Raw genomic sequence first — 72,089 nt, 5'->3', positions numbered from 1 at the left:
TTACAGGAGACAGGAATCTTACAGGAGACAGGAATCTTACAGGAGACAGGAATCTTACAGGAGACAGGAATCTTACAGGAGACAGGAATCTTACAGGAGACAGGAATCTTACAGGAGACAGGAATCTTACAGGAGACAGGAATCTTACAGGAGACAGGAATCTTACAGGAGACAGGAATCTTACAGGAGACAGGAATCTTACAGGAGACAGGAATCTTACAGGAGACAGGAATCTTACAGGAGACAGGAATCTTACAGGAGACAGGAATCTTACAGGAGACAGGAATCTTACAGGAGACAGGAATCTTACAGGAGACAGGAATCTTACAGGAGACAGGTATCTTACAGGAGACAGGAATCTTACAGGAGACAGAAATCTTACAGGAGACAGGAATCTTACAGGAGACAGGAATCTTACAGGAGACAGAAATCTTACAGGAGACAGAAATCTTACAGGAGACAGGAATCTTACAGGAGACAGAAATCTTACAGGAGACAGAAATCTTACAGGAGACAGAAATCTTACAGGAGACAGAAATCTTACAGGAGACAGGAATCTTACAGGAGACAGAAATCTTACAGGAGACAGAAATCTTACAGGAGACAGGAATCTTACAGGAGACAGAAATCTTACAGGAGACAGAAATCTTACAGGAGACAGAAATCTTACAGGAGACAGAAATCTTACAGGAGACAGGAATCTTACAGGAGACAGAAATCTTACAGGAGACAGGAATCTTACAGGAGACAGAAATCTTACAGGAGACAGAAATCTTACAGGAGACAGGAATCTTACAGGAGACAGAAATCTTACAGGAGACAGAAATCTTACAGGAGACAGGAATCTTACAGGAGACAGGAATCTTACAGGAGACAGGAATCTTACAGGAGACAGGAATCTTACAGGAGACAGAAATCTTACAGGAGACAGGAATCTTACAGGAGACAGAAATCTTACAGGAGACAGGAATCTTACAGGAGACAGGAATCTTACAGGAGACAGAAATCTTACAGGAGACAGGAATCTTACAGGAGACAGGAATCTTACAGGAGACAGGTATCTTACAGGAGACAGGAATCTTACAGGAGACAGAAATCTTACAGGAGACAGGAATCTTACAGGAGACAGGAATCTTACAGGAGACAGGAATCTTACAGGAGACAGGAATCTTACAGGAGACAGGAATCTTACAGGAGACAGGAATCTTACAGGAGACAGGAATCTTACAGGAGACAGGAATCTTACAGGAGACAGGAATCTTACAGGAGACAGGAATCTTACAGGAGACAGGAATCTTACAGGAGACAGGAATCTTACAGGAGACAGGAATCTTACAGGAGACAGGAATCTTACAGGAGACAGGAATCTTACAGGAGACAGGAATCTTACAGGAGACAGGAATCTTACAGGAGACAGGAATCTTACAGGAGACAGAAATCTTACAGGAGACAGAAATCTTACAGGAGACAGGAATCTTATAGGAGACAGGAATCTTACAGGAGGCAGGAATCTTACAGGAGACAGGAATCTTACAGGAGACAGAAATCTTACAGGAGACAGGAATCTTACAGGAGACAGAAATCTTACAGGAGACAGGAATCTTACAGGAGACAGAAATCTTACAGGAGACAGAAATCCCAGGAAGGACTAAAAGCCATAAAAGAAATTTAAAAAAAAAAAAAAATACTTCTTTTATGCCTGGAGTTTACCTGGAGGGTTTCGGGGGTCAACGCCCCCGCGGCCCGGTCTGAGACCAGGCCTCATGGTGGATCATGGTCTGATCAACCAGGCTGTTACTGCTGGCCGCAATCAAGCTGACGTACGAACCACAGCCCGGCTGGTCAGGTACTGACTTTAGGTGCCTGTCCAGTCAGGGGTCTATTGGTAATCCCCTGTATGTATGCCAAATCAAAGGGAAAAACAACATCCAGTATTGGGTCCCTGCTTAGGCGGGATGGGACACAGATGACAGCCAAGACATGAGTGAGATATTCAAGTTCCAGTATGACTCAGTGTTCAGCGAGCCGCTGCCCAGACTAAGGGTCCACAATTAAAATGAATTCTTTATGAACGAGACCCAAAATTTGATCATTTTAAAAATCTCGGATATTATCCTAACGCCACAAGACTTTGAAAAGGCAATAAATGAGTGTGCCCATGCACTGTGCCCGAGGCCTAGACTAGTGGAACTCCGTGTTCATCAAGAACTGCAAGAAACTGCTGTCGCGTGCCTTCAGACATAGCCCGTCTTTACAAAGGTGGCAGTAAAGCAATTACAAAGAACTACAGACTGATAGCACTAACATCCCATATCATAAAAATCTTTGAGAGGGTTTTAAGAAGCAAGATCGCCAACCACTTAGATACCCATCAATTACACAACCCAGAGCAACACGGGTTTAGAGCAGGTCGCTCCTGCCTGTCCCACTGGATCACTATAACAAGGTTCTGGATGCTGTAGAGGATAAACAAAATACAAATGTAGTATACACAGACTTTGTTAAAGCTTTCGACAAGTGTGACCATGGCGTAATAGCACACAAAATGCGTAATAAAGGAATAACAGGAAAAGTTGGTAGATGGATCTATAACTTCCTGACAAATAGAACACAGAGTAATAGTAAACAGAGTAAAGTCTGAGACAGCTACGGTGAAAAGCTCTGTTCCACAAGGCACAGTATTTGTTCCCATTCTGTTCCTCACCCTCATATCTGACACAGACAGATGTAAGCCATAGCTCAGTGTCCTACTTTGTAGATACCACAATTCGCCTCATAGTGACATCCATTAAGGACACTAGAAATCTCAAAGAAGACATTAACTAAATCTTTAAATGGACAGGCACCTAAAGTCAGTACCTGACCAACCGGGCTGTGGTTCGTACGTCAGCTTGCGTGCGGCCAGCAGTAACAGCCTGGTTGATCAGGCCCTGATCCACCATGAGGCCTGGTCTCAGACCGGGTCGCGGGGGCGTTGACCCCCGAAACCCTCTCCAGGTAAATTCAAGGCCTCAAAAAACAGTATGAAGTTCAATGAAGACAGTTCTGCACACTTTAACCTTTTATGAACCCATAGAGGGAAGGGGGAAGTTGGTGTCTGATTCTGTAGTACAGTCTGTTAAGTGTCAGTCTTTCAAAAGTTTTACAAAGACAACTAGTTAAGGAGATCGTTGTGGATGTATCAGGCTTTTGGGGTTTAGGGATAGGCACAATGAGACTATTGGTCCAGGAAGTAGGAAGAACTGCCTCTATGTAACTGGTATTATACAGTGCCAACAAAGGGTTATCAGGCACTTGCCTTAGAGTTCTGAGAATATCATAGGTTACACTGTCCTCTCCAGGAGCAGCTGATTGACCTTTAGTTAATGCATTATCTAATTCATACTCGGTAAAGAGGCAATCACTCTTATCAATATTTTGGCTCATAAAATGATCAGTGTCAACATTTCTTCAGAAGTGCTCTCAAAGTTTTTTCTAATATGAGATGGAAGGTTTTCATGCCTGGATATTTTGGACCAGTCATTTATGAGGTCATTTGCTTTTTCAAGAGGAAAGGGATGAGCAACACTGCCAGTCTTTTTCCTGGTTATTTTATTTATACATTTCCAAGCCAAACATAAAGGGGTGGACCTATTTAACCCAGTAACAAATTGTTCCCGTTCCTGTTGCCTAAGTTCTTGCTTTCTATTCCTTGCATTTGTTAGTGCAGCTTGGAACATTCTGAGCAGGTCTGGGGTTCTACATTCACGGTATGCTTTACCAGTCCTCCCAGGTCTGGGGTTCTACATTCACGGTACACTTTACCAGTCCTCCCAGGTCTGGGGTTCTACATTCACGGTACACTTTACCAGTCCTCCCAGCTGCTGCATGTGTTAGATTGCCTGGCTGTGGATCATTATAGTATTTACATTGCTTTTTATTGTCATTTATAGTCAAATACGGCGGGTTGGCGGCACTGATGCGCCGCCTGTAAGTGAAGTGGAGAAACTCCAGAATAAACATGGAGGACATGTGGTTGACTTCTGCGTCAGCCTTCGTCTGCTGTGGACGTCTCTATCTCGCCTGTGTATCAGTCACAAATTTTCCCCGTTCTCGCTGGGACGCTTGTCCTCATCTATTTTGCCCGCCGGGCACTCTACAGGAGGGGCACCTGGCACTCTACAGGAGGGGCACCTGGCACTACAGGAGGGGCGCCTGGCACTCTACAGGAGGGGCGCCTGGCACTACAGGAGGGGCGCCTGGCACTCTGCAGGAGGGGCGCCTGGCACTCTACAGGAGGGGCGCCTGGCACTACAGGAGGGGCGCCTGGCACTCTACAGGAGGGGCGCCTGGCACTCTACAGAAGGGGTGCCTGGCACTCTGCAGGAGGGGCGCCTGGCACTCTACAGGAGGGGCACCTGGCACTCTACAGAAGGGGTGCCTGGCACTCTGCAGGAGGGGCGCCTGGCACTCTACAGGAGGAGCACCTGGCACTCTACAGAAGGGGCGCCTGGCACTCTGCAGGAGGGGCACCTGGCACTCTACAGGAGGGGCACCTGGCACTATATGGGATGGGCGCCTGGCACTCTGCAGGAGGGGCACCTGGCACTCTACAGGAGGGGCACCTGGCACTATATGGGATGGGCGCCTGGCACTCTGCAGGAGGGGCACCTGGCACTCTACAGGAGGGGCACCTGGCACTATATGGGATGGGCGCCTGGCACTCTACAGGAGGGGCACCTGGCACTACAGGAGGGGCACCTGGCACTACAGGAGGGGCACCTGGCACTACAGGAGGGGCACCTGGCACTACAGGAGGGGCACCTGGCACTACAGGAGGGGCACCTGGCACTACAGGAGGGGCACCTGGCACTACAGGAGGGGCACCTGGCACTACAGGAGGGGCACCAGGCCCAACAGGAGGGGCACCTGGCACTACAGGAGAGGCACCTGGCACTCCCGGAGGGGCACCTGGCACTACCGGAGGGGCACCTGGCACTACAGGAGGGGCACCTGGCACTACAGGAGGGGCACCTGGCACTACAGGAGGGGCACCTGGCACTACAGGAGGGGCACCTGGCACTACAGGAGAGGCACCTGGCACTACAGGAGGGGCACCTGGCACTACAGGAGAGGCACCTGGCACTACAGGAGAGGCACCTGGCACTACAGGAGAGGCACCTGGCACTACAGGAGGGGCACCTGGCACTACAGGAGGGGCACCTGGCACTACAGGAGAGGCACCTGGGACTACAGGAGGGGCACCTGGCACTACAGGAGGGGCACCTGGCACTACAGGAGGGGCACCTGGCACTACAGGAGGGGCACCTGGCACTACAGGAGGGGCACCTGGCACTACAGGAGGGGCACCTGGCACTACAGGAGGGGCACCTGGCACTACAGGAGACGCACCTGGCACTACAGGAGAGGCACCTGGCACTACAGGAGGGGCACCTGGCACTACAGGAGGGGCACCTGGCACTACAGGAGGGGCACCTGGCACTACAGGAGGGGCACCTGGCACTACAGGAGGGGCACCTGGCACTACAGGAGGGGCACCTGGCACTACAGGAGAGGCACCTGGCACTACAGGAGAGGCACCTGGCACTACAGGAGGGGCACCTGGCACTACAGGAGGGGCACCTGGCACTACAGGAGAGGCACCTGGCACTACAGGAGGGGCACCTGGCACTACAGGAGGGGCACCTGGCACTACAGGAGGGGCACCTGGCACTACAGGAGAGGCACCTGGCACTACAGGAGAGGCACCTGGCACTACAGGAGGGGCACCTGGCACTACAGGAGGGGCACCTGGCACTACAGGAGAGGCACCTGGCACTACAGGAGGGGCACCTGGCACTACAGGAGGGGCACCTGGCACTACAGGAGGGGCACCTGGCACTACAGGAGAGGCACCTGGCACTACAGGAGAGGCACCTGGCACTACAGGAGGGGCACCTGGCACTACAGGAGGGGCACCTGGCACTACAGGAGGGGCACCTGGCACTACAGGAGGGGCACCTGGCACTACAGGAGGGGCACCTGGCACTACAGGAGGGGCACCTGGCACTACAGGAGGGGCACCTGGCACTACAGGAGGGGCACCTGGCACTACAGGAGAGGCACCTGGCACTACAGGAGGGGCACCTGGCACTACAGGAGAGGCACCTGGCACTACAGGAGGGGCACCTGGCACTACAGGAGGGGCACCTGGCACTACAGGAGGGGCACCTGGCACTACAGGAGGGGCACCTGGCACTACAGGAGGGGCACCTGGCACTACAGGAGGGGCACCTGGCACTACAGGAGAGGCACCTGGCACTACAGGAGGGGCACCTGGCACTACAGGAGGGGCACCTGGCACTACAGGAGGGGCACCTGGCACTACAGGAGGGGCACCTGGCCCTACAGGAGGGGCACCTGGCACTACAGGAGGGGCACCTGGCCCCACAGGAGCGCCACCTGGCACTACAGGAGAGGCACCTGGCACTACAGGAGGGGCACCTGGCACTACAGGAGGGGCACCTGGCACTACAGGAGGGGCACCTGGCACTACAGGAGGGGCACCTGGCACTACAGGAGGGGCACCTGGCACTACAGGAGAGGCACCTGGCACTACAGGAGAGGCACCTGGCACTACAGGAGGGGCACCTGGCACTACAGGAGGGGCACCTGGCACTACAGGAGGGGCACCTGGCACTACAGGAGGGGCACCTGGCACAACAGGAGGGGCACTTGGCACTACAGGAGGGGCACCTGGCACTACAGGAGGGGCACCTGGCACTACAGGAGGGGCACCTGGCACTACAGGAGAGGCACCTGGCACTACAGGAGGGGCACCTGGCACTACAGGAGAGGCACCTGGCACTACAGGAAAGGCACCTGGCACTACAGGAGAGGCACCTGGCACTACAGGAGGGGCACCTGGCACTACAGGAGGGGCACCTGGCACTACAGGAGAGGCACCTGGGACTACAGGAGGGGCACCTGGCACTACAGGAGGGGCACCTGGCACTACAGGAGGGGCACCTGGCACTACAGGAGGGGCACCTGGCACTACAGGAGGGGCACCTGGCACTACAGGAGGGGCACCTGGCACTACAGGAGGGGCACCTAGCACTACAGGAGACGCACCTGGCACTACAGGAGAGGCACCTGGCACTACAGGAGGGGCACCTGGCACTACAGGAGGGGCCCCTGGCACTACAGGCGGGGCACCTGGCCCTACAGGAGGGGCACCTGGCACTACAGGAGGGGCACCTGGCACTACAGGAGAGGCACCTGGCACTACAGGAGAGGCACCTGGCACTACAGGAGGGGCACCTGGCACTACAGGAGGGGCACCTGGCACTACAGGAGAGGCACCTGGCACTACAGGAGGGGCACCTGGCACTACAGGAGGGGCACCTGGCACTACAGGAGGGGCACCTGGCACTACAGGAGAGGCACCTGGCACTACAGGAGAGGCACCTGGCACTACAGGAGGGGCACCTGGCACTACAGGAGGGGCACCTGGCACTACAGGAGAGGCACCTGGCACTACAGGAGGGGCACCTGGCACTACAGGAGGGGCACCTGGCACTACAGGAGGGGCACCTGGCACTACAGGAGAGGCACCTGGCACTACAGGAGAGGCACCTGGCACTACAGGAGGGGCACCTGGCACTACAGGAGGGGCACCTGGCACTACAGGAGGGGCACCTGGCACTACAGGAGGGGCACCTGGCACTACAGGAGGGGCACCTGGCACTACAGGAGGGGCACCTGGCACTACAGGAGGGGCACCTGGCACTACAGGAGGGGCACCTGGCACTACAGGAGAGGCACCTGGCACTACAGGAGGGGCACCTGGCACTACAGGAGGGGCACCTGGCACTACAGGAGGGGCACCTGGCACTACAGGAGGGGCACCTGGCACTACAGGAGGGGCACCTGGCACTACAGGAGGGGCACCTGGCACTACAGGAGAGGCACCTGGCACTACAGGAGGGGCACCTGGCACTAAAGGAGGGGCACCTGGCACTACAGGAGGGGCACCTGGCACTACAGGAGGGGCACCTGGCACTACAGGAGGGGCACCTGGCACTACAGGAGGGGCACCTGGCACTACAGGAGGGGCACCTGGCACTACAGGAGGGGCACCTGGCACTACAGGAGGGGCACCTGGCACTACAGGAGGGGCACCTGGCACTATAGGAGGGGCACCTGGCACTACAGGACGGGCACCTGGCACTACAGGAGGGGCACCTGGCACTACAGGAGGGGCACCTGGCACTACAGGAGGGGCACCTGGCACTACAGGAGGGGCACCTGGCACTACAGGAGGGGCACCTGGCACTACAGGAGGGGCACCTGGCACTACAGGAGGGGCACCTGGCACTACAGGAGGGGCACCTGGCACTACAGGAGGGGCACCTGGCACTACAGGAGGGGCACCTGGCACTACAGGAGGGGCACCTGGCACTACAGGAGGGGCACCTGGCACTACAGGAGAGGCACCTGGCACTACAGGAGGGGCACCTGGCACTACAGGAGGGGCACCTGGCACTACAGGAGGGGCACCTGGCACTACAGGAGGGGCACCTGGCACTACAGGAGAGGCACCTGGCACTACAGGAGGGGCACCTGGCACTACAGGAGGGGCACCTGGCACTACAGGAGGGGCACCTGGCACTACAGGAGGGGCACCTGCACATCGGCTTACTTTAGCCAGCTCCATTTTTTTCCGCTCTGCGGGAAGTTCTTTAACGGTCTTTGGTGGGAAGCCGGTTACTGAACTTAGGTGGGAGTGTGGGCGTCCCTCTCTGCTGGGGCTTGGCAAGGGCGTCCCTCTGCTGGGGCTTGGCAAGGGCGTCCCTCTCTGCTGGGGCTTGGCAAGGGCGTCCGTCTCTGCTGGGGCTTGGCAAGGGCGTCCGTCTGTGCTGGGGCTTGGCATGAGCATCCCTCTGCTGGGGCTTGGCAAGAGCGTCCCTCTCTGCTGAGGCTTGGCAAGGGCGTCCGTCTTTGCTGGGGCTTGGCAAGAGCATCCCTCTCTGCTGGGGCTTGGCAAGAGCGTCCCTCTCTGCTGGGGCTTGGCAAGAGCATCCCTCTCTGCTGAGGCTTGGCAAGAGCATCCCTCTCTGCTGGGGCTTGGCAAGAGCGTCCCTCTCTGCTGAGGCTTGGCAAGAGCATCCCTCTCTGCTGAGGCTTGGCAATAGCGTCCCTCTCTGCTGGGGCTCGGCAAGGGCATCCCCCTCTACTGGTGCTTGGCAAGAGCGTCCCTCTCTGCTGAGGCTTGGCAAGAGCATCCCTCTCTGCTGAGGCTTGGCAAGAGCGTCCCTCTCTGCTGGGGCTTGGCAAGGGTGTCCGTCTCTGCTGGGGCTTGGCAAGAGCGTCCGTCTCTGCTGAGGCTTGGCAAGAGCGTCCGTCTCTGCTGGGGCTTGGCAAGGGCGTCCGTCTCTGCTGGGGCTTGGCAAGGGCGTCCGTCTCTGCTGGGGCTTGGCAAGAGCGTCCGTCTCTGCTGAGGCTTGGCAAGAGCGTCCGTCTCTGCTGGGGCTTGGCAAGGGCGTCTGTCTCTGCTGGGGCTTGGCAAGAGCGTCCGTCTCTGCTGAGGCTTGGCAAGAGCGTCCGTCTCTGCTGGGGCTTGGCAAGGGCGTCCGTCTCTGCTGGGGCGTGGCACGAGCGTCCGTCTCTGCTGGGGCTTGGCAAGGGCGTCCGTCTCTGCTGGGGCTTGGCAAGGGCATCCATCTTTGCTGGGGCTTGGCATGAGCATCCCTCTGCTGGGTCTTGGCAAGAGCGTCCCTCTCTGCTGAGGCTTGGCAAGAGCGTCCCTCTCTGCTGAGGCTTGGCAAGAGCATCCCTCTCTGCTGAGGCTTGGCAAGAGCGTCCCTCTCTGCTGAGGCTTGGCAAGAGCGTCCCTCTCTGCTGGGGCTTGGCAAGGGCGTCCATCTCTGCTGGGGCTTGGCAAGGGCGTCCGTCTCTGCTAGGGCTTGGCAAGGGCATCCATCTTTGCTGGGGCTTGGCATGAGCATCCCTCTGCTGGGGCTTGGCAAGAGCGTCCCTCTCTGCTGAGGCTTGGCAAGAGCGTCCCTCTCTGCTGAGGCTTGGCAAGAGCATCCCTCTCTGCTGAGGCTTGGCAAGAGCATCCCTCTCTGCTGGGGCTTGGCAAGAGCGTCCCTCTCTGCTGAGGCTTGGCAAGAGCATCCCTCTCTGCTGAGGCTTGGCAAGAGCGTCCCTCTCTGCTGGGGCTTGGCAAGGGTGTCCGTCTCTGCTGGGGCTTGGCAAGAGCGTCCCTCTCTGCTGGGGCTTGGCAAGAGCGTCCTTCTCTGCTGAGGCTTGGCAAGAGCATCCCTCTCTGCTGGGGCTTGGCAAGAGCGTCCCTCTCTGCTGGGGCCTGGCAAGAGCGTCCCTCTCTGCTGGGGCTTGGCAAGGGCGTCCGTCTCTGCTGGGGCTTGGCAAGGGCGTCCCCCTCTGCTGGGCTTGGCAAGAGCGTCCCTCTCTGCTGGGGCTTGGCAAGAGCGTCCCTCTGCTGAGGCTTGGCAAGAGCGTCCCTCTGCTGAGGCTTGGCAAGAGCGTCCCTCTCTGCTGAGGCTTGGCAAGAGCGTCCCTCTCTGCTGGGGCTTGGCAAGAGCGTCCCTCTGCTGAGGCTTGGCAAGAGCGTCCCTCTCTGCTGGGGCTTGGCAAGGGCGTCCCTCTGCTGAGGCTTGGCAAGAGCGTCCCTCTCTGCTGGGGCTTGGCAAGAGCGTCCCTCTCTGCTGAGGCTTGGCAAGGGCGTCCCTCTCTGCTGGGGCTTGGCAAGAGTGTCCCTCTCTGCTGAGGCTTGGCAAGGGCGTCCCTCTGCTGGGGCTTGGCAAGAGTGTCCCTCTCTGCTGAGGCTTGGCAAGGGCGTCCCTCTGCTGGGCTTGGCAAGAGTGTCCCTCTCTGCTGAGGCTTGGCAAGGGCGTCCCTCTGCTGGGCTTGGCAAGAGTGTCCCTCTCTGCTGAGGCTTGGCAAGGGCGTCTCTCTGCTGGGCTTGGCAAGAGTGTCCCTCTCTGCTGAGGCTTGGCAAGAGTGTCCCTCTCTGCTGAGGCTTGGCAAGGGCGTCCCTCTGCTGAGGCTTGGCAAGAGTGTCCCTCTCTGCTGAGGCTTGGCAAGGGCGTCCCTCTGCTGAGGCTTGGCAAGAGTGTCCCTCTCTGCTGAGGCTTGGCAAGGGCGTCCCTCTCTGCTGAGGCTTGGCAAGGGCGTCCCTTTGCTGAGGCTTGGCAAGAGTGTCCCTCTCTGCTGAGGCTTGGCAAGGGCGTCCCTCTGCTGGGGCTTGGCAAGAGTGTCCCTCTCTGCTGAGGCTTGGCAAGAGTGTCCCTCTCTGCTGAGGCTTGGCAAGGGCGTCCCTCTGCTGAGGCTTGGCAAGGGCGTCCCTCTGCTGAGGCTTGGCAAGGGCGTCCCTCTGCTGAGGCTTGGCAAGGGCGTCCCTCTGCTGAGGCTTGGCAAGGGCGTCCCTCTGCTGAGGCTTGGCAAGGGCGTCCCTCTCTGCTGAGGCTTGGCAAGGGCGTCCCTCTGCTGAGGCTTGGCAAGGGTGTCCCTCTCTGCTGGAGTTTGGCAAGGGCGTCCCTCTGTGCTGAGGCTTGGCAAGAGCGTCCCTCTCTGCTGGGGCTTGGCAAGGGCGTCCCTCTCTGCTGGGGCTTGGCAAGGGCGTCCCTCTCTGCTGGGGCTTGGCAAGGGCGTCCCTCTGCTGAGGCTTGGCAAGGGCGTCCCTCTCTGCTGGGGCTTGGCAAGGGCGTCCCTCTCTGCTGGGGCTTGGCAAGGGCGACCCTCTGCTGAGGCTTGGCAAGGGCGTCCCTCTCTGCTGAGGCTTGGCAAGGGCGTCCCTCTCTGCTGGGGCTTGGCAAGGGCGTCCCTCTCTGCTGGGGCTTGGCAAGGGCGTCCCTCTCTGCTGGGGCTTGGCAAGGGCGTCCCTCTGCTGAGGCTTGGCAAGGGCGTCCCTCTCTGCTGGGGCTTGGCAAGGGCGTCCCTCTCTGCTGGGGCTTGGCAAGGGCGTCCCTCTCTGCTGGGGCTTGGCAAGGGCGTCCCTCTGCTGAGGCTTGGCAAGGGCGTCCCTCTCTGCTGGGGCTTGGCAAGGGCGTCCCTCTGCTGAGGCTTGGCAAGGGCGTCCCTCTCTGCTGGGGCTTGGCAAGGGCGTCCGTCTCTGCTGGGGCTTGGCAAGGGCGTCCCTCTGCTGAGGCTTGGCAAGGGCGTCCCTCTCTGCTGAGGCTTGGCAAGGGCGTCCCTCTCTGCTGGGGCTTGGCAAGGGCGTCCCTCTGCTGAGGCTTGGCAAGGGCGTCCCTCTCTGCTGGGGCTTGGCGAGGGCGTCCCTCTCTTCTGGGGGTTGGCAAGGGCGTCTCTCTCTTCTGGGGCTTGGCAAGGGCGTCCCTCTCTGCTGGGGCTTGACAAAGGCGTCCCTCTGCTGAGGCTTGGCGAGGGCGTCCCTCTCTTCTGGGGCTTGGCAAGGGCGTCCCTCTGCTGAGGCTTGGCAAGGGCGTCCCTCTGCTGGGGCTTGGCAAGGGCGTCCCTCTGCTGGGGCTTGGCAAGGGCGTCCCTCTGCTGAGGCTTGGCAAGGGCGTCCCTCTCTTCTGGGGCTTGGCAAGGGCGTCCCTCTCTGCTGGGGCTTGACAAAGGCGTCCCTCTGCTGAGGCTTGGCGAGGGCGTCCCTCTCTTCTGGGGCTTGGCAAGGGCGTCCCTCTCTTCTGGGGCTTGGCAAGGGCGTCCCTCTCTGCTGGGGCTTAGCAAAGGCGTCCCTCTCTGCTGGGGCTTGGCAAGGGCGTCCCTCTCTGCTGGGGCTTGGCAAGGGCGTCCCTCTCTGCTGGGGCTTGGCAAGGGCGTCCCTCTCTGCTGGGGCTTGGCAAGGGCGTCCCTCTCTGCTGGGGCTTGGCAAGGGCGTCCCTCTCTGCTGGGGCTTGGCAAGGGCGTCCCTCTCTGCTGGGGCTTGGCAAGGGCGTCCCTCTCTGCTGGGGCTTGGCAAGGGCGTCCCTCTCTGCTGGGGCTTGGCAAGGGCGTCCCTCTGCTGAGGCTTGGCAAGGGCGTCCCTCTCTGCTGAGGCTTTGCAAGGGCGTCCCTCTCTGCTGGGGCTTGGCAAGGGTGTCCCTCTGCTGAGGCTTGGCAAGGGCGTCCCTCTCTGCTGGGGCTTGGCAAGGGCGTCCCTCTTTGCTGGGGCTTGGCAAGGGCGTCCCTCTCTGCTGGGGCTTGGCAAGGGCGTCCCTCTCTGCTGAGGCTTGGCAAGGGCGTCCCTCTCTGCTGGGGCTTGGCAAGGGCGTCCCTCTCTGCTGGGGCTTGGCAAGGGCGTCCCTCTCTGCTGGGGCTTGGCAAGGGCGTCTCTCTCTGCTGGGGCTTGGCAAGGGCGTCCCTCTGCTGAGGCTTGGCAAGGGCGTCCCTCTGCTGAAGCTTGGCAAGGGCGTCCCTCTGCTGAGGCTTGGCAAGGGCGTCCCTCTGCTGAGGCTTGGCAAGGGCGTCCCTCTCTGCTGAGGCTTGGCAAGGGCGTCCCTCTCTGCTGAGGCTTGGCAAGGGCGTCCCTCTGCTGAGGCTTGGCAAGGGCGTCCCTCTGCTGAGGCTTGGCAAGAGTGTCCCTCTCTGCTGAGGCTTGGCAAGGGCGTCCCTCTCTGCTGAGGCTTGGCAAGGGCGTCCCTCTCTGCTGAGGCTTGGCAAGGGCGTCCCTCTCTGCTGAGGCTTGGCAAGGGCGTCCCTCTCTGCTGAGGCTTGGCAAGGGCGTCCCTCTCTGCTGAGGCTTGGCAAGGGCGTCCCTCTCTGCTGAGGCTTGGCAAGGGCGTCCCTCTCTGCTGAGGCTTGGCAAGGGCGTCCCTCTCTGCTGAGGCTTGGCAAGGGCGTCCCTCTCTGCTGAGGCTTGGCAAGGGCGTCCCTCTCTGCTGAGGCTTGGCAAGGGCGTCCCTCTCTGCTGAGGCTTGGCAAGGGCGTCCCTCTCTGCTGAGGCTTGGCAAGGGCGTCCCTCTCTGCTGAGGCTTGGCAAGGGCGTCCCTCTCTGCTGAGGCTTGGCAAGGGCGTCCCTCTCTGCTGAGGCTTGGCAAGGGCGTCCCTCTCTGCTGAGGCTTGGCAAGGGCGTCCCTCTCTGCTGAGGCTTGGCAAGGGCGTCCCTCTCTGCTGAGGCTTGGCAAGGGCGTCCCTCTCTGCTGAGGCTTGGCAAGGGCGTCCCTCTCTGCTGAGGCTTGGCAAGGGCGTCCCTCTCTGCTGAGGCTTGGCAAGGGCGTCCCTCTCTGCTGAGGCTTGGCAAGGGCGTCCCTCTCTGCTGAGGCTTGGCAAGGGCGTCCCTCTCTGCTGAGGCTTGGCAAGGGCGTCCCTCTCTGCTGAGGCTTGGCAAGGGCGTCCCTCTCTGCTGAGGCTTGGCAAGGGCGTCCCTCTCTGCTGAGGCTTGGCAAGGGCGTCCCTCTCTGCTGAGGCTTGGCAAGGGCGTCCCTCTGCTGAGGCTTGGCAAGGGCGTCCCTCTCTGCTGAGGCTTGGCAAGGGCGTCCCTCTCTGCTGAGGCTTGGCAAGGGCGTCCCTCTCTGCTGAGGCTTGGCAAGGGCGTCCCTCTCTGCTGAGGCTTGGCAAGGGCGTCCCTCTCTGCTGAGGCTTGGCAAGGGCGTCCCTCTCTGCTGAAGCTTGGCAAGGGCGTCCCTCTGCTGAAGCTTGGCAAGGGCGTCCCTCTGCTGAAGCTTGGCAAGGGCGTCCCTCTCTGCTGAAGCTTGGCAAGGGCGTCCCTCTCTGCTGAAGCTTGGCAAGGGCGTCCCTCTCTGCTGAAGCTTGGCAAGGGCGTCCCTCTCTGCTGAAGCTTGGCAAGGGCGTCCCTCTCTGCTGAAGCTTGGCAAGGGCGTCCCTCTCTGCTGAGGCTTGGCAAGGGCGTCCCTCTCTGCTGAAGCTTGGCAAGGGCGTCCCTCTCTGCTGAGGCTTGGCAAGGGCGTCCCTCTCTGCTGAAGCTTGGCAAGGGCGTCCCTCTCTGCTGAAGCTTGGCAAGGGCGTCCCTCTCTGCTGAGGCTTGGCAAGGGCGTCCCTCTCTGCTGAAGCTTGGCAAGGGCGTCCCTCTCTGCTGAAGCTTGGCAAGGGCGTCCCTCTCTGCTGAAGCTTGGCAAGGGCGTCCCTCTCTGCTGAAGCTTGGCAAGGGCGTCCCTCTCTGCTGAAGCTTGGCAAGGGCGTCCCTCTCTGCTGAAGCTTGGCAAGGGCGTCCCTCTCTGCTGAAGCCTGGCCAGGGCGTCCCTCCCTGCTGACGCTTGGCAAGGGCGTCCCTCTCTGCTGAAGCTTGGCAAGGGCGTCCCTCTCTGCTGAGGCTTGGCAAGGGCGTCCCTCTCTGCTGAAGCTTGGCAAGGGCGTCCCTCTCTGCTGAAGCTTGGCAAGGGCGTCCCTCTCTGCTGAGGCTTGGCAAGGGCGTCCCTCTCTGCTGAAGCTTGGCAAGGGCGTCCCTCTGCTGAAGCTTGGCAAGGGCGTCCCTCTCTGCTGAAGCTTGGCAAGGGCGTCCCTCTCTGCTGAAGCTTGGCAAGGGCGTCCCTCTCTGCTGAAGCTTGGCAAGGGCGTCCCTCTCTGCTGAAGCTTGGCAAGGGCGTCCCTCTCTGCTGAAGCTTGGCAAGGGCGTCCCTCTCTGCTGAAGCTTGGCAAGGGCGTCCCTCTCTGCTGAAGCTTGGCAAGGGCGTCCCTCTCTGCTGAGGCTTGGCAAGGGCGTCCCTCTCTGCTGAAGCTTGTCAAGGGCGTCCCTCTCTGCTGAGGCTTGGCAAGGGCGTCCCTCTCTGCTGAAGCTTGGCAAGGGCGTCCCTCTCTGCTGAAGCTTGGCAAGGGCGTCCCTCTCTGCTGAGGCTTGGCAAGGGCGTCCCTCTCTGCTGAAGCTTGGCAAGGGCGTCCCTCTCTGCTGAAGCTTGGCAAGGGCGTCCCTCTCTGCTAAAGCTTGGCAAGGGCGTCCCTCTCTGCTGAAGCTTGGCAAGGGCGTCCCTCTCTGCTGAAGCTTGGCAAGGGCGTCCCTCTCTGCTGAAGCTTGGCAAGGGCGTCCCTCTCTGCTGAAGCTTGGCAAGGGCGTCCCTCTCTGCTGAAGCTTGGCAAGGGCGTCCCTCTCTGCTGAAGCTTGGCAAGGGCGTCCCTCTCTGCTGAAGCTTGGCAAGGGCGTCCCTCTCTGCTGAAGCTTGGCAAGGGCGTCCCTCTCTGCTGAAGCTTGGCAAGGGCGTCCACCGGATCTAATTGGAAACTTCAAGTTTCTTTCTCTTCACAAAGGAACTTTTGTTCTTCTTTCATCGCCCAGCCTTGGACAACAATTTTCTCTGGGACCATCAAGAAGCCGGACTTGATACTCCGGCTTATGCTGTCAGCAGCCCTGATAAACCGGACTTGATACTCCGGCTTATGCTGTCAGCAGCCCTGATAAACCAGACTTGATACTCCGGCTTATGCTGTCAGCAGCCCTGATAAACCAGACTTGATACTCCGGCTTATGCTGTCAGCAGCCCTGATAAACCAGACTTGATACTCCGGCTTATGCTGTCAGTAGCCCTGATAAACCAGACTTGATACTCCGGCTTATGCTGTCAGTAGCCCTGATAAACCAGACTTGATACTCCGGCTTATGCTGTCAGTAGCCCTGATAAACCAGACTTGATACTCCGGCTTATGCTGTCAGCAGCCCTGATAAACCAGACTTGATACTCCGGCTTATGCTGTCAGTAGCCCTGATAAACCAGACTTGATACTCCGGCTTATGCTGTCAGTAGCCCTGATAAACCAGACTTGATACTCCGGCTTATGCTGTCAGTAGCCCTGATAAACCAGACTTGATACTCCGGCTTATGCTGTCAGCAGCCCTGATAAACCAGACTTGATACTCTGGCTTATGCTGTCAGTAGCCCTGGTAAACCAGACTTGATACTCCGGCTTATGCTGTCAGTAGCCCTGATAAACCAGACTTGATACTCCGGCTTATGCTGTCAGCAGCCCTGATAAACCAGACTTGATACTCCGGCTTATGCTGTCAGCAGCCCTGATAAACCAGACTTGATACTCCGGCTTATGCTGTCAGTAGCCCTGATAAACCAGACTTGATACTCCGGCTTATGCTGTCAGTAGCCCTGGTAAACCAGACTTGATACTCCGGCTTATGCTGTCAGTAGCCCTGGTAAACCAGACTTGATACTCCGGCTTATGCTGTCAGTAGCCCTGATAAACCAGACTTGATACTCCGGCTTATGCTGTCAGTAGCCCTGATAAACCAGACTTGATACTCCGGCTTATGCTGTCAGTAGCCCTGATAAACCAGACTTGATACTCCGGCTTATGCTGTCAGTAGCCCTGGTAAACCAGACTTGATACTCCGGCTTATGCTGTCAGTAGCCCTGGTAAACCAGACTTGATACTCCGGCTTATGCTGTCAGTAGCCCTGATAAACCAGACTTGATACTCCGGCTTATGCTGTCAGGAGCCCTGATAAACCAGACTTGATACTCCGGCTTATGCTGTCAGTAGCCCTGATAAACCAGACTTGATACTCCGGCTTATGCTGTCAGCAGCCCTGATAAACCAGACTTGATACTCCGGCTTATGCTGTCAGTAGCCCTGATAAACCAGACTTGATACTCCGGCTTATGCTGTCAGTAGCCCTGATAAACCAGACTTGATACTCCGGCTTATGCTGTCAGTAGCCCTGATAAACCAGACTTGATACTCCGGCTTATGCTGTCAGTAGCCCTGGTAAACCAGACTTGATACTCCGGCTTATGCTGTCAGTAGCCCTGGTAAACCAGACTTGATACTCCGGCTTATGCTGTCAGTAGCCCTGATAAACCAGACTTGATACTCCGGCTTATGCTGTCAGTAGCCCTGATAAACCAGACTTGATACTCCGGCTTATGCTGTCAGTAGCCCTGATAAACCAGACTTGATACTCCGGCTTATGCTGTCAGCAGCCCTGATAAACCAGACTTGATACTCCGGCTTATGCTGTCAGCAGCCCTGATAAACCAGACTTGATACTCCGGCTTATGCTGTCAGCAGCCCTGATAAACCAGACTTGATACTCCGGCTTATGCTGTCAGCAGCCCTGATAAACCAGACTTGATACTCCGGCTTATGCTGTCAGTAGCCCTGATAAACCAGACTTGATACTCCGGCTTATGCTGTCAGTAGCCCTGATAAACCAGACTTGATACTCCGGCTTATGCTGTCAGTAGCCCTGGTAAACCAGACTTGATACTCCGGCTTATGCTGTCAGTAGCCCTGATAAACCAGACTTGATACTCCGGCTTATGCTGTCAGTAGCCCTGGTAAACCAGACTTGATACTCCGGCTTATGCTGTCAGTAGCCCTGATAAACCAGACTTGATACTCCGGCTTATGCTGTCAGCAGCCCTGATAAACCAGACTTGATACTCCGGCTTATGCTGTCAGTAGCCCTGATAAACCAGACTTGATACTCCGGCTTATGCTGTCAGTAGCCCTGATAAACCAGACTTGATACTCCGGCTTATGCTGTCAGTAGCCCTGATAAACCAGACTTGATACTCCGGCTTATGCTGTCAGCAGCCCTGATAAACCAGACTTGATACTCCGGCTTATGCTGTCAGTAGCCCTGATAAACCAGACTTGATACTCTGGCTTATGCTGTCAGTAGCCCTGGTAAACCAGACTTGATACTCCGGCTTATGCTGTCAGTAGCCCTGGTAAACCAGACTTGATACTCCGGCTTATGCTGTCAGTAGCCCTGGTAAACCAGACTTGATACTCCGGCTTATGCTGTCAGCAGCCCTGATAAACCAGACTTGATACTCCGGCTTATGCTGTCAGTAGCCCTGGTAAACCAGACTTGATACTCCGGCTTATGCTGTCAGTAGCCCTGGTAAACCAGACTTGATACTCCGGCTTATGCTGTCAGTAGCCCTGGTAAACCAGACTTGATACTCCGGCTTATGCTGTCAGTAGCCCTGGTAAACCAGACTTGATACTCCAGCTTATGCTGTCAGTAGCCCTGGTAAACCAGACTTGATACTCCGGCTTATGCTGTCAGTAGCCCCGATAAACCGGACTTGATACTCCGGCTTATGCTGTCAGTAGCCCTGATAAAGCCAACAAAGAAGACATGTGGTTGAAGGCAGACTTACAACTCTGCCAATATGTAAGTTAGTAATTATGTTCTGTAGGAAGGGGCACTGTATACCCATGTTAGATGTCCTTTTATAACCTCCACAGATAATGCTATTTTAGAACTTGAGGTACAGTGTGTACTCATAGCATCCTGATGTACATCCTAAGTTTGGTATTTTATTTCTTTGCAGCTAAGAGGAGCATTCGTTATGTTGTATCTGAATATAAGATTATCAGCATACACCTGGACGTGTTTAACCATGTTCCTAGATATTACACAAGCAGCTGGTGGTGTAGCTTGGTCACACCTGCTGCTGATGACTGAGCTGTGAGGCTGCACCTGCACACACCTCAACACGGCACATGACGTACCTTTTATATACCTTTGAAGAGTTTCGAGAGTTTAGGTACTTTCCTGGTCAAATAGGCTGTTACTTCTGGAGGCCTGCTGCCCCACATGTCCATCACAGCCTGGTTGATCTGGCACCTAGTGAAGATACTTGTCCAGTTTCCTCTTGAAGACTTCTACACTTGTTCCAGCAGTGTTTCTGATATTTTCTGGTAAGATGTTAAACAGTCTAGAGCCATGGATGTTGATACAGTGTTCCCTTATTGTCCCTACCACACCCCTGCTCCTCAGTAGCTTTATTTTACACTTCCTCCCATATCTCTCACTCCAGTATGTTGTTATGGCAGTATGCAGATTTGGGACCAGGTTCTCAAGTACTTTCCAGGTGTTTACCTGGAGAGAGTTCCGGGGGTCAACGCCCCCGGTCTGTGACCAGGCCTCCTGTATATTATCATGTATCTCTCTGATCCACCAGGAGGCCTGGTCACAGACCGGGCCGCGGGGGCGTTGACCCCCAGAACTCTCTCCAGGTAAACTCTCCTCCACTCCAATGAGTACATGTTCAAAACTTGAAGATGTTTCCAGTAGTTTAGGTGCTTTACTGGCTCAGCATGCCAACATGCATTGCACTGATGCAGTTACATCAGAAAAATGTGAATGATACCAAGGACACCCGACAGAAACCTCCCAAAATCAACTGCCCAACTCTACAGCAAGGCATCAGTGAAGATGACTGGACTGCGTTCACCCGCCGGTGGGATATGTTCAGAAATGGGACCGACCTAATGCAAAGTCAAGTCACTGCTAAGGTCCTGGCCTGCTGTGAACCGGATTTAGAAACCCTGTTGTTCCAGGAAACCCCAACAATAGCTAGCAGTCCCGAGACAGGTCTTAGATGCCATGAAACACCTCATGGTGTTGAGCGTGGTGCTGAGTGTGAGATGGGCGACGCTACTTCAGATGAAGCAGGAACAAGGGAAACACTTCAGGCAGTATATGGCAAAGCTTATATAAGACCTTAGTGCAGTTACAATTGAGAGTTGTGCCTTTTTTATATTATTAGATTAAACTCAGTTGTACTTTAGCTCATTCCAGCACAACACATAGGCAACACCAACTCCATTATGTGTATTAGTGACTATACTCTACATGACCAAAATGCTTTAGCTATATACTTGTCCAAACTTCCCACCACTACAGATATCAGTAGTAGAACTCAACACACAACTCAGGATATAAATAACCATAATTTAAACCTAGAAGATGATTGATCACGTTGACCCTGATCTAAACCTCCATAATCTGACACCCAATCAAAACCTATTGGAAAGTAACTGCCTTTACTACACAGCATCACAAGCCAGCACTATCCTAAACAATGCTAAAAGTCTATCAGTACTTAACTACAACATCAGATCCTTAAGCAAACACTATGATGACCTCCTAGCACTCCTTGAATCACTAAAGACACCCTTCTCCTGCATTATTCTTACTGAGACCTGGCTTAAGCAGGACACAATAGATATCTACCCTCTACCAGGATACACAGCAATCCACAACTGCAGACCATACCAAGTTGGGGGTGGTATTGCAATCTCTTACTCTAACCAATTATCTTGTATTAGCACCACTTGCTTTAGTGATGAATATGGAGAATACATTTTTGCTAATTTTACTGTAAAAAACCTTAAGACGCCTATAACAATCGGTGCCATTTACCGGATACCCCACACAAACATCCCAAATTTCAGTGAGAAATTAAAGGCACTAATAACAAACAGACAAATGAATAAGCACCACCTTCTCTTAGCTGGAGACTTCAACATCAACCTAGGCTTACTAGATGATCAGCCTGTAACTGATTTCATCCACAATATGAACAACACACTTCTCATAACAACAATAACTAAACCAACCAGGCTCACTGAGACAAGTGCAACCATAATAGACCACATATGGACCAATATACTAGCCCCCCTTAAATCAGGGATAATCACAGATAGCACTACAGACCACTACCCTACCTTCCTCTTGACAAACATTAGTAAACCACCACTTGAATATAACAAAGTTTCATTTAGACTCCATGACGAGGCCTCAATAAGGAATTTCACAGCTGACCTAGAGACTGTTGACTGGCCTACAGAATTCTCCAAGGCCAATGGTATTGATGACTGGACAGACATTTTTCTTAACAAATTACTTAGACTATACAACACTGTCCTATAAAAACGAAACATCACAAACAAACGGCTTGGTTGCCCATGGCTAACCAGCACCATTCTGAAATCCATTGATAAGAAACACCAATATGAAAAGCAATATAGACAGGGCTTAATACACAAAGATATTCTTAAACACTTTTCATCAGTCCTCACCAAAGTAATAAAGAAAGCCAAACAACTATACTATTCCAGCAGATTCACTGACACATTATTGTTCATGTCCTTTCGCATGCTATTTCATTACTTTTTAACAAGTCACTAGAAACTAGCACCTTCCCGAAACTGCTCAAGACAGCAAGGGTTACACCTGTGGAGAAATTTTCTCCAGGAGGGGGGTATCAGCCCCCTTCAGCCCCTTTCAGCCCCTTCAGCCTTGAGGGGCCCAGCCCTCTCAGAAGGGGCAAGCGTCTTGTTTACTGCTACAGTGAGTAATTGATCACAGATGCCGTACGAGTATGCGACATGGTCAAGCGACCGCTGCTCCTTGCCGTCCAGTGTTGCAGTAAGGTGCGGACTTTTGAGTCCAAACAAGTATGTAATTTGTCAGCAATCAGTGAATGAAATATGCTGACATAACATCCCCTAGGGGTAATTTATAATCTTACAAATTATAACTCTTTACAGCCTGTTGAGAGATGACTTCAACAGCTTCTCAAGACCTCGTCTGCAGGGGCGGCTGTGCAGGCAATGAGTTGTCTTTCTAAGTTAAGTTTTCCCTGTTTAAACTTAGCTGATAACCCATTTCTCAACATATTGGTTGTGCTCGAACCGGATAAAGGCCACACTGTGGTCCAAATATGTTGTACTACAGTGTACAAATAACCTACGAGCCAAAGTCCTTCGAAAAAAGCTGTAAAACTAGTGTTTTACAATATAAATCAGTATAAATGAGTCCCTCCAGACTCAATCACAGAGAATGGGCAGCCAAAAGAAAATGGGCACTCACCCAGCGTTCACCCAAAGAAAACGGGAGCTGAGTGACTCAGTTAGTTTAATATGTTTATTATGCACCCCATACCCATCCTGTGGGCGGTAGTCAAAAGATTACAGAGGTACATAATTGGTCCAGGGACTGGACTCCAAAGTTTTGATAGCTGAGCAAGTTACAAAGGTAATGAACTAGATCTGGTCACAATTGTGACCAAGTACAAAGGTAATGAGCTCCAGGTAGAGCTGGTCACACTCATGAATAATTGCAAAGGTAATGAATCATAAACACATTAATCATGAGAATTTACAAAGGTAATGAGCTCCAGGTAGAGCTGGTCAAAATCATGACAAGTTTCAAAGGTAATGAATGATAAACACGTTATCACATGATTACAATCATAGACAAATTACAGAGTAATGAGCAGTTAACAAACATAGCAGGGAATTCATCCATTGCCCCAACAACAGATGTTGCTAAGTGCCTGTCTCTCCTCGGTAGACAGCCATTGCAAACAGCAGCAAGTTGCTCACCCAACAAGAAAACGGGGGATAGCACCCAGCATCCACTGCTCCAATCTCGAAAATCGCTGACTAAGACAACAACAACCCAAGTGATGTTCGGTTTGTCTGAGTGTATATACACAGTGTTTATAATGTTTATAGACAGAAATTAAGAGACAAGATTGTGTTAAAGTTTGTTTCTTATAGATATACCTGTTATATTAAAGGAACTTATATATAAAGTGTAAGCTTTCAAATACATATTAACAGTGACATTTATATATGTGTAAGTAATATTCACGTGTGATTTACAGTTATACAGTGACATTTATAGTGTATAGTGAATGAAGTGTATAACATTATTTACGATTAATCATCGTGGTCAGGCTGACAGCAAACTGAAGCCATAAACATCAGTCACATGTACTGTGTACCCTTCATGGTCATTGACCTTGAGGTTAAGCTTAGTAGGTCAGTAGTATCTGACTGATTATTGCTGACTTAAGCATAACAAAAACTCAGCTGTTTATAGCAGTACAGTGTTTTTTAAACACTCTAAGTGTGGTGCTAGAATTTTCAATATACCATTAAAATGGCTTGTTTGAAAACTCAGTTTCAGTCTTTACAGACTAAGATTACACAATTAGAAAATCTAATTTCAGTCTGTATAGGATTAACTCAAGATACAAACATAGATTTTGATGATCTTGAGGTCAAGTTTGAATTATTTACACAACGTCTGGAAATAATTAATTCAGACTATACACATTATGAAAAGAATTTTCTTGAATCAAATCCAACTGAGGATGAAATTAAAAATGTTTTGGATACTTTTAGTAATCAACAATTAAGGTGGACAGGAGTACAGGCTATCTGCCGCAAAACTCTGTCACAGATACCTACTGTAACTAGTGGTCAAACACCTGTTACACCTGTAACAACAAGTGTCCCATCACCAAGCTTACCTACATTGTCATTACCTATTTTCCAAGGTCATAATTATGAAGAATTCATTAGTGGTTTTCAATCCATAGTAAATTCATGAACTGACATAGATGAGATTGCTAAGTTCAATTATCTTAAATGTCTTGTGAAGGGAGAACCCTATGAACTGATTAAGTCATTTCCGGTGGTTAAAGGTAATTATCAAATAGCCTTACGTGTCTTAGCAGACAATTACTTTGATGCTGACAAGGCTAGAGTTAGACATGCAGTCTTAATATCAAGCTTGAAGCCACCCAAACATTGTTTTTCAGACTTACAGGCATTTAGAATCACATTAGACAATAGTCTCAGATCTCTAGGTGCTAAATATGACTAGGAGGGAGAGATACATGATTATATACACCTGGAAAATCCTAGAGGGACTAGTACCGAACTTGCACACGAAAATCACTCACTACGAAAGCAAAAGACTTGGCAGACGATGCACCATCCCCCCAATGAAAAGCAGGGGTGTCACTAGCACGTTAAGAGACCATACAATAAGTGTCAGGGGCCCGAGACTGTTCAACTGCCTCCCAGCACACATAAGGGGGATTACCAACAGACCCCTGGCAGTCTTCAAGCTGGCACTGGACAAGCACCTAAAGTCAGTTCCTGATCAGCCGGGCTGTGGCTCGTACATTGGTTTGCGTGCAGCCAGCAGCAACAGCCTGGTTGATCAGGCGCTGATCCACCAGGAGGCCTGGTCACAGACCGGGCCGCGGGGGCGTTGACCCCCGAAACTCTCTCCAGGTAAACTCCAGGTAAGACAATGTGATTGGTTTATCAGTGGTATTGTACAAGATAAGTTGTCACCACAAACTATTGAACGATTAAATATTATGTTCAATAAACGCTATTTCACTTGTGAGGAAATTAGCAATGGTTTACAAACAATAGTTTCATGCATGCAAGCAACGAGACAAGATGAAAAATCCACAAATCCAGTGGATAACAAACCTTCAACTCAGTATAAAAAGAGTATACCTACTCCCACTAAACCACAGAATGGGAAATCTCATATAGGCATTTATCAAGCTGTGAATACAACAGACAGTAAACAAACTGTCACACATAAACGTACTCCAAAATGTGTACTTTGTGATGGAACACATTGGGCACAGTATTGTATTCAATACACATCAATGGAGGCACGTAAACAACGTGTTCATCAGCTGAAAAGATGCATCAAGTGTTTATGTGAACACAAGGGAGGTAAATGCTCACTGAAGAAGTGTTTTAAATGCAAGGGTATGCATCATACAGCATTATGCCCAAATACTTTTGCTGAACAGCAGAAGACTTCCACAGAATCAATAAGTCAACAAGCAACAGCATTAAATGTGAGAGATAAGTTTAAAGCAACTGCTCTCCCGATAGCTCAAGTTGAGTTATCTAATAAATTACACAAAACCAATGTGCTAACACTATTTGATCAAGGCTCACAAAGGTCCTTCATAAGAAGAACAGTGTTGTAGAAACTGAATAAACAACCCTATGCCAAAATACAGTTAGATATAGCTGGGTTTTTCCACAATTCTGGTAAACAGACATACGACCTAGCCAGAATCACTGTTGGTCTAGGAAACAGGAAAAAGACAGTAGAAGCTGTGGTAGTAGATGATTTGCCTAAGTCTGTGCATTATTATTATTATTATAATCAAGGGGGAAGCGCTGATTATGCCTGGGGGGGGGGATATGTGGAAGCATTCAGGCTTAATTCGGGGAACTGGAGCACAGATCCAATTCCCTAAATCAAGAGCCCCTCACCAACATCAAGGAACCTTCCTTGAGGGGTAAGTCTGTGCAGATCCAGGGATTAAAAGAAACAGTTGCAGCACTGAAAGCAGCTAAGGTCAAGTTAGCCTGTCCTGACATACAGACGGACACTATTAGTCCAATTGATTTAATCATTGGAAGTGATTATTATCATTGTTTTGTGCAAAATACAGTAAGTAAACATGATGTTCACTTGCTGAAAACATCAGGAGGCCACATGATATGTGGTCCCATTCCCTCTCAAAGTGGGAAAGAAGCTGATATTGATTCAGTGGAAAATGTACTAGTTACGAGAATAACCGCTGATCATGTACCACAGCAAAAATTATCATTACTGGAAGAAATGAATGAACCAGTTGATAAGTTGTGGGATTTAGATGCGATAGGTATTGATGTAAATAAACCAAGCCCACAAGAGTCTCAGACTTATAACCAATATTTGGACACTGTCAAATATGAAGATGGACAGTATTGGGTTAGGTTACCATGGAAATTAAATCCACCACATCTGCCTAGCAATTATCGCATGGCTTTCGGACAGATGAAAGCACAAATACATGAGCTCAGGAAGAATCCAGAGCTACTGACTGTCTATGATAATATCATACAAGAACAGTTGGACAATAAATTCATTGAGGAAGTAGTTGAAGATAAGTTGAAGACAGAAGCTCATTATCTCCCGCACCATGGAGTCAGAAAAGATTCTGAAACCACTCCACTACGTGTTGTATATAATTGCAGCACACGTGCAAATAAAGATGTAGCAAGTCTTAATGACTGTCTGATGACCGGACCCTCACTAACTGAGAAGCTTGGAGACGTGCTTATGAAATTCCGCACATACCCATATGCCTACACGGCTGATATTTCCAAGGCTTTCTTAAGAGTAGGACTACAAGAAATAGATAGAGATTATACTCGATTCTTGTGGCCTGAAAATCCACATGATCCTCAAAGTCCTGTGAAAACTTATCGTTTCAAATCAGTATTATTTGGTGCAACATCCTCTCCATTCTTACTAGAAGCTACTCTAAATACACATTTGAAGAAATCAGAAAGTCCCTTCAGAGAAATCTTAAAGAAAAGTTTCTATGTGGACAATCTTCAAGGTACTGTGAATAAAGAGGAGGATTTGAAATCCTTATACAGAGAAGCTAACAAGGAGATGAAAGAAGCAAATATGCCTCAAAGCTCGTGTGAGTGTGAGTTTTCATCAGAGCTGCCTCCTGGTGTTATTACTGCAACAATATTGTCAGTGGAATGCCTTCCATCTGAACAAAAGAAACTAATGGAAAAATAAATAAATAAAGAAACGACTAGGTAAAATAAGAAAAATGATTTTTGAGAATTTTACTTAAAATTTAAATACAGGGGACCCCCACATACCGTTAAATCCGCATACCGATACATTTTATCGCTCAGATTTTGCCTCGCATACCGCTAAAAAACCCGCTCAACGCTATTCGTCCGAGACGTGTCTATGTGAGGCCTGAGCCAGCCTCACATGTTCTGCCGGTGGCATTGTTTACAAGCCAGCCTCCGCGGTAACATCCAAGCATACAATCGGAACATTTCGTATTATTACAGCATTTTTGGTGATTTTATCTGCAAAATAAGTGACCATGGGCCCCAAGAAAGCTTCTGGTGCCAACCCTGTGGTAAAAAGGGTGAGAAATATTATCGAAATACTGTGGTACCATGGTCAACTGCTGATGCTGCTGCTGCTGTACAACCATCAGCTGCTGCTGCTGTACCACCATCAGCTGCTGCTGCTGCTGCTGTAGTACCGTCTGCTGCTGCTGTAGTACCGTCTGCTGCTGCTGTAGCACCGTCTGCTGCTGCTGTAGCACTGTCAGCTGCTGCTGTAGCACTGTCAGCTGCTGCTGCTGCTGCTGTAGTACTGTCAGCTGCTGCTGCTGCTGTAGCACTGTCAGCTGCTGCTGCTGCTGCTGCAGCACTGTCAGCTGCTCCTGCTGCTGTACCACCGTTAGCTGCTGCTGCTGCTGCAGCACCGTCTGCTGCTGCTGTAGCACTGTCAGCTGCTGCTGTAGCACTGTCTGCTGCTGCTGTAGCACCGTCAGCTGCTGCTGCTGCTGTAGTACCATCAGCTGCTGCTGTAGCACTGTCTGTTGCTGCTGTAGCACTGTCAGCTGCTGCTGCTGCTGCTGTTGCACCGTTGTTTGTGTGGCTTATTGAGAATACCAAGAAACAATTAACCCCAGAGGGTTAGCCACCCAGGATAACCCAAAAAAGTCAGTGTCATCGAAGACTGTAACTTATTTCCATTAGGGTCCTTAATCTTGTCTCCCAAGATGCAACCCACACCAGTCGACTAACACCCAGGTGAACAGGGAAAAATGCCTGGAACTAGTGCTCATATTGGTGAATTTAAAGCCAGCAAAGGTTGGTTTGAGAGATTTAAGAATTGTAGTGGCATACACAGTGTGATAAGGCCTGTTCTGGAAGAAAATACCAAACAGGACCTACAGTACTCAGGAGGAAAAGGCACTCCCAGGACACAGTGTCTCATCAGTCATTGCTGCATCTTCAATAAAGGTAAGTGTCATTTATTCTTCATTTAGTAGACTAGTACATGCACAATATATATTGTGCATGTACTACTCTACTATTGTGCATGTATCCTTCTCTTTGTGTGTAGGAAAATGTATATTTCATGTGGTAAAATTTTTTTTTCATACTTTTGGGTGTCTTGCATGGATTAATTTGATTTCCATTATTTCTTATGGGGAAAATTCATTCGCATAACGATAATTTCGCATAACAATGAGCTCCCATGAACGGATTAATATCGTTATGCGGGGGTCCACTGTATAATAAAAAAAATGGCCTTCGGTTCTTGTAGTTGGGCAGGAGTAGGTAAGGCCCTGGATAGATCTTCTGATATTATTGATGTAGGTTATCCTGGGCGGATGGTGATAGTCCGATGTTCTGGAATCTCCTACCACTTGGATGGAGCACCACAAGAAGAACAGGTAAGGGCCAGTAGTAGTCCAATAATGTTAATAAGTCTCATTAACAAATGTCTTGCTCCTTTATCTGGCGTCTATCCTGGATGACCACGCCAGGAACAGAGCTGGTAATAAGAAAAAATAAACTGGTTACCAATGGTCATAATAATATAACATTTAAGAATGGAAAAGAATGATAAATGCCAAAATCATTACTGGTAACCAGCAAACAAAAGAAAGGAACAAACAGTAATACTCCTGGTAGATCACCCTACCTAATTAGGAGAAGAGTGGAGGTGAAGTGACTCTCCAAACTTCAACCTACACCAGGTAAGGTCAATATTACCAGGAGTAGAAATTTTAACAAATCGGACACCAAGAACTAGTTTCGCCCCAGCCCGCCAGAGGGAGAGGGGGTGCACGACGTAACTCACTAATGGTTCCTGGTTGCCTGAACAACCTTAACCCCACTTACGCCTACTTTTCCCTCACAATACCCCCTTCCAAAACTTATGGACGGAGTCAATAAGTCAAAGAACAGAGGGAAAAGAACTATGTACAACCTCGGCTCAGCCAATCTGAAAAGTGGTTTTCAGAGCCAGAAATATAAACGACTTTAAACTTATAAGGCTGAATAGCCAGAGCCCATCTCAAGAGTCTGCTATTTGACCCTTTAAAGTTTTCCAAGTACATCAGTGGCTTGTGATCTGTTTCAAGCACAAAGGGTTTACCGTATAGGTAGTATTAAAATCTACTTATACCCCATACTAAAGCATAACATTCTTTCTCCACAGTGGAATATCTTTCTTCTCTGGGCAGAAGCTTCTTACTGGCGAAAGATACTGGGAAAGGTGTCTCCTCATAATATTGAAGTAGTACAGCCCCGAGTCCAGAATGGGAGGCATCTGTTTGGAGACAAAATATTTTATTAATATCTGGTAATTTTAGGACAGGGGGGTTTGAAAATATCCTTTTAATTTCTTCGAAGCTTTGGATGGCTTCATCAGAACAACTAAGAGGTTCCTTGACACCCTTTTTCAAATAGTCTGTAAGAACTGAAGTTAAACTACTTAAATTTGGTACAAAACATCTATAGAAGTTTACAGATCCAAGGAAACTTCTTAATAACCTTTTGGTAGCAGGGAATGTACTTTCTAAAACGGCTTTAGTCTTATTAGGAAGAGGTGATAAGTTGTTGTCAGAGATAATGAACCCAAGGTATTGTACCTTATGATAGCCAAGAAAGCACTTTTGTGGTTTAACTGTAAGGCCATGAGTTCTTAGTCTTTTCAAAACAAGCGATAGTGTATTTAGATGGTCTTCCCAGACACGTGTCATGATATAAATATTATCAAAATACACTGAGACATTCTTTAGATCAGAAAGAACTACAGTGGACCCTCAACCAGCGATATTAATCCGTTCCTGAGAGCTCATCGTTAGTCAAAATTATCGTTAGTCAACTCAATTTTCCTCATAAGAAATAATGGAAATCAAATTAATCCGTGCAAGACACCCAAAAGTATTGAAAAAAAAAATTTTTACCACATGAAATATTAATTTTAATACACACAAACTGAAGATTACATGCACAGTTACATGACACTTACCTTTATTGAAGATCTGGTGATGATTGATGGGATGGGAGGAGGGGAGAGGTGTTAGTGTTTAGAAGGGGAATCCCCTTCCATTAGCACTTGAGGCAGCAAGTCTTTTTCTGGGGTTACTTCCCTTGTTCTTTTGATGCCACTAGGACCAGCTTCAGTTACTGGACTTCTCTCGCACAACATATCTGTCCATAGATACCTGTACCTCTCGTTCCTTTATGACTTTCCTAAAGTGTTTCACAACATTGTCAGTGTACAGGTTGCCAACACGGCTTGCAGTAGCTGTGTGAGGGTGATTGTCATCAAAAAAGGTTTGCACTTCAAGCCACTTTGCACACATTTCCTTAATCTTAGAAGTAGGCAACTTCTTCAATTTCTCTCTCCCCTCCTCCGAAGCAGTTTCCTCAGGTCTGCCCTCTTGCTGTTCAAGATGATCTAGCAGCTCATCAGTGGTTAGTTCTTCACTGTCCTCCACCACCAACTCTTCCACATCCTCCCCACTAACCTCCAACCCCAAGGACTTCCTCAATGCCACAATGGATTCCTCAACTGGCATAGGATTCTCAGGGTTAGCCTCAAATCCTTCAAAATCCCTTTTGTCTACACATTCTGTCCACAGTTTTTTCCAAGCAGAGTTCAAGGTCCTCTTAGTCACTTCCTCCCAAGCCTTACCTATAATGTTTACACAATTGAGGATGGCAAAATGATCTTTCCAAAACTCTCTTAGAGTCAGTTGAGTTTCTGAGGTCACTACAAAGCACCTTTCAAACATAGCTTTTGTGTACAGTTTCTTGAAGTTGGAAATAACCTGCTGGTCCATGGGCTGCAGGAGAGGAGTGGTATTAGGAGGCAAAAACTTCACCTTAATGAAGCTCATGTCCCTAGAAAGTCGCTCTGCCACATCTCTAGGATGACCAGGGGCATTGTCTAATACCAGGAGGCACTTAAGGTCTAATTTCTTTTCAATTAGGTAATTTTTCACAGTGAGGGCAAATGCATGGTGTAACCAGTCATAGAAAAAGTCCCTAGTGACCCATGCCTTACTGTTTGCCCTCCACAGCACACACAAATTAGCCTTGAGGACATTGTTTTTCCTGAACACTCTGGGGGTTTCAGAGTGATACACCAATAAAGGCTTCACTTTGCAATCACCACTAGCATTGGCACACATCAACAGAGTAAGCCTGTCTTTCATAGGCTTATGTCCTGGGAGTGCCTTTTCCTCCTGAGTAATGTACGTCCTGCTTGGCATTTTCTTCCAAAACAGTCCTGTTTCGTCACAATTAAACACTTGTTCAGGTTTCAGTCCTTCACTGTCTATGTACTCCTTGAAGTCCTGCACATATTTTCAGCCGATTTGTGGTCCGAACTGGCATCCTCACCATGCCTTATCACACTATGAATGCCACTACGCTTCTTAAATCTCTCAAACCAACCTTTGCTGGCCTTAAATTCACTCACATCACTAGTTGCTGGCATTTTTTTAATTAAATCGTCATGCAACTTCCTAGCCTTTTCACATATGATCGCTTGAGAGATGCTGTCTCCTGCTATTTGTTTCTCGTTTATCCACACCAATAACAGTCTCTCAACATCTTCTATCACTTGCGATCTCAGTTTTGAAAACATAGTTGCACCTTTGGCAAGAACAGCTTCCTTGATTGCCGTTTTCTTGCCCACAATAGTAGCGATGGTTGATTGGGGTTTATTATACAACCTGACCAGCTCAGAGATACGCACTCCACTTTCATATCAATGATCTCTTTCTTCATCTCCATAGTAATTCTCACCCTTTTTCCTGTAGGGTTGGTACTAGAAGCTTTCTTGGGGCCCATGGTGACTTATTTTGCAGGCGCAATCACTAAAAAGGCTGTGATAATATGAAATGTTCCAGTTGTATGTTTGGAAGCGACCGCGGTGGCTGGCTGGCTTGTAAACACTGGCACCAAAGGGACAAGTGAGGCGCGCTCAGGCCAAAGTGGACGCGTATGGTACGGAACGAATAGCGCTGGTCGGGTTTTTAAGCGCTAGTCGAGGCAAAATTTTTGCATTAAAATGTATCGCTAGTCAGATTTATCGTTAATCGATGCCATCGCTGGTTGAGGGTTCACTGTATTCTCATAAGCCTAATATACGTGGCACACACGGTAACCAAGCCGAAAGGCATTGTGCGATATTGCATTAGACCTCTATGAGTAGGGAAAGCAGTGTATGGTTTCGAGTCTGGGTGTAATGGCACTTGATGGTATGCTTGTGAGATGTCTAACTCCGAGAAGAATTTGCAGTCATGGAATTTATACAAGTCATGATCAATTACTGGCATGGGTTTTGCATCCCATTTAGTTATAGTATTTAAATAACGAAAATCTTGTGCCAGTCGGTAAGAATTATCGGGTTTCTTAACCATAACAACTGGTGAACAGAAAGCTGATTTCGAAGGTTCTATGATATTTAAGTTAAATAGTTTGTCAACCTCATTATCAAAAGTTTTCCGTAAGTGAACGGGAACAGGGTAGATTTTCCGCCTTACTGGTTCATGATCCAACAATTCAATCTTGTGTACAATAGTGGTGGTAAGTCCTGGTACCTCTGTGAATACGTCAGAAAATGTATTTACTAAGGCACTTACTTGAGACTTTTGTTTATTTGACAAGTCGTTGTTAATGTTGACATTTGACTTCTTTGGTGAGGGATCATGCGTTAAGATATCTAGTAGTTCCTTCGATTCTGTAAAAGACTCATCATCTATAATACAAACTCTACATTCATACAAATCACCACTTGTAACCACGCTGTAAGAAGTAGTATCTTCGTCAAAGGAATTTACACAAATATTAACTTCTCTTCGATGTAAAGTAAAAGGACACAAGTGCAACTAATGTGACATTTATTGTGGCAACGTTTCGCTCTCCAGGAGCTTTATCAAGCCATTACAAACAATACATGGACACAGAGGGTATATAAAGGCTCAGAGTGAGGTGTAATACTAGTGAGGTACCATTTCGATGTTCACTAGTGGTAGTAGTAGTAGTAGTAGTGACAAAAGTAATGGTACCTCACTAGTATTACACCTCACTCTGAGCCTTTATATACCCTCTGTGTCCATGTATTGTTTGTAATGGCTTGATAAAGCTCCTGGAGAGCAAAACGTTGCCACAATAAATGTCACATTAGTTACACTTGTGTCCTTTTACTTTACATATTGTCGGTAATTCTACCAACTTTATTCTCTTCAATGGTACCGTTTCAAAATATTGACGTGATACATTCTTTCTTTACCCTTGACATCAAAGATATAATCTACCGTATTACAGACCTTCACTACTTTATACGGTCCGCGCCCGGTAATTAGCAATTTGTTGGATTTGTCAGGTAGGAGAACTAAAACTTCATCTGGAGTTTACCTGGAGAGAGTTCCGGGGGTCAACGCCCCCACGGCCCGGTCTGTGACCAGGCCTCCTGGTGGATCAGAGCCTGATCAACCAGGCTGTTGCTGCTGGCTGCACGCAAACCAACGTACGAGCCACAGCCCGGCTGATCAGGAACTGACTTTAGGTGCTTGTCCAGTGCCAGCTTGAAGACTGCCAGGGGTCTGTTGGTAATCCCCCTTATGTGTGCTGGGAGGCAGTTGAACAGTCTCGGGCCCCTGACACTTATTGTATGGTCTCTTAACGTGCTAGTGACACCCCTGCTTTTCATCACCAACATTAAACTTATGCTTGGAGCTTTTATGGTCAAAATAGGTCTTGTACGTTTCCATAGACATCTCTAGGTTTTTACCGACCAAATCGGCGGTTTCTTCCAATCTTTCCCTTAGATCTAAAAGAAACTGATAGCTGTTTTGAATCTCAGGTTTAATATCTTTGGACCAAAGTTCATTCAAAATAGATAGTGGTCCACGAGCTTGTCTCCCATAAAGGGGAATAACCAAGGGAATCACTTGGAATCTCGCGCATTGCGAAAAGAGCACATGGTAGAAATCTATGCCAGTCCATTGGTTTAAGAATACATAGTTTTTTTAATATTGACTTTAGGATGGCATGTTGTCGCTCCACTCTTCCGTTACACATTGGATGGTAAGGTGTAGTGAAAAGAGGTTTAACCCTTTGAGGCTTTTGGTCGTACTAGTACGTCTTACGCGTAGGGGTTTTTGACGTACTAGTACGCATAAATTCTAGCGGCCTCAAATCTAGTGGGAGAAAGCTGGTAGGCCTTCATATGAAAGAATGGGTCTATGTGGTCAGTGTGCACAGTCTAAAAAAAATCCTGCAGCACACAGTGCATAATGAGAAAAAAAAAAACTTTGACCATTTTTTTGGAATAAATCAGCGACTTTGCAGTGTATTTTTGTATGGTATTTATTGTTGTATTCTAGTTTTCTTGGTCTCATTTTATAGAATGGAAGACATATTACAGAAATTGAGATGATTTTGACTGGTTTTACAATGAAAGGTGCCTTGAAATTGAGCTCAAAGTAGCAGAAATGTTCGATTTTTACCAAACTTCAAAAGTAAACAAATCGTGCCAAGCGTGCAATACACGTCAACTGGTGAGTCTAATATTCTTTCACAAGTGCACCAATAATATTTATACCATTTTTTATACTAATGCAGTAGTCTGCATAACAGTAAATCTTATATTTTTTGTGAGAATAAAAATTCAAAGTGGAAAGCAAAAGAATATAAGAGGGGCCTTGAGACGTGACTAGAGGAAATGTCATTTTAGTGCCAGGAATGTCTTTCTTGTTTATTCTGGACCCTATTCGGAAATTGGCATCTTTTGAAATTTGTGTGAAATTGGCAAAATTGCTAAATTCTGACCACTGTACTGGATAGTTGAATTTCATAAATGGGTGGTTTCTTGCACCCATTCGATAGAAAAAATGGAGTTCTAGCGAAATATTCATGTTTTTTGTCGACTAGTACAGTGAAATTGGCCAAAAATGGGGCTCAAAGTGGGCAAAATCGCCGATGCGTAAACATCGCCGAGACCGTTAACTTTGCGAGAGGATAATTCCATAAGTTTTCTATCAAATTTCAAACTTTTGGTGCCTTTATGATCGGGAAAAGATTCTCTATCTTTTCATAAGAGAAAATAATTTTTTTTTTTTTTTAAATTTGGCCGACCCTGAGAACGAGTTTCGGAGAGGGCCTGTCGACCCTCAAAGGGTTAACACCCACAAGTTGATAAACGTGTTCCATTAATTCTGAAGTGAATTGTGCCCCTTTATCAGACAGAATTTCACGAGGTATACCTACACGTGAAAAAATAGAAAATAAGGCTTCTGCGACTTCTATGGACGTAATGGATTTTAAGGGTACCGCCTCTGGGAAGCTGGACACATAGTCAGTCATAGTTAAAATATATTTATGACCTCCTGATGAGCGAGGTGTGATGGGACCAACTATATCTACTGTAACCCTTGCAAAAGGGACTGAGAAAATTGGCATCTTTACCATAGGAACTCTCCTAGTTCTACCCTTTTGCGTGGAAAGTTGACATATGTGACATGATCTGCAGTACTTATAGATGTCAGAGGACATACTAGGCCAGAAATATAGGTCCTTGATTTTATTATAGGTCTTCCTATGTGAAAAATGGCCAGAGACTGGTAGGTCATGAGAAATCTTTAAAATGGTTTCCCGGCAATCCTGCGGAATGACTAACAGGCTTCGACCAACGTCATTGGGTTTGTCCGCAGACACTATAGTCTTGTACAAAAGATCGTGTTTGAACTCAAACTTGTAAGAAAATTTCTTTCTCTGTATCACCTTGCCATTTAAAGCTAACTTCCGAGATTCCTCTAAGGAAGGACAAGTCTTTTGAAGACCCTCTAAATCTATGTAAGACAGCTCAATTGGCTTTCCTTTGGAAAGAACTACACTGTAATGGGTGGATAGGTTTTACCTTAGACTGAGCTCTGGTAAGGACGTTAATTGTGTCTAGTTGTTGAAAAGATTGTGCCACACGTTTTCCACTGGTGTCTGCATTGTCCAGTTTAAGTGACTGACTTACTAAAGGTGTTACCGGAGTTTCGTGACCATCAGCTCTCTGATTTAAGTTATCCAACTGAATCTCATCTGGAACTATCTGTGAAGAAAGAGATACTAGGTTCCAACCCTTCCTTGGAAACTCCAAATTCCAAACAGTCCTTTTCAGATGGGAAAGTAGCCCCTTGTATGTTCCCAACCAAAACAGAACACAAGGTTATCGGGGCAACTACGGCATCTACCCATCCTGAGAACCATTTGCACCTAACGAAACATCTGACTGTTGGAAAAGAATTGCTTCTTCCTAAATAGTCAGTTAATTTAGTGGACTTATAACGTGAAGAATCTAGGTTAGGGAAAAGCTTACTTGAGATAACAATACAGGAACATCCAGTGTCTATAAGAATGGTTGACACATTCATGCCATTGACTGTACCTTCACTAAAAGGTGCGTTTATATTAGATTCGGCGAAACATTTACCGATATTTTCACCTTTTTTCTTAGGACAGTCGGGCCTTCTATGACCCCATTCATTACAGTTGAAACACTTTACTGTGAAGGCCGTGGAATTCCTTGGTATGGAGGGTTTGGATCCCTCAGATTGCTTAGGCACAACAGGCTTATATCTGCTACGCTCTTTAGGGTAGCTATTATGAGCGCACGCATATATATCAGCAGCTTGTGCCATTTCCGCAGCCGTATGAATGTTTCTTTCTTTAATGAATATTCGTAAGTCAGAGTTTACAGAAGAAAGGAATTGATCTCTTACCATCAGGTCTCGTAAAGATTCGAAATCGTGGTCAGCCTCAGCACTATCAATCCACGAATCAAATAATCTGAAAAGTGTTGTCAAGAATTGCATATAATTTTAATTAGGAGTTATTTTAATGTGTCTAAACTCTGACCTGTAATGATGAGTAGTTTTTTTGAAAGCCTGAAGTATAGCTTTCTTCAGCAGGCTATAACTAGAAATAACATCAGAGGGTAGAGTGGAATAAACATTTAATGCTGAACCTGACAGTAGTAAGCCAAGCCTAGTAGCCCAAGAATCTGCTGGCCAGTCACAGAGAGTAGCAGTACTCTCGAATCGAGTAATATATGCCGCTATGTCATCTTGTTCTGAGAAAGGTGGTATTTGTGGCATCCTAATATTAGGTTCTTGGGAAGGGTATTCTAGTACCCCTTCATCTATTTTCTGCTTAGATAGTTCTATCTTCTTGGCTTCTAATTCCAACCTTGATTGTTCTAACTCCCTCTGCTTAGCCTGAACTCTATCTTCTCTAGCTATCCTTTCCTGTTCGAGTTTATCCTCCCGAGCTAGTCTTTCCTGTTCCTTTTTCTCTTCTCGAGCTAGTCTTTTTTCTTCCCGAGCTAGTCTTTCCTGTTCCTTTTTCTCTTCCCGAGCTAGTCTTTTCTCTTCAAAAGCTAGTCTTTCCTGTTCTTTTTTTTCCTCTCGAGCTAGTCTTTCCTGTTCCTTTTTCTCCTCTCGAGCTAATCTTTCCCGTTCTTTTTCCTGTTCCTCTTTCTTTACAATAGCTATTTTAGCAGTAATGTAATTATCAAGGCTTTGTCCAGTAAATCCCATTTCCTTTCCAGCTTTCAACCAGAAATCTGAAGAATCCATCTTGTAAAAAGAAATATTACGCACCCAACTTCAACTGTCTTAATTAAAACTAACAGGAACGTCTGTTACAAAAGAGGGACACAGTCCGCACACTTTAAACTTCCCAAAGTAGAAAATAAAATAACTATTTCTCCCTGGAAGATACACTTGTGGGCCCAATAGCCTTCACTAAGCAAAATACACACGGTTCACACAGGAGGGGTTATTATCAAAGTTCCCCAGGTCCAACAAATAGGTAAACTTCTAAACCGAACCTTAGAACCAAACAACGGTAAGTCAACCAGACTACCAGTAATGACTTGACACCTCAACTAACTCACCTTTTTCTATCTTAAATGTTATACTCACAACCAGTTGAACCATCAGGACGATGTTGCTTCAAGAGTCGGATCCTGGCAAGGTCGCCATTGTCAGTGGAACGCCTTCCATCTGAACAAAAGAAACTAATGGAAAAATAAATAAAGAAACGACTAGGAAAAATAAGAATAATGATTTTTGAGGATTTTACTTAAAATTTAAATATAATAAAAAAAATGGCCTTCGGTTCTTGTAGTTGGGCAGGAGTAGGTAAGGCCCTGGATAGATCTTCTGATATTATTGATGTAGGTTATCCTGGGCGGATGGTGATAGTCCGATGTTCTGGAATCTCCTACCACTTGGATGGAGCACCACAAGAAGAACAGGTAAGGGCCAGTAGTAGTCCAATAATGTTAATAAGTCTCATTAACAAATGTCTTGCTCCTTTATCTGGCGTCTATCCTGGATGACCACGCCAGGAACAGAGCTGGTAATAAGAAAAAATAAACTGGTTACCAATGGTCATAATAATATAACATTTAAGAATGGAAAAGAATGATAAATGCCAAAATCATTACTGGTAACCAGCAAACAAAAGAAAGGAACAAACAGTAATACTCCTGGTAGATCACCCTACCTAATTAGGAGAAGAGTGGAGGTGAAGTGACTCTCCAAACTTCAACCTACACCAGGTAAGGTCAATATTACCAGGAGTAGAAATTTTAACAAATCGGACACCAAGAACTAGTTTCGCCCCAGCCCGCCAGAGGGAGAGGGGGTGCACGACGTAACTCACTAATGGTTCCTGGTTGCCTGAACAACCTTAACCCCACTTATGCCTACTTTTCCCTCACAATATTATTTGCTATATTCCTCCATTTTAGGTGCCTTAAGTTGAAATCCCCCAGGAGCAAGATGTTGGGGGCAGGAGCTGACAGATTTTCCAGACAGTGGTCAATTTTTAACAGCTGTTCCTGGAATTGCTAAGACGTTGCATCCGGAGGCTTGTAGACTACCACAATGACTAGGTTTTGGTTCTCGATCTTTACTGCTAAAACTTCCACTACATCATTTGAGGCATTAAGCAGTTCTGTGCAAATAAGTGACTCTGCGATGTACAGGCCAACCCCCCCTTTTGCCTGTTCACTCTGTCACATCTGTATAGGTTGTAACCTGGGATCCATATTTCGTTGTCCAAGTGATCCTTTATGTGGGTCTCAGTGAAAGCCATGAACATTGCATTTGCCTCTGCAAGCAGTCCACGGATGAGAGGCATTTTGTTGTTTGTTGCTGGCTTTAGACCCTGTATATTTGCAAAGAAGAATGTCATCGGACTGGTGGTATTGTTGGTACTGGGGGGGGATTTTTTTTCCGGCATTAGTATCTGTATCTGTTGGTTTGGAGTGGAGGCCATCGACTGTGGTTCCACTCCATAAGTGACTGGATTTGGTGTACGATTTCTGCCATTTCCTGCCAGTTTTTTTTTCCTTCCTGGCACTTAAAAACCTCTCCCTCTTGAGTGGCTGTGGCTACCCAGATTTTCCCATGGCCTGGATGTTTTGTATCTTTTTGTCCCCTTTAGATGGTGTGCCTGGCAATTTAAGTTATAGCACAGTCTTTCCTGTACTGAAGAGGTACACATTTCAGGGTGAAAAAGCTTACAGGAAGGGAGTTTGCATTTTCCTGTTGTCATATGGGCACGGCATTTTCTAGGGTGGTCATAGTTGCAAGTCCCATCTGTTTTTCCAGATTTTCCATGCCTGCAGATACCTGCAGATGCCTGTAGCAAGTAAGTTAAGCAATTAATTGATAGAAAAAGGACAGCATGAAACTGACTCTTCCATTGTTGTTGGAGCTAACACCCAGGTACCCATTTACTGATGGGTGAACATAGACAACAGGTGTAAAGAAACATGCCCAATGTTTCTACCCTGGCTGGGAATTGAATACACCTACCATCCGACTTACGACCTGCTCGACATACGTCCACTCGACTTACGACCGTGTATCTGGCAGCTGGGCTGGGCCGGCTGATACACACCACTGTACAATATTTGACAATATTCGCGGTGGCAATGCGTCATGCCGGCAGCATCAGTTTGAGTAACCCTGTCCTATCAGCAGCATCATACTGTATTAACTGTACTAACTGGACAGTAAATTTCACAATGGCCCCTAAGATGAAGTCTGTGGCAAGAAAGGCTCTTACTCTCGAACTCTCTATTTGTTTTCACTATTGCACATAAACCTGTCTGTATCTGTCTGCCTATATATCTGTGTATCTCTGTGTGTCTGTTTATCTATGTCTACCTGTGTGTCTGTCTTTCTGTCTACCTGTGTGTCTGTCTTTATGTCTGCCTGTGTGTCTTTGTCTACCTGTGTGTGTCTTTATGTCTACCTATGTGTGTCTTTGTCTACCTGTGTGTCTGTCTGTCTACCTGTGTCTGTCTACATATGTGTCTGTCTACCTGTGTGTCTGTCTACCTGAGTGTCTGTCTACCTGTGTCTGTCTGTCTGTCTTTCTGTTTGCTTGTCTGTCTCAGAGCCGCTCATTAACCCTTTGAGGGTCGACAGGCCCTCTCCGAAACTCGTTCTCAGGGTCGGCCAAATTTAAAAAAAAAAAAAATTATTTTCTCTTATGAAAAGATAGAGAATCTTTTCCCGATCATAACGACACCAAAAGTTTGAAATTTGATAGAAAACTTACGGAATTATGCTCTCGCAAAGTTAGCGGTCTCGGCGATGTTTACGGATCGGCGATTTTGCCCACTTTGAGCCCCATTTTCGGCCAATTTCACTGTACTAGTCGACAAAAAACATGAATATTTCGCTAGAACTCCATTTTTTCTATCGAATGGGTGCAAGAAACCACCCATTTATAAATTCAACTATCCAGTACAGTGGTCAGAATTTAGCAATTTTGCCAATTTCACACAAATTTCAAAAGATGCCAATTTCGGAATAGGGTCCAGAATAAACAAGAAAGACATTCCTGGCACTAAAATGACATTTCCTCTAGTCATTAGTCACGTCTCAAGGCCCCTCTTATATTCTTTTGCTTTCCACTTTGAATTTTTATTCTCACAAAAAAAATAAGATTTACTGTTATGCAGACTACTGCATTAGTGTAAAAAATGGTATAAATATTATTGGTGCACTTGTGAAAGAATATTAGACTCACCAGTTGACGTGTATTGCACGCTTGGCACGATTTGTTTACTTTTGAAGTTTGGTAAAAATCGAACATTTCTGCTACTTTGAGCTCAATTTCAAGGCACCTTTCATTGTAAAACCAGTCAAAATCATCTCAATTTCAGTAATATGTCTTCCATTCTATAAAATGAGACCAAGAAAACTAGAATACAACAATAAATACTATACGAAAATACACTGCAAAGTCGCTGATTTATTAAAAAAAAATGGAAAAAGTTTTTTTTTTTCTCATTATGCACCGTGTGCTGCAGGATTTTTTTTAGACTGTGCACACTGACCACATAGACCCATTCTTTCATATGAAGGCCTACCAGCTTTCTCCCACTAGATTTGAGGTCGCTAGAATTTATGAGTACTAGTACGTCAAAAACCCCTACGCGTAAGACGTACTAGTACGACGAAAACCCTCAAAGGGTTAAGAGTGTAATTGGTCTTGAAGATGCCATATTAATAATGATAATAACAATAATAATCACTGAGGCACATTAAATGTGTATAAAACTTTAATATAGACATTTTGCTTAATCCATCTATGATTTCTTTTTCAAAATTATATAATAAACATGCTACATAACATATAAACATATAAATTAACAAATATGAGATGTTTTTCTGGTCGGCTTGACAGAGTGAACAGGAATCATTCGTGTCCGGGCTGGTAACAACAACAACGTTTGTTTACATAACTCGCCAACCTTCTACACACTCATTCGTTTATTCATTTAATCTTGTTTACTCACCTCTCACTCTACATTAAGACTACAGATATTTTAAGGTAAGTAATGAGTGGACACGATTATTATATTATAGTTTAATAATAATAATATTATTAATATTAGTACATATGTATTATTGTAATAATAATAATAATTCTTTCTTTCTTTCAACACACCGGCCATATCCCACCGAGGCGGGGTGGCCCACCGAGGCGGGGTGGCCCACCGAGGCGGGGTGGCCCACCGAGGCGGGGTGGCCCACCGAGGCGGGGTGGCCCACCGAGGCAGGGTGGCCCACCGAGGCAGGGTGGCCCACCGAGGCGGGGTGGCCCACCGAGGCAGGGTGGCCCACCGAGGCAGGGTGGCCCAAAAGGAAAAACGAAAGTTTCTCCTTTTACATTTAGTAATATATACAGAAGAAGAGGTTACTAGCCCCTTGCTCCTGGCATTTTAGTCGCCTCTTACAGGAATAAATAAAGGGGATGTAAATAGTGTGCTGATAATATCTAGCCTAGACAGGACTCGCAGCAATGGTTTTAAGTTGGAAAAATTCAGATTCAGGAGGGATATAGGAAAGTACTGGTTTGGTAATAGAGTTGTGGATGAGTGGAACAAACTCCCAAGTACCGTTATAGAGGCCAGAACGTTGTGTAGCTTTAAAAATAGGTTGGATAAATACATGAGTAGATGTGGGTGGGTGTGAGTTAGACCTGATAGCTTGTGCTAACGGGTCGGTTGCCGTGTTCCTCCCTTGAGTCAATGTGACCTGACCTGACTAGGTTGGGTGCATTGGCTTAAGCCGGTAGGGACTTGGACCTGCCTCGCATGGGCCAGTAGGCCTTCTGCAGTGTTCCTTCGTTCTTATGTTCTTTTCTTTCTTTCTTTCAACACACCGGCCGTATCCCACCGAGGCGGGGTGGCCCAAAAGGAAAAACGAAAGTTTCTCCTTTTACATTTAGTAATATATACAGGAGAAGAGGTTACTAGCCCCTTGCTCCCGGCATTTTAGTTGCCTCTTACAACACGCATGGCTTACGGAGGAAGAATTCTGTTCCACTTCCCCATGGAGATAAGAGGAAATAAACAAGAACAAGAACTAGAAAGAAAATAGAAGAAAACCCAAAGGGGTGTGTATATATATGCTTGTACATGTATGTGTAGTGTGACCTAAGTGTAAGTAGAAGTAGCAAGACATACCTGAAATCTTGCATGTGTATGAGACAGATAAAAAAAGACACCAGCAATCTTACCATAATAATTATTATTAATATTATTAATTTAGGGCACTGGAGCACAGATCCACTGTATAGCACTTTGTCTGGATTATTTGGGTTATCCTAGGTAATTTATACTATGTATGATAACTTTACTTATGTGTGCCTGTGAGAGAGAGAGAGAGAGATACAGAGAGAGAGAGATACAGAGAGAGAGAGATACAGAGAGAGAGAGATACAGAGAGAGAGAGATACAGAGAGAGAGAGATACAGAGAGAGATACAGAGAGAGAGAGATACAGAGAGAGAGAGATACAGAGAGAGAGAGATACAGAGAGAGAGAGATACAGAGAGAGAGAGAGATACAGAGAGAGAGAGATACAGAGAGAGAGAGATACAGAGAGAGAGAGATACAGAGAGAGAGAGATACAGAGAGAGAGATACAGAGAGAGAGAGAGATACAGAGAGAGAGATACAGAGAGAGAGAGAGATACAGAGAGAGAGAGAGATACAGAGAGAGAGAGAGATACAGAGAGAGAGAGAGATACAGAGAGAGAGAGAGAGAGAGAGAGAGAGAGAGAGAGAGAGAGAGAGAGAGCCACATTCAGTCAGCCAATCACCCACCCGGCCAGCCAGCTACGTATTACACATGTTCAAGAGTTGTTTCTCTTTACTTAGGGTATAGGTTATACAACATTCTGGCAGGATGACACTACCAGTGGTATTCTCCCATTCCACTGTGTCAACAATACATAAGGATAACAGTAACATATGATACTGTATGCGATGTAAAATTTACAATACAGTTCACTACCATGTATACATTATATACAGTAAATAAATAATTAAAATATGTATAACAAAGGGAGCAATGGGCTAGTAACCCCTTCTCCTGTAGACATTTACTAAAAAAGAGAAGAAGAAAAACTTTATAAAATTGGGATGCTTAAATGTGCGTGGATGTAGTGCGGATGACAAGAAACAGATGATTGCTGATGTTATGTATGAAAAGAAGTTGGATGTCCTGGCCCTAAGCGAAACAAAGCTGAAGGGGGTAGGGGAGTTTCAGTGGGGGGAAATAAATGGGATTAAATCTGGAGTATCTGAGAGAGTTAGAGCAAAGGAAGGGGTAGCAGTAATGTTGAATGATCAGTTATGGAAGGAGAAAAGAGAATATGAATGTGTAAATTCAAGAATTATGTGGATTAAAGTAAAAGTTGGATGCGAGAAGTGGGTCATAATAAGCGTGTATGCACCTGGAGAAGAGAGGAATGCAGAGGAGAGAGAGAGATTTTAGGAGATGTTAAGTGAATGTATAGGAGCCTTTGAACCAAGTGAGAGAGTAATTGTGGTAGGGGACCTGAATGCTAAAGTAGGAGAAACTTTTAGAGAGGGTGTGGTAGGTAAGTTTGGGGTGCCAGGTGTAAATGATAATGGGAGCCCTTTGATTGAACTTTATATATAAAGGGGTTTAGTTATAGGTAATACATATTTTAAGAAAAAGAGGATAAATAAGTATACAAGAAATGATGTAGGGCGAAATGAGAGTAGTTTGTTGGATTATGTATTGGTAGATAAAAGACTGTTGAGTAGACTTCAGGATGTACATGTTTATAGAGGGGCCACAGATATATCAGATCACTTTCTAGTTGTAGCTACACTGAGAGTAAAAGGTAGATGGGATACAAGGAGAATAGAAGCATCAGGGAAGAGAAAGGTGAAGGTTTATAAACTAAAAGAGGAGGCAGTTAGGGTAAGATATAAACAGCTATTGGAGGATAGATGGGCTAATGAGAGCATAGGCAATGGGGTCGAAGAGGTATGGGGTAGGTTTAAAAATGTAGTGTTAGAGTGTTCAGCAGAAGTTTGTGGTTACAGGAAAGTGGGTGCGGGAGGGAAGAGGAGCGATTGGTGGAATGATGATGTAAAGAGAGTAGTAAGGGAGAAAAAGTTAGCATATGAGAAGTTTTTACAAAGTAGAAGTGATGCAAGGAGGGAAGAGTATATGGAGAAAAAGAGAGAGGTTAAGAGAGTGGTGAAGCAATGTAAAAAGAGAGCAAATGAGAGAGTGGGTGAGATGTTATCAACAAATTTTGTTGAAAATAAGAAAAAGTTTTGGAGTGAGATTAACAAGTTAAGAAAGCCTAGAGAACAAATGGATTTGTCAGTTAAAAATAAGAGAGGAGAGTTATTAAATGGAGAGTTAGAGGTATTGGGAAGATGGAGGGAATATTTTGAGGAATTGTTAAATGTTGAAGAAGATAGGGAAGCTGTGATTTCGTGTATAGGACAAGGAGGAATAACATCTTGTAGGAGTGAGGAAGAGCCAGTTGTGAGTGTGGGGGAAGTTCGTGAGGCAGTAGGTAAAATGAAAGGGGGTAAGGCAGCCGGGATTGATGGGATAAAGATAGAAATGTTAAAAGCAGGTGGGGATATAGTTTTGGAGTGGTTGGTGCAATTATTTAATAAATGTATGGAAGAGGGTAAGGTACCTAGGGATTGGCAGAGAGCATGCATAGTTCCTTTGTATAAAGGCAAAGGGGATAAAAGAGAGTGCAAAAATTATAGGGGGATAAGTCTGCTGAGTATACCTGGTAAAGTGTATGGTAGAGTTATTATTGAAAGAATTAAGAGTAAGACGGAAAATAGGATAGCAGATGAACAAGGAGGCTTTAGGAAAGGTAGGGGGTGTGTGGACCAGGTGTTTACAGTGAAACATATAAGTGAACAGTATTTAGATAAGGCTAAAGAGGTCTTTGTGGCATTTATGGATTTGGAAAAGGCGTATGACAGGGTGGATAGGGGGGCAATGTGGCAGATGTTGCAAGTGTATGGTGTAGGAGGTAGGTTACTGAAAGCAGTGAAGAGTTTTTACGAGGATAGTGAGGCTCAAGTTAGAGTATGTAGGAAAGAGGGAAATTATTTCCCAGTAAAAGTAGGCCTTAGACAAGGATGTGTGATGTCACCGTGGTTGTTTAATATATTTATAGATGGGGTTGTAAGAGAAGTAAATGCGAGGGTCTTGGCAAGAGGCGTGGAGTTAAAAGATAAAGAATCACACACAAGGTGGGAGTTGTCACAGCTGCTCTTTGCTGATGACACTGTACTCTTGGGAGATTCTGAAGAGAAGTTGCAGAGATTGGTGGATGAATTTGGTAGGGTGTGCAAAAGAAGAAAATTAAAGGTGAATACAGGAAAGAGTAAGGTTATGAGGATAACAAAAAGATTAGGTGATGAAAGATTGAATATCAGATTAGAGGGAGAGAGTATGGAGGAAGTGAATGTATTCAGATATTTGGGAGTGGACGTGTCAGCGGATGGGTCTATGAAAGATGAGGTGAATCATAGAATTGATGAGGGGAAAAGAGTGAGTGGTGCACTTAGGAGTCTGTGGAGACAAAGAACTTTGTCCTTGGAGGCAAAGAGGGGAATGTATGAGAGTATAGTTTTACCAACGCTCTTATATGGGTGTGAAGCATGGGTGATGAATGTTGCAGCGAGGAGAAGGCTGGAGGCAGTGGAGATGTCATGTCTGAAGGCAATGTGTGGTGTGAATATAATGCAGAGAATTCGTAGTTTGGAAGTTAGGAGGAGGTGCGGGATTACCAAAACTGTTGTCCAGAGGGCTGAGGAAGGGTTGTTGAGGTGGTTCGGACATGTAGAGAGAATGGAGCGAAACAGAATGACTTCAAGAGTGTATCAGTCTGTAGTGGAAGGAAGGCGGGGTAGGGGTCGACCTAGGAAAGGTTGGAGAGAGGCGGTAAAGGAGGTTTTGTGTGCGAGGGGCTTGGACTTCCAGCAGGCATGCATGAGCGTGTTTGATAGGAGTGAATGGAGACAAATGGTTTTTAATACTTGACGTGCTGTTGTAGTGTGAGCAAAGTAACATTTATGAAGGGGTTCAGGGAAACCGGCAGGCCGGACTTGAGTCCTGGAGATGGGAAGTACAGTGCCTGCACTCTGAAGGAGGGGTGTTAATGTTGCAGTTTAAAAACTGTAGTGTAAAGCACCCTTCTGGCAAGACAGTGATGGAGTGAATGATGGTGAAAGTTTTTCTTTTTCGGGCCACCCTGCCATGGTGGGAATCGGCCAGTGTGATAATAAAAAAAAAATGTATAACAATAGAAGTAAATTATGGTGAAAAAAATGAAATAATGATTGTACATTACATTACAGTACTATGTAGGTAGTTTATATAGGAAAAGTTTGACATTATGCCCTACCCAGTATATCGGCAATTTTCAAAGGTTCGACTTACGTTCATTTTGACTTACGACCGGTTGGTCGGAACCAAGCTTGGTCGTAAGTCGGATGGTAGGTGTATTTACCAAAAATCATATATGGCTATCCCGACCTAGGTACAGGTCCGCTATCACAAATCCGGCAATCAGTTATTTGGTTCCTTCAGTTATTCGGCACTAATTTCAGCTAGCATAATTTCAAATTTCCAGGGTCGCCACACCAACCTGCTGGTACTGTTTGGTGGCGCTACTTGCTGCATAAGTCATTCTAATTTCTTTTTCTCCATTATTATAACCTGCTTACTTTTAGCCCTAGCCATGGTTCCAATGAATAAAAGAAATGCTTTTCGTTGTGTAAAGCATCTACACAGTACACTGTCCATTAAAGATAAGGTGGCTTTGAAGCCACTGTCGGTTGCCATGAGCTCAGTCTCATGAAGCAGGAGAATATGTTTTATTATTATGCTAATATCAACACTACAATAGGTAGTAGGTTGGTAGACAGCAACCGCCCAGGGAGGTACTACCGTCCTGCCAAGTGAATGTAAAACTGAAGCCTGTAACTGTTTTACACGATGGTAGGATTGCTGGTGTCTTTTTTTTTCTGTCTCATACACATGCAAGATTTCAGGTATGTCTTGCTACTTCTACTTACACTTAGGTCACACTACACATACATGTACAAGCATATATATACACACCCCTTTGGGTTTTCTTCTATTTTCTTTCTAGTTCTTGTTCTTGTTTATTTCCTCTTACCTCCATGGGGAAGTGGAACAGAATTCTTCCTCCGTAAGCCATGCGTGTTGTAAGAGGCGACTAAAATGCCGGGAGCAAGGAGCTAGTAACCTCTTCTCCTGTATATATTACTAAATGCAAAAGGAGAAACTTTCGTTTTTCCTTTTGGGCCACCCTGCCTCGGTGGGCCACCCCGCCTCGGTGGGCCACCCCGCCTCGGTGGGCCACCCCGCCTCGGTGGGATACGGCCGGTGTGTTGAAAGAAGAAAGAAAGATCAACACTACAGCTTATTTGCCTATCACAATTGATCTAATATGACATAATAAACAATATAAATAACATAAAACATGTTAAATACTCCAGAATTAATAATATTTGGCATAACACCGAGCAGTTCAACAGAGGTATGAAGATGACATGGGATACAAGTACCATTCTCCTATCCCTGTCTTCGGGGCTTATATTAGAGAAAACGGAGTGTAGCACTGGGCTAATTGTGATATACACTCGTACTGCACCATAAACCTGAAACAAAAAAGCTATTTTTCTCTATAAAGATTACCACACATACCATCATATGTGTAGAGAACCTAGGATAACTCAAAAAAGTCAGGCGTGGCTTATTTCTTGTACCTGGCTTGGGTTAGCCATGTATGGTTTTTGGTAAATATTCGATTCCCAGCCACAGTAGAAACATTGGGCATGTTTCTTTACACCTGTTGTCTATATTCAACCATCAGTAAATGGGTACCTAGGTGTTAGTTGTGGTGTGGGTGTTATCCTGGGACACTGACCTAATTTGCTTGAAATACTCTGCATAACAAGCGGCTTTCTATATAGTAGTATGTCACTGACTTCAGCTATGTCTGTATCCCATGTATGTGTAGTAAATTATTATTATTAATGTTATTTTCTCATTTGTTTGTTGGGTTATCTTACTGAAACTTGGGCAATGTATGATGGAAAGATACTTATTAATGTACACCAAAAATGAGAGAAATCAGACCATAAATAGCGGAGTTTACTTCTCAGCCATTAGCGGCTGCTTAGGGGTATATTTTTGTATGGTTTTTATGGTTATATTCTCGTTTTTTCAGTCTCATTTGATAGAATGCAAGATATATTACAGAAATAGATATGATTTTGATATCTTTCATGAGAAAAAGTGCCTTGAAATTGCACTCACAGTAGCGGAAAAGTTCTATTCTTTAGCGATGCTCCAGAGTAAACAAATGATGTCACCGTCCAATACCTGTCCGCCTGCCAGTCCAAATTCCAATATGCAGTCAAGAATGGGTTGACATTATTTTTTATTTTTTTTTATTATCACACTGGCCGATTCCCACCAAGGCAGGGTGGCCCGAAAAAGAAAAACTTTCACCATCATTCACTCCATCACTGTCTTGCCAGAAGGGTGCTTTACACTACAGTTTTTAACCCTTTGAGGGTCGACAGGCCCTCTCCGAAACTCGTTCTCAGGGTCGGTCAAATTTAAAAAAAAAAAAAATTATTTTCTCTTATGAAAAGATAGAGAATCTTTTCCCGATCATAAAGACACCAAAAGTTTGAAATTTGATAGAAAACTTACGGAATTATGCTCTCGCAAAGTTAGCGGTCTCGGCGATGTTTACGCATCGGCGATTTTGCCCACTTTGAGCCCCATTTTCGGCCAATTTCACTGTACTAGTCGACAAAAAACATGAATATTTCGCTAGAACTCCATTTTTTCTATCGAATGGGTGCAAGAAACCACCCATTTATGAAATTCAACTATCCAGTACAGTGGTCAGAATTTAGCAATTTTGCCAATTTCACACAAATTTCAAAAGATGCCAATTTCCGAATAGGGTCCAGAATAAACAAGAAAGACATTCCTGGCACTAAAATGACATTTCCTCTAGTCACGTCTCAAGGCCCCTCTTATATTCTTTTGCTTTCCACTTTGAATTTTTATTCTCACAAAAAATATAAGATTTACTGTTATGCAGACTACTGCATTAGTATAAAAAATGGTATAAATATTATTGGTGCACTTGTGAAAGAATATTAGACTCACCAGTTGACGTGTATTGCACGCTTGGCACGATTTGTTTACTTTTGAAGTTTGGTAAAAATCGAACATTTCTGCTACTTTGAGCTCAATTTCAAGGCACCTTTCATTGTAAAACCAGTCAAAATCATCTCAATTTCTGTAATATGTCTTCCAGTCTATAAAATGAGACCAAGAAAACTAGAATACAACAATAAATACCATACGAAAATACACTGCAAAGTCGCTGATTTATTCCAAAAAAATGGTCAAAGTTTTTTTTTTTCTCATTATGCACTGTGTGCTGCAGGATTTTTTTTAGACTGTGCACACTGACCACATAGACCCATTCTTTCATATGAAGGCCTACCAGCTTTCTCCCACTAGATTTGAGGCCGCTAGAATTTATGCGTACTAGTATGTCAAAAACCCCTACGCGTAAGACGTACTAGTACGACCAAAAGCCTCAAAGGGTTAAACTGCAACATTAACACCCCTCCTTCAGAGTGCAGGCACTGTACTTCCCATCTCCAGTTATTACAATAATGCAGTAGTCTGCATAACAGTAAATCTTCTATTTTTTTGTGTGAATAAAAATTCCAAATGGTAAGCAAGAGTAATATAAAAGGGGTCTGTAGCCGTGACTAATGAACAGAGAAAATATTATTTTAGTCCAACAAACAAACAACAGTCCAACAAACAACTGAGATCCAGTTCCCTAATCAAGAGCAAGAGTCCCTCATCAGCATCAAGGAACCTCCCTTGAGGCCTGCTCGCATCTGGAAGCAAAAAATTGACCGAGCGACTGCTCGTATCTGGAAAAACTCGCATGCGGATGCACTTGCAAGTAGAGGTTTCACTGTATTAGGAATTTTATGTTTTCAGTCATTTAGGTGGGTGTAGGTGTAAATTAACTATGTATAAAACAAATGAAAAAAATTCTTATGCAAACATAATTCTGCATTATTCACTGAAACTAAATTTGAAGGACTTTAGGAACATAACCACTGTGAATTTAGGGGTTTGACTGTACAGTGGACCCCCGCATACCGTACGCATCGCATACCGTACAATCTGCATACCGCTTGCTTTTTTCGCAAAAATTTTGCCTCGCATACCGCCCAAAAACCCGCTCACCGCTCTTCGTCCGAGATGCGTCCAATGTGCGCCCTTAGCCAGCCTCACATGTTCCGCCGGTGGCATTGTTTACCAGCCAGCCTCCGCGGTAACATCCAAGCATACAATCGGAACATTTCGTATTATTACAGTGTTTTTGGTGATTTTTTCTGGAAAATAAGTGACCATGGGCCCCAAGAAAGCTTCTAGTGCCAACCCTACAGCAATAAGGGTGAGAATTACTATAGAGATGAAGAAAAAGATCATTGATAAGTATGAAAGTGGAGTGCGTGTCTCCGAGCTGGCCAGGTTGTATAATAAACCCCAATCAACCATCGCTACTATTGATGGTACAGCTGCTGCTGCTGCTGTACCACCATCAGCTGCTGCTGCACTGTCAGCTGCTGCTGCACTGTCAGCTGCTGCTGCACTGTCAGCTGCTGCTGCACTGTCAGCTGCTGCTGCACTGTCAGCTGCTGCTGCACTGTCAGCTGCTGCTGCTGCTGTAGCATCGTCTGCTGCTGCTGCTGCTGTACCACCGTCTACTGCTGCTGTAGCATCGTCTGCTGCTGCTGTAGCATCGTCTGCTGCTGCTGTACCACCGTCTGCTGCTGCTGTAGCATCGTCTGCTGCTGCTGCTGCTGTACCACCGTCTGCTGCTGCTGTAGCATCGTCTGCTGCTGCTGTAGCATCGTCTGCTGCTGCTGCTGCTGTAGCACTGTTGTTGGTGTGGCTTATTGAGAATACCAAGAAACAATTAACCCCAGAGGATTTGCCACCCAGGATAACCCAAAAAAGTCAGTGTCATCTAACTTATTTCCATTAGGGTCCTTAATCTTGTCTCCCAAGATGCAACCCACACCAGTCGACTAACACCCAGGTGAACAGGGAAAAATGCCTGGAACTAGTGCTCATATTGGTGAATTTAAAGCCAGCAAAAGTTGGTTTGAGAGATTTAAGAATTGTAGTGGCATACACAGTGTGATAAGGCCTGTTCTGGAAGAAAATACCAAACAGGACCTACAGTACTCAGGAGGAAAAGGCACTCCCAGGACACAGTGTCTCATCAGTCATTGCTGCATCTTCAATAAAGGTAAGTGTCATTTATTCTTCATTTAGTAGACTAGTACATGCACAATATATATTGTGCATGTACTACTATACTATTGTGCATGTATCCTTCTCTTTGTGTGTAGGAAAATGTATATTTCATGTGGTAAAAATTTTTTTTTCATACTTTTGGGTGTCTTGCATGGATTAATTTGATTTCCATTATTTCTTATGGGGAAAATTCATTCGCATACCGACCATTTCGCATAACAATCAGCCCTCTTGCACGGATTAAAGTCGCTATGCGGGGGTCCACCGTACTTTAAATTGATCAAATTGAACTTAATATTGATCAAGTATTCTAATATGTAAGGAACATATTGAGTAAAAGGAAACAAGTGCAACTAATGTGACATTTTATTGTGGCAACGTTTCACTCTTTTTGCCACAAAATGTCACAATAGTTGTACTTTGTGTCCTTTTACTTTACATAGTTGGTAATTTTACCAACGTTAATAAGAAAATAAGAAAAAGTTTTGGAGTGAGATTAACAAGTTAAGAAAGCCTAGAGAACAAATGGATTTGTCAGTTAAAAATAGGAGAGGAGAGTTATTAAATGGAGAGTTAGAGGTATTGGGAAGATGGAGGGAATATTTTGAGGAATTGTTAAATGTTGATGAAGATAGGGAAGTTGTGATTTCGTGTATAGGGCAAGGAGGAATAACATCTTGTAGGAGTGAGGAAGAGCCAATTGTGAGTGTGGGGGAAGTTCGTGAGGCAGTAGGTAAAATGAAAGGGGGTAAGGCAGCCGGGATTGATGGGATAAAGATAGAAATGTTAAAAGCAGGTGGGGATATAGTTTTGGAGTGGTTGGTGCAATTATTTAATAAATGTATGGAAGAGGGTAAGGTACCTAGGGATTGGCAGAGAGCATGCATAGTTCCTTTGTATAAAGGCAAAGGGGATAAAAGAGAGTGCAAAAATTATAGGGGGATAAGTCTGTTGAGTATACCTGGTAAAGTGTATGGTAGAGTTATAATTGAAAGAATTAAGAGTAAGACGGAGAATAGGATAGCAGATGAACAAGGAGGCTTTAGGAAAGGTATGGGGTGTGTGGACCAGGTGTTTACAGTGAAACATATAAGTGAACAGTATTTAGATAAGGCTAAAGAGGTCTTTGTGGCATTTATGGATTTGGAAAAGGCATATGACAGGGTGGATAGAGGGGCAATGTGGCAGATGTTGCAAGTGTATGGTGTAGGAGGTAGGTTACTGAAAGCAGTGAAGAGTTTTTACGAGGATAGTGAGGCTCAAGTTAGAGTATGTAGGAAAGAGGGAAATTTTTTCCCAGTAAAAGTAGGCCTTAGACAAGGATGTGTGATGTCACCATGGTTGTTTAATATATTTATAGATGGGGTTGTAAGAGAAGTAAAGGCGAGGGTCTTGGCAAGAGGCGTGGAGTTAAAAGATAAAGAATCACACACAAAGTGGGAGTTGTCACAGCTGCTCTTTGCTGATGACACTGTGCTCTTGGGAGATTCTGAAGAGAAGTTGCAGAGATTGGTGGATGAATTTGGTAGGGTGTGCAAAAGAAGAAAATTAAAGGTGAATACAGGAAAGAGTAAGGTTATGAGGATAACAAAAAGATTAGGTGATGAAAGATTGAATATCAGATTGGAGGGAGAGAGTATGGAGGAGGTGAATGTATTCAGATATTTGGGAGTGGACGTGTCAGCGGATGGGTCTATGAAAGATGAGGTGAATCATAGAATTGATGAGGGAAAAAGAGTAAGTGGTGCACTTAGGAGTCTGTGGAGACAAAGAACTTCGTCCTTGGAGGCAAAGAGGGGAATGTATGAGAGTATAGTTTTACCAACGCTCTTATATGGGTGTGAAGCATGGGTGATGAATGTTGCAGCGAGGAGAAGGCTGGAGGCAGTGGAGATGTCATGTCTGAGGGCAATGTGTGGTGTGAATATAATGCAGAGAATTCGTAGTTTGGAAGTTAGGAGGAGGTGCGGGATTACCAAAACTGTTGTCCAGAGGGCTGAGGAAGGGTTGTTGAGGTGGTTCGGACATGTAGAGAGAATGGAGCGAAACAGAATGACTTCAAGAGTGTATCAGTCTGTAGTGGAAGGAAGGCGGGGTAGGGGTCGGCCTAGGAAAGGTTGGAGAGAGGGGGTAAAGGAGGTTTTGTGTGCGAGGGGCTTGGACTTCCAGCAGGCATGCGTGAGCGTGTTTGATAGGAGTGAATGGAGACAAATGGTTTTTAATACTTGACGTGCTGTTGGAGTGTGAGCAAAGTAACATTTATGAAGGGATTCAGGGAAACCGGCAGGCCGGACTTGAGTCCTGGAGATGGGAAGTACAGTGCCTGCACTCTGAAGGAGGGGTGTTAATGTTGCAGTTTAAAAGCTGTAGTGTAAAGCACCCTTCTGGCAAGACAGTGATGGAGTGAATGATGGTGAAAGTTTTTCTTTTTCGGGCCACCCTGCCTTGGTGGGAATCGGCCAGTGTGATAATAAAAATAATAATAAATAATACAAGGAGCATATCAGAATTCTAAACATCAATAGGAAATAAATTCTGTACATTTAGTATTTAGAAAACTGGTTGAGATTATGAATACAGTACACTTTCATGTACAGTAGACCGTCATTTAGCACGAGTTTATTTGGCACGATTTGGGAATAGCACGATTGAAGAATTGCAGCACAATTTTATGTAACCAGTCGTATGATGAATTTAACATGGTTCAGTTTACAGGAAGGGAAAAAACTTTCCTTTTCCTCAAGCGGCCGCCTTGTTGTGGTTCAGCTGGGGAGACCTCCCGCCGTCCCCCCTCCCCCCCCCGACACCACCCCACCATCAAAACATTCGTACTTCATACGTGTCCAGTCCAACTTCTCTGCTACAAGCTTGTGATTGTGAATTGTGTTTTGATCTTTTAATTGCTATATCTTGTATCTGCCAAGCAATCATGACACCCAGTAAGCATATCAGTGTTGCTCAAAGTGGTAGGAAAAGGTGTAAGCATTAAGTCTTAGAATTAACGAAGGAAACAAAGATATTAGACAAGACATAACCTGTAGCCATAATGATGTGTTACTTTGTACACATAAAAAAGATGTAAACATAAGTTTGTGTGACTGACTGACTTACTGAATGACTTGACTGACTTACTGAATCACTTGACTGACTTACTGAATCACTTGACTGACTTACTGAATGACTTGACTGACTAACTGAATGACTTACTGAATCACTTGACTGACTTACTGAATCACTTGACTGATTTACTGAATCACTTGATTGAATGACTTAAAGTTAGACACTCCAGTACAACCATCAACTTCAATACCAGAACCTCTACCATCCACCTCAGCCCAGTAGGGCCACAGCATAACTCTTCACTCTCTTCACAATCATCCACAAACACCAGTACCCATAATTTAAGGTAAGAAATACTATTATTTCTGTTACATTTGTAGTCTTAAGCAGTAAAAACAGCATAATACATCATAACAATGAACTACAATTACATTTTCACTTTTATTTTTGTAAGATGTGGAGGCCTAAAAAAAGTAGTTTGGCTTTTTTGGGGCTTTCAGGAACGTAACCCTATTTTTCCCCTAAGTTCTTCAGTTCATCTAACACAGTTTTACCTAACACGGTGTTTTCAAGAACGTAACTACCGTGTTAAATTACAGTCTACGGTATTTATTTACAATTTTACAATTTGAGCATACATACAGAGGTACAAAAAAATACAGATAAGAGCAGCATGCCAAAGCCACTTATACTATGCATAGCATTACGGGCTGGCTTAAAATTAACTTAAGATTAACTAAGCAATGATGAAATCAGTGATAAGACATTATTGTAAACAGATAACTATAAAGCACAAATGAGTATTACAAAGACAGGTCATATGGTTGCATGCATTGTTGTACATTCAGTCGTATGGAGTATTCTGTTAGGTAGTGTATTTAAAAAATAATAAAGTTAGATTGGGTTTTAGGTTTAACATTTATGTGATATAATTGTGAGAAACATTTAAGATATACAATTTATAAGGTTCAGTTATTCAGTATTTATTTGGTTTTGGGTGAGTAAGTGATTTTTGAGAAGAGACTTGAATTTATAAACAGGTAGTGTTTCTTTTATATTTACAGGTAATGAATTCCAGATTTTAGGGCCTTTTATGTGCATTGAGTTTTTGCATAGTGTGAGATGGACACGAGGAACATCAAGGAGTGATCTGTGCCTTGTGTTATGGTCATGTGTTCTGTTGAGGTTGGCAAGGAGATGTTTGAGGGGAGGGTTAATATCAGAGTTAAGTGTTCTATGTATTTAATAGGTGCAGTAATAAGTATGGATGTTTTGTATGGTGAGTAGGTTTAGTGTATTGAATATTGGTGGAGTGTGCTGCCTGTAGTGAGAATTTGTTATCATTCTAACTGCAGCCTTTTGTTGGGTAATTAGTGGTCTGAGATGGTTAATTGTTGTTGAGCCCCATGCACAAATTCCATGGGTGAGATAGGGGTAAATAAGAGAGTGATATAGGGCCAGGAGGGCTGACTGTGGAGCATAGTACCGTATCTTCGATAGTATGCCTACAGTCTTGGAAATTTTCTTAGAAATTTGTTGTATATGTGTATGAAATTTGAGTCTATTATCAAGGTGGATTCCTAAGAATTTTCCCTCTGTTAGCTTTGTGATAGGTGATCCGTTTATCATTATGTTAAGAGGGACATCTGTAGCTCTGCTACCAAACTGAATGAAGTAGGTTTTGTCAATGTTTAGTGTAAGTTTGTTAGTCCTCATCCAGGTAGATATTTTCTGTAATTCGGTATTTACAGTATTGGCTAGCGTGACTGGGCTCGGGTGAGAGAAGACGTATGTAGTGTCATCTGCAAATAGTGTGGGTTTGAGTAATTGCGAAGCATTTGGTAGGTCATTTATGTATAGGAGAAAGAGAAAAGGGCCAAGGACACTTCCCTGTGGGACACCAACTGTAATTGGTTGTGCAGAAGAGTTTGCTCCATTTGCGTACACATATTGGCTTCTGTTGCTGAGGTATGACTTGAGGTAGTTGAGGGAGAATATTTTAGAATATTTTTAAAGTTTTTATATTCTATAGCTTCAACATTGAAACCAACAGTGGGTATTGTTGAAACAAACTCGTCCTGCTTCAATTTAAAAAGAATGGATGTCTTGCCTGCACCATCGAGACCAAGAGTTACAACACGCATCTCTATTCTGGCTCCAATGTGGATACGATTATCCTGTAGTGAACGATACATCATGATACATGAAAATCAGTCAGAAAAATAGCACCTACTCAATAAAGACACAAGCATACAAATATGTGAAAATGGTAAGTTGAGAAGGGGTTTCCATGGGCTATTTTTTATGTAAGCAAGAGCAATACAAATAATTATAAGTCATTGAAAGATATAGCTAAGTACAATGGACCCTCGAGTTTCGAACTTAATCTGTTCCAGGAGCTAGTTCTCAAGTTGAACCAATATTTCCCATCAGAAATAATAGAAATGCAATTAATCCGTTCCAGAAACCCAAAAATGTTCACAAAAAAATACATTTTATAGAGATTACATTATACGTAATTTTACATACACACAGCAAACATACATAGTACAATTAGTAATAAATTTAAATAAACATATAAAATTACTTACCTTTATTGAAGATTGGTGATGGCATCTGGAAGATAGTGAGGAGGAGAGAGGGAACTGGGGTTAGTCTTTGGAAGGGAAATCCCCCTCCATAAGGACTTCAGGTATGAAAGCCCTCTCTGGGGTTACTTCCCTTCTCTGTCTTTTAATGCTACTGAACCCCTGTCTCACAAAATAACTGTCCACAGTCCTCTGTATCTGGTGCCTCTTTGACATTTTCCTGAAGTGGGACATGGTTCTGTCACTGAACTTGTTGCAGAAATGGCTTGTTTCAGCTTGGTCGGGTGATACTTTTCAACAAAAGTTTGCAACTCATTTCACTTTGCACACATGTCGTTAATCATTGAATGCCTTACAACACTGTGTATGCCACTGCGCTTCTTAAATCTTTCAAACCAGCCTTTGCTCGCCTTAACTTCACTGGTTCCAGGAGTTTTCTTTACCAGGTCGGCATGCAGCTTCCTTGCATTTTCACAAATAATCGTCTTGGAAACACTATCACCTGCCATCTCTTTATCCTCGATCCACACCAGCAACAACTTTTCAACCTGATCGACTGTCTGTGGTCCATTTTTGGTTAGCATATCAACACCTTTTGCAACATCAGCTTCCTTGATTTGTTCTTTCTTTGCCAGGATAGAAGCGATAGTTGACTTGTTTTTGCCATACATCCTGGCAAGCTCAACAAGTCTCACACCACTGTCATATTTTTGTATTATTTCTTTCTTTATGTCTGTGGTGTTTCTAACTTTCTTTACCACAGGGGTACCACTAGCAAGTTTCTTTGGGCCCATGGTAGCTTATTTCACAGTCGCACAAGCACTAAACACAATGAATTAATAGTGAAATGTTTAAATGAGCATGCAAGTTAGTGTTCACTCAAGCATCAACAAAGCCAGACTGCTCACGACGCCTGCGCGGGGATGCGGACAGAGCGGGCTCGCAGACAGGTCAGGTACCTGGTGGTTCGAAAGACAGGTAGAGCTCGATACTCGGAACAAAACTGGTTCGAAAAAGCAGTCAAAAGTCGAAAAGTTCGATAATCGGTACGTTCGAAACTTGAGGGTCCACTGTAAATCACAAAACACTCTACAACATAGCCTGGAGTAACTCAGTAAAGACATGAATATTCATACATCTTATGACTACAGACATTTGCCAATCATTTGATTTTCTAAGCAGAATATTTCTTTTACCTTAACGGTTGTCTCCCAACAAGACAGGGCGACTCAAAGAAAACACATCCACCATCATTCATTTGCCGTCTTTCCAGAAGTACAATGACATGATTCAGATTACCCTCCTACTGTAACATACCCAGCCCACCTTCAAGAGTGCAGGCACTGCTCTTCCTACCTTCAGGACTCTGAATCCAGCTAACTGGTTTCTCCCAGAGTCCCTTCATCAAAGTTATCTTACACTCCAACAGCATGTCCATTAAAACCATATGTCTCCATTCACTCCTATCAAACATGCTCACACAAGACTAACCATTCCTGGGGTGACCCCAACCTCCTCTGCCTTCCACAGATTTATACACCCTCTTTATCATTCTATCCCTTTCCAGCCTCTCTATATGCCTAAACCACTTTGACAACCCCTTTATCAGCTCTTTGAATAATACCCTTGGTACCCCAAACTGTCTTTTAATTTATTGTCCTGAATTAAGAAACATTTTTAACAAAGATCATCTCCCGTCAAAGTAGAAAAAAAAACATTCACCCTCATTCATTCAATCCCTGTATTTGCAGATATCCCAATTTAAATGACTCTTCAAAGTACAACATCCTTGCATCTCCTTGAGAGTTGAGTGTGCAAGCAATGCACTCTTCACCTGAGCTCAAGTCTTGTTTACTACTAACCTACAATACAGAAAGGAAATTTGAGAAGACATTATGGGCCATCCCTAATCATTATTAAGTCACAAACATTATAAAAGAGAAATAAACTAAAGAATAGCAATGAACTTTATTTTTTCTTTCCAGATGATGATTTCCCAGTACAGTTCACTGATAACTATTCCAGTATTCAAAGAACACATAGCTCAATATGGCTTTGGCTTACTCCTCACCTCTCTATCTGATATGTCTTCCAGGTATTCTTTTCTTTTCTACCTAAGTAGTGACTTGACAAGTGCCCAGAAGGGACCAAAACATTGTCTAATCTTTCCTAATTACATACAGTATTTATTTTTTTTTAACACAGACATTTCCCACCATATTCCTCCTAATCTAGCTATCATTTGAACACTTAAACAGGTACAAACAGAATTTATTTTCTACTTAATGAACATTGTTATAGCTCACTGAAACGCTCTTAACGTCAAACAAATTCATAACTAATTAAAATAACTACAATACAATTTATATAAGCACAAATAATGCAGTGTAGTCACTGTATTGGGAAACAATATCACTAACCTTTGTAAGTGTAATAGGTATAGCTGGGTCTGGGACCAGTGATACTAGGTGAGCTAACTTCTGCTCCTGAGAAGTAACATGAGCTAGTTGAGGTGAAAGATCCTGGGAGGCCATTATCAACTTACTATCGTCTTCTTGAGTAGCACGTTCTCCGTCAATAACCACAGCTACCATCTGTCAAAATTTTTGAAGTATATTCATTAAACTGCATTGGATAAACTCTTGGCATATTTTTTTTTAGCTCAATAGATGTCTCCTGCAAAGGCAAGATAACTCAAAGAAGGAGACACATTTATTATCATTCATTCAATGCTGTCTTTCTAGAGGTGTGGTGACATCACAATTAGATTACCCTTTTCCTGGTACACTATCTACATCTCTTTTATATTTCCACTGGTCAAGTCTGTCTGTCTGTGTCTGTGTCTGTGTCTGTCTGTCTTTCTCTCTCTGTCTTGTTATGTTGTTGTCCCTTATTACTTTGATAGTAAGGTTCTCACTGCATGTTCTAGTGTGGGGTAGCTTTTTACATAAAGGCCTTATCAGTCTAGGGTAATGCATTCATAATTGATCATCCTCAGTGTCTCTGAAATCCTTTCACCAGCCCTCTTCACAGGTTATTTAAACTATTATAAAAAAATATAGAACTGTATTCTAAATAGATATATACAGAATATACAATATACAAAACAAGTCTACACACTCCCTAGCTCGGGACTTCTACCTACTTCCTTCCACTACAGACTGATACACTCTTGAAGTCATTCTGTTTCGCTCCATTCTCTCTACATGTCCGAACCACCTCAACAACCCTTCCTCAGCCCTCTGGACAACAGTTTTGGTAATCCCGCACCTCCTCCTAACTTCCAAACTACGAATTCTCTGCATTATATTCACACCACACATTGCCCTCAGACATGACATCTCCACTGCCTCCAGCCTTCTCCTCGCTGCAACATTCATCACCCACGCTTCACACCCATATAAGAGCGTTGGTAAAACTATACTCTCATACATTCCCCTCTTTGCCTCCAAGGACAAAGTTCTTTGTTTCCACAGACTCCTAAGTGCACCACTCACTCTTTTTCCCTCATCAATTCTATGATTCACCTCATCTTTCATAGACCCATCCGCTGACACGTCCACTCCCAAATATCTGAATACGTTCACCTCCTCCATACTCTCTCCCTCCAATCTGATATTCAATCTTTCATCACCTAATCTTTTTGTTATCCTCATAACCTTACTCTTTCCTGTATTCACCTTTAATTTTCTTCTTTTGCACACCCTACCAAATTCATCCACCAATCTCTGCAACTTCTCTTCAGAATCTCCCAAGAGCACAGTGTCATCAGCAAAGAGCAGCTGTGACAACTCCCACTTTGTGTGTGATTCTTTATCTTTTAACTCCACGCCTCTTGCCAAAACCCTCGCATTTACTTCTCTTACAACCCCATCTATAAATATATTAAACAACCACGGTGACATCACACATCCTTGTCTAAGGCCTACTTTTACTGGGAAAAAATTTCCCTCTTTCCTACATACTCTAACTTGAGCCTCACTATCCTCGTAAAAACTCTTCACTGCTTTCAGTAACCTACCTCCTACACCATACACTTGCAACATCTGCCACATTGCCCCCCTATCCACCCTGTCATACGCCTTTTCCAAATCCATAAATGCCACAAAGACCTCTTTAGCCTTATCTAAATACTGTTCACTTATATGTTTCACTGTAAACACCTGGTCCACACACCCCCTACCTTTCCTAAAGCCTCCTTGTTCATCTGCTATCCTATTCTCCGTCTTACTCTTAATTCTTTCAATTATAACTCTACCATACACTTTACCAGGTACACTCAACAGACTTATCCCCCTATAATTTTTGCACTCTCTTTTATCCCCTTTGCCTTTATACAAAGGAACTATGCATGCTCTCTGCCAATCCCTAGGTACCTTACCCTCTTCCATACATTTATTAAATAATTGCACCAACCACTCCAAAACTATATCCCCACCTGCTTTTAACATTTCTATCTTTATCCCATCAATCCCGGCTGCCTTACCCCCTTTCATTTTACCTACTGCCTCACGAACTTCCCCCACACTCACAACTGGCTCTTCCTCACTCCTACAAGATGTTATTCCTCCTTGCCCTATACACGAAATCACAGCTTCCCTATCTTCATCAACATTTAACAATTCCTCAAAATATTCCTTCCATCTTCCCAATACCTCTAACTCTCCATTTAATAACTCTCCTCTCCTATTTTTAACTGACAAATCCATTTGTTCTCTAGGCTTTCTTAACTTGTTAATCTCACTCCAAAACTTTTTCTTATTTTCAACAAAATTTGTTGATAACATCTCACCCACTCTCTCATTTGCTCTCTTTTTACATTGCTTCACCACTCTCTTAACTTCTCTCTTTTTCTCCATATACTCTTCCCTCCTTGCATCACTTCTACTTTGTAAAAACTTCTCATATGCTAACTTTTTCTCCCTTACTACTCTCTTTACATCATCATTCCACCAATCGCTCCTCTTCCCTCCTGCACCCACTTTCCTGTAACCACAAACTTCTGCTGAACACTCTAACACTACATTTTTAAACCTACCCCATACCTCTTCGACCCCATTGCCTATGCTCTCATTAGCCCATCTATCCTCCAATAGCTGTTTATATCTTACCCTAACTGCCTCCTCTTTTAGTTTATAAACCTTCACCTCTCTCTTCCCTGATGCTTCTATTCTCCTTGTATCCCATCTACCTTTTACTCTCAGTATAGCTACAACTAGAAAGTGATCTGATATATCTGTGGCCCCTCTATAAACATGTACATCCTGAAGTCTACTCAACAGTCTTTTATCTACCAATACATAATCCAACAAACTACTGTCATTTCGCCCTACATCATATCGTGTATACTTATTTATCCTCTTTTTCTTAAAATATGTATTACCTATAACTAAACCCCTTTCTATACAAAGTTCAATCAAAGGGCTCCCATTATCATTTACACCTGGCACCCCAAACTTACCTACCACACCCTCTCTAAAAGTTTCTCCTACTTTAGCATTCAAGTCCCCTACCACAATTACTCTCTCACTTGGTTCAAAGGCTCCTATACATTCACTTAACATCTCCCAAAATCTCTCTCTCTCCTCTGCATTCCTCTCTTCTCCAGGTGCATACACGCTTATTATGACCCACTTCTCGCATCCAACCTTTACTTTAATCCACATAATTCTTGAATTTACACATTCATATTCTCTTTTCTCCTTCCATAACTGATCATTTAACATTACTGCTACCCCTTCCTTTGCTCTAACTCTCTCAGATACTCCAGATTTAATCCCATTTATTTCCCCCCACTGAAACTCTCCTACCCCCTTCAGCTTTGTTTCGCTTAGGGCCAGGACATCCAACTTCTTTTCATTCATAACATCAGCAATCATCTGTTTCTTGTCATCCGCACTACATCCACGCACATTTAAGCAACCCAGTTTTATAAAGTTTTTCTTCTTCTCTTTTTTAGTAATTGTATACAGGAGAAGGGGTTACTAGCCCATTGCTCCCGGCATTTTAGTCGCCTCATACGACACGCATGGCTTACGGAGGAAAGATTCTTTTCCACTTCCCCATGGACAATAGAAGAAATAAAAAAGAACAAGAGCTATTTAGGGTAATGCATTCATAATTGATCATCCTCAGTGTCTCTGAAATCCTTTCACCAGCCCTCTTCACAGGTTATTTAAACTATTATAAAAAAATATAGAACTGTACAAAGTACAAAACAGAGTACAAAACAAATTCTGGCCACAAAATAGAGCGAAACACCAACGTCAAAGACCTGGGAGTGATCATGTCGGAGGATCTCACCTTCAAGGACCATAACATTGTATCAATCGCATCTGCTAGAAAAATGACAGGATGGATAATGAGAACCTTCAAAACTAGGGAGGCCAAGCCCATGATGACACTCTTCAGGTCACTTGTTCTATCTAGGCTGGAATATTGCTGCACACTAACAGCACCTTTCAAGGCAGGTGAAATTGCCGACCTAGAAAATGTACAGAGAACTTTCACGGCGCGCATAACGGAGATAAAACACCTCAATTATTGGGAGCGCTTGAGGTTCCTAAACCTGTATTCCCTGGAACGCAGGAGGGAGAGATACATGATTATATACACCTGGAAAATCCTAGAGGGACTAGTACCGAACTTGCACACGAAAATCACTCATTACGAAAGCAAAAGACTTGGCAGACGATGCACCATCCCCCCAATGAAAAGCAGGGGTGTCACTAGCACGTTAAGAGACCATACAATAAGTGTCAGGGGCCCGAGACTGTTCAACTGCCTCCCAGCACACATAAGGGGGATTACCAACAGACCCCTGGCAGTCTTCAAGCTGGCACTGGACAAGCACCTAAAGTCAGTTCCGGATCAGCCGGGCTGTGGCTCGTATGTTGGTTTGCGTGCAGCCAGCAGCAACAGCCTGGTTGATCAGGCTCTGATCCACCAGGAGGCCTGGTCTCAGACCGGGCCGCGGGGGCGTTGACCCCCGGAACTCTCTCCAGGTAAACTCCAGGTAAACACTGGCCGATTCCCACCAAGGCAGGGTGGCCCGAAAAAGAAAAACTTTCACCATCATTCACTCCATCACTGTCTTGCCAGAAGGGTGCTTTACACTACAGTTTTTAAACTGCAACATTAACACCCCTCCTTCAGAGTGCAGGCACTGTACTTCCCATCTCCAGGACTCAAGTCCGGCCTGCCGGTTTCCCTGAATCCCTTCATAAATGTTACTTTGCTCACACTCCAACAGCACGTCAAGTATTAAAAACCATTTGTCTCCATTCACTCCTATCAAACACGCTCACGCATGCCTGCTGGAAGTCCAAGCCCCTCGCACACAAAACCTCCTTTACCCCCTCCCTCCAACCTTTCCTAGGCCGACCCCTACCCCGCCTTCCTTCCACTACAGACTGATACACTCTTGAAGTCATTCTGTTTCGCTCCATTCTCTCTACATGTCCGAACCACCTCAACAACCCTTCCTCAGCCCTGTGGACAACAGTTTTGGTAATCCCGCACCTCCTCCTAACTTCCAAACTACGAATTCTCTGCATTATATTCACACCACACATTGCCCTCAGACATGACATCTCCACTGCCTCCAGCTTTCTCCTCGCTGCAACATTCATCACCCATGCTTCACACCCATATAAGAGCGTTGGTAAAACTATACTCTCATACATTCCCCTCTTTGCCTCCAAGGACAAAGTTCTTTGTCTCCACAGACTCCTAAGTGCACCACTCACTCTTTTTCCCTCATCAATTCTATGATTCACCTCATCTTTCATAGACCCATCTGCTGACACGTCCACTCCCAAATATCTGAATACGTTCACCTCCTCCATACTCTCTCCCTCCAATCTGATATTCAATCTTTCATCACCTAATCTTTTTGTTATCCTCATAACCTTACTCTTTCCTGTATTCACCTTTAATTTTCTTCTTTTGCACACCCTACCAAATTCATCCACCAATCTCTGCAACTTTTCTTCAGAATCTCCCAAGAGCACAGTGTCATCAGCAAAGAGCAGCTGTGACAACTCCCACTTTGTGTGTGATTCTTTATCTTTTAACTCCACGCCTCTTGCCAAGACCCTCGCATTTACTTCTCTTACAACCCCATCTATAAATATATTAAACAACCACGGTGACATCACACATCCTTGTCTAAGGCCTACTTTTACTGGGAAAAAATTTCCCTCTTTCCTACATACTCTAACTTGAGCCTCACTATCCTCGTAAAAACTCTTCACTGCTTTCAGTAACCTACCTCCTACACCATACACTTGCAACATCTGCCACATTGCCCCCCTATCCACCCTGTCATACGCCTTTTCCAAATCCATAAATGCCACAAAGACCTCTTTAGCCTTATCTAAATACTGTTCACTTATATGTTTCACTGTAAACACCTGGTCCACACACCCCCTACCTTTCCTAAAGCCTCCTTGTTCATCTGCTATCCTATTTTCCGTCTTACTCTTAATTCTTTCAATTATAACTCTACCATACACTTTACCAGGTATACTCAACAGACTTATCCCCCTATAATTTTTGCACTCTCTTTTATCCCCTTTACCTTTATACAAAGGAACTATGCATGCTCTCTGCCAATCCCTAGGTACCTTACCCTCTTCCATACATTTATTAAATAATTGCACCAACCACTCCTTTTTTAATTTAGGTTAGGGTCTACCCAGATCAGGACTCACAGTGTGTGATCAACCAGGTGATAGCCACAAGAAATCCAACACATGCACCACAACCTGGTTAATCAGGAACTGACATGAGAAACTCGGATCACATAAACTTATAAAAATTTATATTTAACTACAAATAAGCAAATTTAAAAAACTAGCATATGACTGGCAGAGGAGTGTCTCAGAAAATATATAGATGTCAAAATGAGCAAGGTGTGAAGACCAATTAGGGAATGTGTGAGGTTTGCTATAGGTCTACGTATTCACTGGCACAGCACTGTACTGAAATGATAACCCTCCTTCCTCCTGCAATCCATCTAGTAGGAAACCTCATTTTTTACAAATGTGAGTATAAAGAGGCATTCTCAAGATTTTATCTATAAAACATGTGGTATGAAAACATGCCAGCATAAAACATAAACAGGGCAAAAGCACATATAAATCATATACATGTATAAACCTACATTTCTATATCAAAAAGAAAAATTAACCAAAGAACAGACTGGAGATACAGTAGATGAAAAAAAACTGCAGTTCTGCATTCATATATATTGATATCACAGTGAGTTATAAACAGTGGCCTCTGATTCTTTAGGGCTTAGTACCACATGAAAACTGCAATGTTCCAAAATTTCAGTGCTCAATTCTTCCAGTAACATGCTGAACCAAAGGGTAATGCAGTTTCTCAACAAGATTTTTGTTTTTAACACAAAATATAGTGCACCCATTAGTTAGCCTCAGATCAATTGTTAAGTATCCAAATACCACTGGTTATAAAGAGAATGTTGGTATTGTATATCACTGATAATAAAATATGGTTAATATGTAAAACTGAAAAAAACTAAAATCTTAACACTTCAACCATTACAAGGTAAAGCTCTTTATTACTAAGATACTTAACACTGGACATGAAATATTCAAAGGCAAAACACTCATCATTAACAATACTGCACACTTCTCACCTAGTTTATGAGCTGAATCAGTTAATTCTTGAGCTACTCTGTGTGTTGTATGGCTGTAGTATTGATAGTGGAACAGATCCTCTCAGCTTCTTGCTCTAATAATATATACTGAAAAACACAAAACACTTAAAACACTTTTCCACAACACTTATCAAGCAGTACATTGTTAAAAAATCTTAATTTTTTATAGAAAATGATGCAAATGTCTCTTCTTGTATAAGAAATGTTCATGCGTGTGATGAGTAATATTTATAAAGCTCTTGCCTGGGCAAAATGTTGTTGTCACTGCAGTTCTAAGTTGCTGTCTGTGTTCATTTCTGATCTACTGGTATTTTGTGCCATTACTGTACCTGCCCAACATTGTGTGTATGTGTGTGTGTGTGTGTCAGCAAAATCTAGATTTACAGTCTGGCTACTATAGAAGAGAAGAAGTGAGAAACACTGATACACAGTATGAAGTGTAAGTACATAATGGAAATTAAATTATATTGATACAATATAGTGTTCATCCATATACGTACAACATACATAATATACAGAGGAATGACAATACATATTGAAACATTAGATATGCTTACTCACAAACATACCAACTGGTACATCATACAAAAAAAAAAAAAAATTCTTGGCAATTATATAACAAGCTCTTTTTTTTCTTTAAGGAATACAGTACCTTATGTTTTGTGTGCTTGTAATGTTTGCAGATAAAACACATTAATGGAGCTGACTGGCAGCTTTCTTCTAAACACACAGATTCAACTGTATGAAACGAATGGTTCATCTTGCCTTCTCACAAGGTTTTTCTGAAAGGAAAAAAGTACTGTATTGTATGTGCATTGTATTTCCTTGTGCCTTCTACCTTGCCTCTTCTTGTTAAGGTCTTTCCTCTTCTCTGTTCCTCAGATTTCTCTAGAATACTACATTTGTCTTTCTCATCTACCATAGATTTTTTTCTTCCCTTTGCCTTTCCTTTTTATCAATACAGGAGTAATTTTCTCAATGAAACCAAAACTTATGCAGTACAAACTGTCCTCTAAAACCTAACAAATAATAACAAAGGCTAGCATCATAAAATATCTTACAAAAGAAACATTTATCATACAAAGTGATAAGGAATGACAATGAAAACAAGCATAGGTCATTGATATCTCAGGATGATTCTGATCATGATGAAATTTGGATTAAAAACAAAAAACTGGGCAAAGGGTCACTAACCCACACCCCTGAGGGTGCATGCAAGCCTTTAACTAAATGTGCAGGGGCTCTCAAGATGCATCAGACTTCAGCACTCTGGAAACAACAGTAAAGTAGATGAATGGTTCAGAGAACTGATATGATGATAAATTAGACACATGTGCAACTCTTGGGTATCTTTACTGAGGAAACGTTTCGCCACACAGTGGCTTCATCAGTTGCGCATGTGTCTAATTTATCATTGTGTCAGTTCTCTGAACCATTCATCTACAATCCTGTCAGACACTGCAACTTCTTGGGATCTTAATACTTGCGAATTCTTTGCTTGCTTAACCCTTGGGCACGACCTACTTCCACAATGGACAAGTGTGACACCACCTACGGCTGCTGCACCTCTCCTGCCTATGGTATATAAGCTACTTCTCTGCACATATGCTGCTGTATTCTATTCAAGATTGATGGACTGACCACATCGACTCAAGGTTGAAGGACTGATTACCTCATTCTCCTCCTGCCAAGGTAGTGACCAAAATAAGGAAATGCGTTGATATTCATTCATTCAATAGATGTCTTGCCAGAAATGCACAGAGAACTCAACTCAAATGACCTCTGAACTGCAATATCCCCATCAGAGTGCAAGCACTGCACTGCACTGCCTACCAGCCTGGTTGATCAGCAGCAAGTAGGTACCTGGGTGTTAGTGGACTGGTGTGGGTGGCATCCTGGGTGTTAGTGGACTGGTGTGGGTGGCATCCTGGGTGTTAGTGGACTGGTGTGGGTCGCATCCTGTGTGTTAGTGGACTGGTGTGGGTGGCATCCTGGGTGTTAGTGGACTGGTGTGGGTGGCATCCTGGGTGTTAGTGGACTGGTGTGGGTGGCATCCTGTTTGTTAGTGGACTGGTGTGGGTATCATCCTGGGTGTTAGTGGACTGGTGTGGGTGGCATCCTGGGTGTTAGTGGACTGGTGTGGGTGGCATCCTGGGTGTTAGTGGACTGGTGTGGGTGGCATCCTGGGTGTTAGTGGACTGGTGTGGGTCGCATCCTGGGACACTGACCTAATTTGCCCGATATGCTCAGCATAACAAGGGAGTTTCTATATAGTAGTATGTCATTGTTGTCAGCTAGGACTGTATACCTTGTACATGTACTTGTAGTAAATAAAGATATTATTATTATTAAACAGAAATATTAATGTCAATCTTACAATGAATGCTGTGATACTCCAATACTGAAACTATGTACTGTGCCAAAACAAAAACATTCACATTGCTACACTCACAAACTAGTAGGTAGGTAAGGTTCGTCAGGAAACAGGACAAATGTTTCCTGACGCGGGTCTTAGTCAGATGATGACCCGCCTTTGGAGCTTTTGGTCATCTGACCGAGGCCTTCCGCTGGCTTACCGGTCCACCCCTTTAAAAATTATGGTCATTTATAACCGAACACAAACTAGTATTTAGTCACTTAGCCATAATTCCAACTTACCTCATAATTGGGGCCCTTTTATTATTAACACAAATAATACCCCCCACCCGCCATCCCTATCACTACATAACAGCACTATCTTCACTATATAACACGACTATAACTAAATAATTCACTATCACTATATTACACAGCTTTATCACTATTCCTATAATGTACTTAACATTCTTGTGGTGTATAAATAGATTTTTTTCTTTGTTAAAACTTGTATCTCCCTAGCCTAGTTGTTAGCACATCGCTCTGAGAGTGATAAGACTCAGCGTTGTGGGTTCGAACCCCACTAGTACCTAGTAGTACCTAGTTAGTGTATCCCTCCCAAGTTCACCAGCAAGATGGTAAGTCAAGAGAAGAGTGAGGATGTGGAATTCCTTGGTGTATATCACCCTCTCATGGAGACTACCAAGCCATTGTCGGGATTTGATATCGAGACCATCGTTCGTGAGACTCCTCGCACTTTCGGTAAAGTATGTGAAGTCTGTAGCAGCGACGAGCTACTTCGCGGGCCTCCAATACCCAAAGGTCACGGTCGTATTGTACTGCTGTCTCATCAACCTCACTGCATCTCTCTGTACGTCTCTCATGATAGAGTATTAATCTACCATAATGGTGGTAGTGAACTTACCGCCCGCAGAGTGGTGAAGAAATACTACAAGAATAACCGTACCTGTTACAGAAAATTGAAAAGACTTACAAGAGTAGAACAGGTAGGCGGTACCTGCGCCTACCATGCACTGGCCTTCATGGACATAACTGTCAGTTCTGGTCTCAAGGAGGCCAAAGACATCTGGCGCTGGTTCTACATGAGAATGCAATATCTCCCAGATGTTAAAGCAATCAATATGGTCGACTCAATGCTGACTGAATTCGACAATGATATAGATACTTCCACCGACAATTTCCAAAAAAGTGTACTGCGATCCGTGATTAAAAGTCATCTGGCTGATATAAGGAAGATGGATACGCCTGTTAAACGTCAACTGGACGAGTGGGTTCGAACCCCACTCAAGGTATTTTTTTATGTGTGGGTTCGAACCCCACTCAAGGTATTTTTTTATGAGTGGGTTCGAACCCCACTCAAGGTATTTTTTATGTGTGGGTTCGAACCCCACTCAAGGTATTTTTTTATGAGTGGGTTCGAACCCCACTCAAGGTATTTTTTTATGAGTGGGTTCGAACCCCACTCAAGGTATTTTTTTATGAGTGGGTTCGAACCCCACTCAAGGTATTTTTTTATGTGTGGGTTCGAACCCCACTCAAGGTATTTTTTTATGAGTGGGTTCGAACCCCACTCAAGGTATTTTTTTATGAGTGGGTTCGAACCCCACTCAAGGTATTTTTTTATGTGTGGGTTCGAACCCCACTCAAGGTATTTTTTTATGAGTGGGTTCGAACCCCACTCAAGGTATTTTTTTATGTGTGGGTTCGAACCCCACTCAAGGTATTTTTTATGAGTGGGTTCGAACCCCACT

The 72,089-nt window shown here is 45.3% G+C and overlaps 1 protein-coding gene across 3 annotated transcripts; it reads right to left on the bottom strand.

Annotated features, from left to right (window-relative positions):
* Nucleotides 1-34,537: 34,537 nt before the first annotated feature.
* On the bottom strand, nucleotides 34,538-70,540 carry LOC138850975 (E3 ubiquitin-protein ligase TRIM23-like). 3 transcript variants are annotated; one of them, XM_070097534.1, is made up of 4 exons: nucleotides 70,415-70,540; nucleotides 68,615-68,744; nucleotides 60,698-60,871; nucleotides 34,538-38,748 (listed from the first exon to the last, which is right to left on the bottom strand). In XM_070097534.1, the coding sequence occupies exon 4, from the start codon at nucleotides 37,962-37,964 to the stop codon at nucleotides 37,209-37,211; it is 756 nt and encodes a 251-aa protein (XP_069953635.1). In that variant the 5' UTR covers nucleotides 37,965-38,748; nucleotides 60,698-60,871; nucleotides 68,615-68,744; nucleotides 70,415-70,540; the 3' UTR covers nucleotides 34,538-37,208. The 3 variants fall into 3 exon arrangements, with proteins under 3 accessions (XP_069953635.1, XP_069953641.1, XP_069953637.1); XM_070097540.1 differs by having other exon boundaries at nucleotides 38,454-38,748; XM_070097536.1 differs by lacking the exon at nucleotides 34,538-38,748 and adding an exon at nucleotides 57,515-57,866.
* Nucleotides 70,541-72,089: the final 1,549 nt, after the last annotated feature.

Source organism: Cherax quadricarinatus, chromosome 4 (genome assembly GCF_038502225.1).
Source record: "Cherax quadricarinatus isolate ZL_2023a chromosome 4, ASM3850222v1, whole genome shotgun sequence".
Lineage (NCBI taxonomy): Eukaryota > Metazoa > Arthropoda > Malacostraca > Decapoda > Parastacidae > Cherax > Cherax quadricarinatus.
Note: the sequence above shows the minus strand (reverse complement) of the source record. Positions and strands in the feature narration are given on the sequence as shown.

Bases quoted from the DNA above. Each gene is read 5' to 3' on its own strand.
- LOC138850975 (XM_070097534.1), bottom strand. From the start codon at position 37,964: ATGGATTCTTCAGATTTCTGGTTGAAAGCTGGAAAGGAAATGGGATTT.